The sequence below is a fragment of the Erpetoichthys calabaricus genome, chromosome 11 (assembly GCF_900747795.2).
Source record: "Erpetoichthys calabaricus chromosome 11, fErpCal1.3, whole genome shotgun sequence".
NCBI lineage: Eukaryota > Metazoa > Chordata > Cladistia > Polypteriformes > Polypteridae > Erpetoichthys > Erpetoichthys calabaricus.
The window spans coordinates 88,647,998-88,708,945 of NC_041404.2; the positions used below are offsets into that span (position 1 = coordinate 88,647,998).

At 39.5% G+C, this 60,948-nt stretch overlaps 1 protein-coding gene across 1 annotated transcript; it reads right to left on the reverse strand.

Moving 5' to 3' along the window:
* Positions 1 to 2,486: 2,486 nt before the first annotated feature.
* Positions 2,487 to 57,114, reverse strand: tnnc1b (troponin C type 1b (slow)). The gene is made up of 6 exons (XM_028813568.2): positions 56,971 to 57,114; positions 50,413 to 50,443; positions 47,356 to 47,502; positions 27,747 to 27,861; positions 27,392 to 27,528; positions 2,487 to 2,744 (listed from the first exon to the last, which is right to left on the reverse strand). Exons 1-6 carry the CDS (start codon positions 56,992 to 56,994, stop codon positions 2,713 to 2,715), a joined length of 486 nt encoding a protein of 161 aa, XP_028669401.1. The 5' UTR covers positions 56,995 to 57,114; the 3' UTR covers positions 2,487 to 2,712.
* Between the last annotated feature and the right edge of the window lie 3,834 nt (positions 57,115 to 60,948).

Genomic DNA, 60,948 nt, shown 5'->3' on the forward strand with positions numbered 1-60,948 from the left:
GTTGTGATCAAACTAAAGCAAGTGGCGAGTCAAGGTGTTGTGTATAGTTGGGTTCAAAATTGGCCCAAATGCAGAAAGCAGAAGGTTATATTGAGCGGAATATTTTTAGAATCAGGTGATGTTAAAAGTGGTGTCCTTCAGGGTTCAGTGCTGGGGCTGCTGATTTTTTTACACAAACAATCTAGACAAGTTTACCGGTACATTCAATAAGCTGGTTAAGCTTGCAGATGATACTGAATTAGGTAGAAGAGCAGATAATGCAGAATCAGCTAAATTGTTACTTTTGGACATGGGACAGCATGTCGGCTTGGGCAGATTTGAGGCAGATGAAATTTAATGCAAGGTATTACACTTAGGAAGTAAAAATGTGAAATTTGAATACACAATTGGAAGGTTAAAACTTGAAAGTGCACCTTATGAGAATACCTGGGAGTCATTATTATTTCATGCAAATTATTTTAAACCTTTTGTGGTTATTTGACCATTAATGGGGTCAGACATGAGTAACCTCATCAGCACCTACTGTCAGGGGTGTAGGTGAATGTTGCCATGATAAGTACATCATTGCTATTCGTATAAAAGTTTGTGGGTTTTTTTTTTAAACATTTTTTCCCCTTGGGGATATTTAGGTAATGAACAGGGATTCCAAAGAATGAGATTAGTATTTTTACATTTGATTGTGTTTCAGGGATCTACTGAAATGAACATGGTGGTTTTTCATGGTGGCTGTAACTATTTTATGTGTTTGTTGATAGAGAGCATTCACTTCAGTTGAGTGGCTTTTTTTTTTTTTTCTTCTGGCACTGAGTGGAAGTGGTGTAGATCAGCCTTGGCCACATAGCTTTTAAGGAACTAGTTGTACTTGTCTAGTGGCTAGTAATGCAGTTTGAAAGCCATTTATTCATCATTTGTATAGGTTTACTATTCTTAAGTCACCCAACATCTACAAAGTCCTGTGTGCTTATGTAGCTGGTCAACATTAAAAGAATTGTTAGCTACCCTGTTCCTTGTTAATCTGTGTACCTGGCCCATTCCCACAAGTGTCAGCAGCTGGCCTGCAAATTCTTTATCAGTTATTTCTATATTTGTTCTGGCTATATTGTTGCTGACTTTATGGTGTTGTCAATCATTTTTTATCGTGGCTATATGATACCAAGACGTTTGTGCAAACATTCCAGTGTTTCACTATTTCTCTGTCATTGGCTTTAATTAGCAAGTGAAGTTTGCATTCTTTTCTACTTTATTGCTTTTGTTGTGTGAATGCCAGCTATTTCCAGCTCATTTTGTTTTTCTATTAAATTCAGGAGGAGCTCCCAGACTCACTCAGTCATACCAGTTAAATTTAAATATGCCAAACAACCTAGAGTACAACTGGGGGACTTGAAGTGAAACGGAGGGAATATGGAATTAAACCCAGGTCAGTTATCTGTCACCATTGCACCTCCCATGATAGTGTTTGCTGGAAAAAACTCTATATTAATATAGAGTAATTTGTATTTTTGGTGTAATTGCTTACATAAAGTATGTAGTTACATATAGAAGACAAGTTTGAAAGTGTATATATGGCATAATATTGTGATGCATTTGGGAAATTTTTTAACTGTTTAGAAAGTTGGAACATTTTTTTTTCGCTATTTTACCCCCTGAAAGATGGCAATCTTTTTTTCTGCAATAAATATTTATGTAACCTCAAGTCATATTCAAAAATAACAGTAATAATAGAATGTTATGACAAATTAGTAGAGTATAAAAAATATGTTTGCTGTATCATGTACTTAAAAAACAAACTGAAAAATGTTTGCAGTGGCTGAAATAGCTTTTTGCAAATATCAGTTTTAATTTTGTTAACATAAACATTGCATTGACTGGTGTATAGTATTTAGATTGTTGGTGTAGATCATCTGTGGCTAATTGTAGCTCACATTTCTTAAATATTACATTTTTAAAAAAAGCACCCAATGGAGAATTAAAATCTACAATACTGTATGTTAAACTCTACCTGCATGCACCACTATTCTGACATTTGAATAAAATATATAGGGGGTTTCTTTTACCATTAGAAGCAGAGCAGTTACATATGTAAAAAGGAAAGTATGCAAGTTGAAATAAGCACTCACAAGGTAAATTTGAATGATTAAAATAAGTAATTGAGGTCACACAAAATGTTTTTTCTGTTTCAAGACAGATGATATTGAAAATTTGCCAAAACTTTTCAAATGAGAGATTTTAAATTAAATAAAGTAGAGCATAGTCTACTTAAAACACTTAAATGGAAACAAATCATTCCTGTTAAATTTACTTGGAAGTATAATGTAGTGAATATCAAAAAATCAGTCCGCTAGGAATAGTTTTGCATAGATAGACCAAGACCAACAGACAGACATGGTCATGACAAGAAGTGCTTTTGCATTTTGTGTAAACATTCCTAAAAATAAAATAACACACCAAATAAATCTTATTGTATGTCATGAAATACATTTTTAATGAACGTATAAGAAAAAAAATTGTGTGTCATGAAGCAAATTCTCAGGGGAGGGAAAAAGAGAGTTAGTATTCCCCTATTCCAATTGATGGGCTTTGATTGGTTTGCATTTGAATTGAACTTTTTCTTGCCAGTCAATGAAGGAGAAAGACAGATGTGTTGTTGGGAGTTCTGAGACTTGTTCTGTCTTGGAAGGAACCTTCTTGTTGTGTATGTTGCCTTGGAAACATTTATTCAACTCCTTTCATGAACTCCAAAAATTCTGAAAAATAGAAAGAGCCAAGGATAAGGCAGATTATCAGGTTTGTGTGTATAACATTTCAAAATATGTTGATTTTATCATAATATTACTTTGTAGAGCCATACCCCTGTTTTAATTAGAGTGTATCATTAAGGGTTTAACAATGTTGTGTGTTATACTGAGACTGGAACCATCTGCTGTGGTTTAGAAACACCAATGAGGTGTAGGTAGAATACTGCATTCTTAGAATAATTAAGTGTATTGAAGCTCAGTTTAGTCTGTGTTTAAAGGAATACTTCACCCAAAAGAGATAAACATGTATTTTTTAAAATATTTCTCCACAAACTATGTTGTGATGGCCATGAGTAATTTTTAATATTTTTTTCATGCAGAAACGTTTAGAAGCCAATAGTGACCAATGCAGTACACGACAAATGGGAGGAGGAAAAAAAATTCACATGTTTCACACAAATCATTTCTTCATTTAGTTTAATTTATAGGGTCTTTATAATAATATGACCAAAATAAAATTTAATTGCATAGAAATGCACTGTATTTTGCAGTACAGTTTCAGAGTGGCATATAGCAGGTTAACACAAGAAAACATTGAAGAAGTAAAAGTATTAGAAAGTAAGCGGGATTGTTTTTTAACTGGATTTATCATGACAGTTAAGCAATGCTCACCCAACACTAGCATGTATCATGCTGTTAAGATTCTAGTTTTTGTACTAAATATTCACTTTGTCCAAGTATGAGGTGGAAGTTTGCAATTTTTCTCACAATATCTATTAGGTGTATAACGATAGGTGATATCAGCAATTGACGGTTGATTACTTACATCACAGATGGTTATTCTTTTACTATTGATTTGAACCACATGATTAAACATGTTGCAATAACCTGTTTACACATGGTGCTTGTATCCCAGTGTATAAGCATAGATTGTAAAAACACTGTACACGACATGTATTGCATTTAGGTCTACACTAGAAACTTTGAATGCTGCTTTAGCAGAAAGGTAAAATTCTGATTACATTTTCTTTTGAAAAATACAAATTAGCAATCTATCAACTTTTGCCTTTGTGTGGTTTGTCATGGCACATGCATCATGTCCTTTATATTTTTTACTGATAATGAAGGCCCATTTGTGATGAGACACAAAGGGTGTTCAAAAATGCTTCAACTCTCGTCACAGCCATAAGGTTGCTGTCGTCAGTCTTGGATTGTTCAATGACTGCTTCTGTATACCCTCACCTCACATTTTTCTGTATTTGTGGAAGACTGGATGGAGCCTTCAGCCTGCTGTGAAGAAAATCCTCGATTTCAAAAATGTATTATATACAGTAATCCCTCCTCCATCGCGGGGGTTGCGTTCCAGAGCCACCCGCAAAATAAGAAAATCCGCGAAGTAGAAACCATATGTTTATATGGTTATTTTTATATTGTCATGCTTGGGTCACAGATTTGCGCAGAAACACAGGAGGTTGTAGAGAGACAGGAACGTTATTCAAACACTGCAAACAAACATTTGTCTCTTTTTCAAAAGTTTTAAACTGTGCTCCATGACAAGACAGAGATGACAGTTCCGTCTCACAATTAAAAGAATGCAAACATATCTTCCTCTTCAAAGGAGTGCGGGTCAGGAGCAGATAATGTCAGAGAGATAGAGAAAAGCAAACAAATCAATAGGGCTGTTTGGCTTTTAAGTATGCGAAGCACCACGGCACAAAGCTGTTGAAGGCGGCAGCTCACACCCTCTCCGTCAGGAGCAGAGAAAGAGAGAGAGAGAGAGATAGAGAGAGACAGAGAAAAACAAACAATCGAAAATCAATACGTGCCCTTCGTGCTTTTAAGTATGCGATGCAGCATGTCGCTTCACGAAGCAGCTGCACAGAAGGTAGCAACGTGAAGATAATCTTTCAGCATTTTTAGACGAGCGTCCGTATCGTCTAGGTGTGCGAACAGCCCCCCTGCTCAATCCCCCTATGTCAGGATCAGAGAAAGTCAGCGCAAGAGAGAGAGAGAGAAAAGTAAGTTGGGTAGCTTCTCAGCCATCTGCCAATAGCGTCCCTTGTATGAAATCAACTGGGCAAACCAACTGAGGAAGCATGTACAAGAAATTAAAAGACCCATTGTCCGCAGAAATCCGCGAACCAGCAAAAAATCCGCGATATATATTTAAATATGCTTACATATAAAATCCGCGATAGAGTGAAGCCGCGAAAGGCGAAGCGCGATACAGCGAGGGATTACTGTACCTGTCGAACAGCATGTCACAGCCAGTGTTGTGGCATCTTGCCACTGGCACTTTTTTACTATCCAAATGTGCCAGTGATTGATGGTCGGTGAAATGAGCCAAGCACTTGTAGTAGCATCACTGCCTAAACTTGTATAGTCAACTGGATCATGCACGTGCAAATGACAATTTAAGTCCGTCCTTTGTAAATCTCTCACAACAGCATCTTTGGTTATACAGTATTATTTAGTCTCGCCACACTTATTTGCTTTAAAGCCAAAGTGCTGCCAAATCGGAAAGATTAATTTCTTTGCTACCAATTTACCTCATCTGTACTTTGATGTATTCAATGACTTTTGTACTGGGTGGCAATTCGTGACTATTAACAAAGAGTATATCTTGTGGCAAGATTGAAAACTACAGGGGCCTCATGTATAACGCCGTGCGTAGAACTCACACTATAGCATGGCGTAAGCACAAAAGCGGGAATGTGCGTACGCACAGAAAAATCCAGATGCAAGAATCTGTGCGTACACAAACTTTCACGTTCGTCCACTACATAAATCCCGATCACCATGAAAAGTAACGCACGTGCACGCGCCTTCTGTCCCGCCCCAACTCCTCCCAGAATTATGCCTCTTTAAATATGCAAATCGATATAAATAGCCTTCTGTGAAAAGAAAATAGGAGAAGCACGGGGGAAAATATAATAATTTAAGCGAATACTAAGTGGAGGCAAAGGAAAAACATACTATTTGTTGGTTTAAACAGTGGTATAATCAACAAAAGAAAGTTGATCGAGTGACATAGTGTCAGAGAAACTCGAAAGCTCAAGTTCACAAAGTCTCACAGTGCCTGAAATAAAAAAGAAGTTGTCACATATCAAAGTCGGCATGAAAAGGCAACTCGTAGCAGACCGTCTGAGTGTCATATGAAAGTTTATTAGGGTACAGAGAAAAAAAATAGGCGCACAGTGGGAAACAAGCACGAAATGTCAACTTTAATCTCGAAATTTCCACTTTAATCACGTAGTTTATTTTGTCATTAAAGTAGAACATCATAAACTTCATCTTAAAATCGTTCATTTTACTAGTTTCTCAAGTAGCACGTTAAATGCTTTGTTCTGTGTTTGATCTTCTATGTGCTCTATGTGTGTGAATCACTACGTGCTTCCATTGTTTCTCTTTCTCCGACAGGACACAGAATCCATTATATTCGTGATATTACAGCTCTCTGAATAATTAAAATACTGAGATGTATAAGTGATATCTTTTTCATGATGCTAGGAATGAAAGCATGTTATTAAACATGGGAACACGGTGGCGCTGTGATTGTTCATATCTCACTCAAGAGGCTTGCTGCGCCATGTGCGACCTTCGATGAAATAATTTATTACAGAAGTACTGTCTCTTTCAAACGTACTAACCTCCAATTCCTGTCCTTACTTTTCTTTCTCCAAATACCCAATCGCCACACAATCAGCTCTGTAATAGACGTTAAGCCATCTGTAAGCTTAGAACGCCGATTCTTCAAAACTTTTAAGGAACATTGAAATGTCTTCGTAGTATGCGTTTAATTATTCTATCCGTCTATCCTTCCCGTGTCGCTTCAGCACCAGCAATAATACAGCGCAAGGCAGGAGCTATCTGTGAACTAGCTAGCGCTGCGGCACCGTGTCCTCACATGTTTAATTATTAACAATACAAATTATTTAAATGAAGTTAAAGTTTTATCTGTATACTATAAGCAACATATTTTGCTGCATTTCATCTTAAAAATGATATCATCATCATAAGCGCTTTATATAAAGTGGCACAGGTTGTGCAATATTATAACTGTAGTGCAAGTTTACAGTGGGGTAATTGTACTTATAAGTACAAGCAGTTCTACAAGGAGCACTTGATGGACTGATTTAGTGCGTTTATAGTTCTTGGGATGAAACTGTTTCTAAAACGCGAGGTCCGTACAGGAAAGGCTTTGACGCGTTTTGCCATGGCTGAGGTAGTGTGTGCTTGAAACTGTATACCAATAATTCTCTTTCCGATCAGCTGCTGCTGTGATTCCCCACTCAGATACAGTAATATAAATACTCCGAGTGGTGCAGTGAGAGTAATATGGAAAAAGATGATCCGCTGTGGCAACCCTTAACGGGAGCAGCTGAAAGAAGAACAAGATGCAGTGAGCGTAACAACGCTAAAGCAGTTATGGTATTTGGAATACTATGGCTATTCCCTGGACCATTATATTGCTACAGGTTAATTACAATCAGATGCATTACACTAATAAACAATATGCAGTTAATTTCAATGTATTTATAAAGCCACTTCAGGAATGTGGGTCTAAGAAAGAAAAGGTAACCACACAGGAACAATAGAACTGCTTTGACGCTGGGTGCTGCCAGTCTGCAAAACCGAGCGGAGAAATTGTGTACGCCAGGGTATGAGGTAGCGTGGAAATGTGCGTGGCTTTACGCCAAGTTTAGGTTTTATACATCGCGATTTGAGCGTGGAAACGTTCGAATGTAACATTTCTGTGCGTACGCACCGTTTATACATGAGGCCCCAGGAGTTTGAGAGAAGCAATGTTGACTTACTTAGTTAAGATAGTGATATCCCATACCCAGTGATAGAGTTGCACTGTATCAGTACCAAAAAAAAAAAAATCAACTATTACAACGGAACGGTACCAGCATTTTGATAATTTCGGTATTAGAAGTAAATTGTAGTTTTCAAGCACTTCCCGCATCCAAACCCTCTTCCCTTCCTTTTCGATGTAAGTATTAAAGTAAGAACTCCAGATTGTGACTAAAATGGTCAAAAATGCATCCAATAATAGGCTTTGGTGATTTATGATTTCTACTTAGTTCGCCAGTGGTGAATGAAATAATTGAAACTTTAATTATATTGTAACAGATTCAGAAGGCTTTTTTTTTTTGTTTGTTTTGTTTGTTGACCGGATGTTCCGTTAACTTGTTTGTGGTTCCCCCTTGGATATCCGTGAGCCGGATTCCACTTAAGGCTAGTTTATGCACTTCATGCATCTGTGCTGGGTGCAAGGGATATGGAGCGAAAATGACATCAGACTTGGAGAGGTACGTACGAAAATATTTCTACGTACACAGTGTGGCTGACATGGCAGCCATGTATTCCAAGTGGTGAATATCAAGGAGAGGCTGGTTACGCTTGTTCCAGAATGATGAACAAAGGGCTGAATATGACACAACAGGTCATTATCTGCTCATCATGTATGTCCCCAGTTATGAAGACATGCCTCATGGAGTTAAGTGTTCCTTCTCATTTGGTGCAAGTGCACAAAGGTGTGATTGTCACAGATCTCTACATGTTCATGCATCTTTTCAGGCTGTTTCTCTTTTTATTTAATGCATGCTTCGTGCAATGTGCTGGCCTTTCTGTCAGTAAATATGCACATACAGCTGCCTGCCTGCTGTTTCCTCAGCGATGTACAGCAATGTGACGAAGTATGTGTTTTAAGGTTTTAGGTGTGTTATATGTTATTGGCATTTTACTGGGGTGCTGTATGGTAGTTGGTGGACAATAAACTTTGTTAAATGTTATCGATAAATGCAGCTTTGATAGTTGTTACTTTAGTCATTTTGGCGTGCGCACTATATGTGCTGTTTCTGATAAATTTTGGTACAAAGAAACATGGAAAATAAGATTTTGTAAAGTAATTAATTCATTAGTTGACATTCAAGAACTCTGTACAAAGACATTTTAAAGACAATTCATTAGAATAAATGTACTAATCCACTTTCATGCCATACGTGATACCTTTCTCTTAAACATTTACTCGGGTGTTTTGTTCTAGGGAAAAAAACATTTCCATAGGAAAGACTTTGCTGTGGAACTCAAATTTAATCACTGTCATATTACTGATTAAATCTGTGTGAAAGAAATAGTTTTAAGTTCTGTCAAATAAAATCCCTTGCCTGTCATGATCTTCCCTTTAAATTGAGGGAGGATCTCATTTTCACAGCAGGTATCATTAACCTAGAAAGTCGTTTTTCCTGTAGATTACTTGCACAGTTGATCATAGCAGAGGAAAACTTATCAAGCTGTGAACACCGTGTAGTTAAAATGCTGCACAGTGTCTTTAATAAGCCTATCTGAAGTCTTCTATATCATGTTCATCTCTTCTCTGCTCCTTTGCTATAGAAATGCGTTTCCCATGTAAGCTGCTTGCAAAATCAACTCTATAGCTGAAATTATTCAAAATGCATTTTAAAAGTCTGTAGAAAGTCTTCTCTATCGATTTCATATGTAACACTAGATTCTCAGAAGCCTACAAAAAAAAGTCATAAGGATGGGCCATCTTAAATTCCTTTGCACCTCTTCATCAGTGTCTTTGATTTGCAAATGTGTCAATCAGCACAAGCAGCCTGCTATCCCAACCCCCACCAAATCAAGTCAATTCTCAGAGCTCATGTCTGTTTATCCGGTTTTTGAGGTGTCTGGAAATGTATAGGGTAAATAGTACATCTTTATTTGAAATATATACATTTAATGTGTGTTCCGTGTGTACAGCGATCTGGGTAAATGTAGGATGACGGGAAATGCGAAGCAATAAGTGTTGAACACATAACTAAAACATAAACTGTTTTCATGTTATAGTAATGACAACAAAATGCTGACATGAAGTGTATAATGTGTGAAGACTGAAGTCCAAATATCAAATAAACACTTTCACAAAAGGTATAACAAAACAAGTGCACTTTTATTCAAGAATATAACCAAAGAAAAAGAAATCATTCAATTTACATGTTGCTACCAGTGAGTAAAATCCAAAGAGCAAATATCAATCAACATAGAGTCGACATTATTTCTATTGAAATTCTGTTAGCTCTTTTAGGACTGCAGGCACAGTATTTTGTGGATCTGATATATACAGTACCATATCATCTGCATATAGAGAAATTTTCTGTTCAAGTCCTTCTCTGATAATACCCTTTATCTCCTAAGCATTTCAACAGTGAACTGCCAGTGGCCCAATGGTGACTGCAGAAAACAGTGGTGACAAGGGGCATCCTTGTCTAGTACCACGTTCTAGTTTAAAGTAGTCTGAATTAATATTGTTAATACAAATTGAAGCTTCTGGACTGGTGTACAGTAGTTTGTTCCATGCACAAATGTTCGGGCCAAACCCAAATTTCTCCAATGTAGTGAAAACATAGTTCCATTCAGCGATATCAAATGCTTTTTCTGCATCCAACAATGATAATATCTCTGGAGTGTTAGACTTTGTGGGTGAATATATTACATTAAACAGGCATCGAAGATTGGAAGCCAAGTGTCTGCTTTTAATAAATCCAGTTTGATCTTGTGATATTACCGAAGAAAGCACTTTCTTCATCCTTCTAGCTAGGACTTTGGAGAGTATCTTAACATCATTATTCAGAAGTGAAACTGGTCTGCATGATGCACATTGTAGTAAGTCCTTATTTTGTTTAGGAAAGACTATTATTAATGCATGGTGAAAAGATTTAGATATAATTTTATTGTCTCTAGCCTCTGTAAATGTTGCTAATAAAAGGGGAGCTAGCTGAGTTGAGATTTTTTTTTATAAAACTAGGGGGCTTCGCTCGCCAACCCCCGTGTTTGGTTTTCCGGATACACATTTTTTAAGATTTTTTTTTTTCTTTGAATTGTTGCTATTTCATTAGTTTCACTTTTATTTCAGAACTTCTGTAAAAACAATATTTGTAATATTGCGAGTCCTAATATCCTGAATCTTTTTAACGAGGTCAGGATAGGTTTCTCTGTTTGGAATTTCAGCATAGACAAAATGATCTACATCATCAGCAGTTAATAATTTTTTTTTACAAAGTAAAAAATTAAGTAGAGTTCTGCATTGGACTCCTGTCTCTAAAGTCGTGCTATTTTCCTCTCACAGTTCCAAAAGTACATGGGGTTACCAAGGTGATACCCCAGCTTTTGTCTAGGTTTTTGTACAAGACAGAACGTTTTTGACTCCTGGGGTAAATGTAGCTTTTTAAATAAGCAGACAGATAAATATATATACATGAAAAATGTAACCAATAAATGCATGTGCGGTAAACTCTGTTTTTGAAATTCTCAAGATTCTTTATTTGTCACATGCATAGTTATACAGGACAACACGCAGTGAAATGCATCCTGATCCACTTATCAAAAACTGTGCAAAGTTAGAAGAATATCAGTTAGATTAACAAAAAGTCATAGATTGAAAGGTAACAGTATAGTAGAACATAATAAATAAGTACAATTATGTGAATAAAGTAGAATTAAGTGTTAAAATGCAATAGTGTAGTAATTATTGTGCAAAACCAAAGTTAGACTGGTGCATAGTTAAATGAGGAAGTTTGTTTGTTTGCGCTACTGCGATCTTTACTTTCTTTTTTTATATTTTCTAATTTTCCTACTTTTATATCCTTTAACTTTCTCCACATGTGTATAGCGCAGTTTTTTTTTTTTGTTTTTTTGAGCCTTTCTAATTTCCCTGGTTTCATAGTCTCTAACCTGCTCTGCATGTGTTTAGCGCCAACGTTTGTAAACGTCTTTGTGAAATTCTACTTTCTTTTACTCATTGTCTTTTAATTCTGAGCTGGATTGGACGTGCTTTTTTTTTCAATTCCACTTGTTCTGGGCTGATAATTACTTTCCTTATTTTCTGAATTTGCACCTCGATTATTCTTTTTTGCTCTTTTTTCTGTCCAACGCATTTGAGTCTCTTTTGTCCGCACTGCTCTCTTCTTCGCTTAGATGTCGACATTTAATTTATAACATACTGTCCTTATACGCTTTATATGCTGTGAAAGGCACTATATAGCGCCCGACCCGGCACAGACTGATGCAGAGGCACATACTTAAATAAACAGACTTTTATTTCTCTTCAGCCGTGGGGTACGCCTTCCCCGTGTCCCACAGGCCCAACACAGTCCCAAAACACTCGCAGTAATCACAACAACCCTTCTTCTGGCACCACCACTCCTCCTCAGGCTTAGTCCTCCTCCTCTCGACTCTGGCTCTCGAGTGGTGGTGGCTGGCCCTTTTTATAACCCACCCGGAAGCGTTCCAGGTGCTTGACCACCTGGTCCTAATTGCACTTCCGGGTGGGGCTGTAGATTCGTCCAGCCGGGCTATTGGAAGGAGACAGCCCCACGAGCGGCCACCCCGGGCCCCAACCAAGCTGTGGAGGACTCCATCTCCCATGGAGCCCTGAGGGAGGTTGGGGAATCAGTGTTGGCCATGGAGGCTGCCACCAAGCGCCCCGGGGGAGGTATTGAGCTGCCCATGGCTGCTTCCCCGGAACATACACAGCAGGGGCGACCTGGCCGTTCGTCACAATGCGCTGAGAGCCCTGGATCTGTGTGTGCTCAAATCCTTCACAAGACTGAATGTTTTGCTGCCTATTGTCCTATTTGATAGATTGTAAGTAGGGTGTGTCTTTGTTCTTGCGGGTAGATTGTAAGTAGGGTGTGTCTTTGGTCTCGCGGGTCTTTAAAATGTCTTACAAGAAGATCACGTATCGTAGACTTGCTTTTTGCTTTCCAGGACAGGATTTCTTTTTATAATAGATAGATTTGGCAGGGTAGCCATCAGGGCCTGCTGCTTTCCCACTTTAGTTTATAGCATCTAATAATTCTGATAGTGCCAGAGGTTTGTCCAATTCCTCTGCACTGAGAGTATCTATTTGTGGTATCTGTAATGCATCCAGAAATGCATTAGACTGTGTCCTGTCTTCTTTAAACTCAGTAGAATATAAGCACATAGAGTAGTCTCTGAATGTGTGCATTAAATTTTTATGGTCAATGATTTTGTCTTTGTCTGTGTTGGCGATTGCTGGGATTGCATTGTGAACGTGATGCTTGTGGATTTGTTGAGGTAAGATCTTATTAGCTTTCTCTCCATGTTCATAGTAATGAAGTCTTGATTTAAAAATGATTTATTCAGTTTCTTTACTTGTGAAAGAGGTTGAGTTCTGAATGCAGAGCCTGTCTTTTCCTATGAAGTGCCTCACTTGGACACCTGGCATGTTCTTGATCTATTCTAGTAATTTCACTGATTAGCTTTGATACCTTCTTGGTTTCCAATTTATTTCTGTGGGAAAGATATGAGATAATCTATCCTCTTAAGAAAGCCTTCACGGTTTCCCAGAGTATTCCTGCAACCTCTGAGGATGTATTTGTCTCTAAAAAAAATCAATTTGTTTGGCTATAAATTCTGTACAGTTCTCATCTGCTAATAAAAGTGGGTTAAGATGCCATCTGCGACATGAGTATATGGGGCATAATGATTTTAGCTCCAAGATCAAAGGGGCGTGGTTGGAGATAACAATAGTGTCGTACTTACAAGATTTAATCGTAGACAAGAAATTGTTACCGTATATACTTGCAGATAAGTTGGGACTTGATTTTACCGTATAATTTCTGGTATTTTATAATGTCAATCGTATAAGTTGAATGTGGAAAACTCACGCTATTTGTTCAAGAAATTATGATATGCTAACGCCCACCTGAGAGAGTAACCACGGAGCACACTGCCTTTTTTTTCTATGTCGGTGCGGCAATGCACTGTATCAGCGCATGCTCCTAACCTCTCTCTCGTGCCTACATGACTACATGGTAATACCCGAACTATTCCGAAGCAACGTTTGCACTGATTTGTGTTTTTTATATCTCACACCCTCATACACCTTTGTCATAAGAGCATCCCTTATCTATGATGGAGCGTTTGATCAGAAGAAAATATGAAGCTGGTTTTAAATTAAATGTTGTTGAAATAGCGAAAGAAATTGGTAACTGTGCTGCTGCAACAAAAAATGTAAGTGTTGCATTTTTGAACGGGCGAATAAATCGGGGTCTGATTTTATGATCGATTTTTTGGGTTTCAAGTCCCGACTTATATGTGAGTATACGGTATCTACAAAGAAATAATCAATTCTTGAGTAGCAATGATGCATTGGTGAGTAGAAGGAATATCCTCTTGAGTTTGGGTTTGGAAATTTCCAGGGGTCTGATAAGTTGTGATCAGTTACAAACTGTGTAATTGTCTTTGCAGTGTTAGATGTCATCGCCCCTATGGCAGGAGGCCTATCTAGGTCTGGATTTAAAACACAATATAAAGTCCCCAGCCGTTATAATTTTATGAGTGTTCACATTGGGAATGGATGCAAATAAATTTTGGATGAAGTCCCAATCATCCACACTGGGTGCATAGATATTTATCAAAATCACTTTACAGTTAATTAAATTACCCATGACAATCACATATTTCCCTTCAGGATCAGATATTACATCTGGCACTGCCAATGAGACTGTTCTATGTATAAGAATTCCTACACCTCTAGTTTTTTTTGTAAAGCTGGAATGGAGTATTTGACCGGAATATGTGCCACCGAAACTGATCCTTGCTTATTAATAAGTGGGTCTCCTTTAAAAATACTATTTTAACATTTCAACCTGTTTGGTGAGAGAATACTTTCTGTCTCTTTAAATCATGATTCAGACCTTTAACATTCCAGCTCACAAAGTTAACTGTTCGGTCATGGAGGTGTTGCTTCTGAACTTGTATTGTCATTTTATAGTATTAACTGAAAATAAGACAGCTTTGACCTTAATTTCCAATTTTCCAAGGAGTTATTGCCTTGAAGCCTATTGTTATGTTGGCACTCTTAATTAATCCCGAGACAAGACTTTTTCAGAGAGATGAGACGAGACATTTTCAGAGAGATAATTTCACGTCCCACAAGAAGAGACTTTGTGCATAGAGATGAACTGAAAACCAAACAGGTCCAAGCAGGGGCGGAAATAAAAGACAAAGAGTAGAAGAAGAAAAGACAAAGAGTAGAAGACAAAGTAGAATGTTGTTAAGAAGTTCAATAACGTTAGCGCGATACACATGCAGAGCAGGTTAGAGATTATAAAAGTACTAAAATTCGAAAATCTCAAAAAACTAATAGTAAAGATCGCAGTAGTGCTAACAAACGGAAATTATTACTTGGTGAAATAATGGAACAGCGAAAAGAGTTTGAATATATGGACATAGGTAATATGACAGAAGTATGTAGATATTGTTTGGCTTTAAAGTTTAAGTTGGAGACTTGTAGATCGTCTAATTTGTTTTGCCATCAGGGAAAAGTAGTGTTTCTTCCCAATGAAGTGGCGTATCCTCGAGAAATAAAAGATTTGTTATTTGGTGAAAGTGAAATCCACAAACACTACAGGCAAAATATCCAAATCTACAATAATCTGTTTGCGTTCACATCATTCAATACTGAAAATGTAGATTTAACACGATTCAGGACCATACACTCTGAGAATCTGTGGTCCTGCAACAAGTAGAGCTACTACAAGTTTAATTTCAAAGAAACCACAATTCAGTCAGGTTTATATTTATGATCATGGAGAAGCGATGCAACATAGAATTGAAAGAGTTAAACAATTGGACGTACTGTATTAGAAATTCTATAGCCAATAATGGATACAAATCCATACGTCCAAAAGTATCTCACTTTACACGAAGTTTATGTGAAAAACACAGACAAAGAAGTTTTCTTCGATTTCTATATGAATCTGAAAGATCATGCTCGCATATATAATAAACGAACATCTGACGAATTGTCAGCGATAATAATTTTGAAAGACGGCGATATCAGAGGCAGAGTTGATATTCGTGTTTATCCAAAAGCACAGCACGATTTGTCACATGTGGCAGATCTGGGAAATGACTTGCGCATAGGGGTGAATGAAGCGAGCAGGTGGCAGAGCCCCCTAGTAATTTTAAGGATTTAAAGGATAGATTAGAGATAGCTTGCTCTCTATCTCTTTACCCCTAGTCCCCCAGCCCCCCCATTTTGCCTCCCCACATGAGGCTGGACCATACTTCACAAAGTCCCAGTCCTTTGACATACCTAGTGACAGAGCATGTCCAAAATAAAATAAGCCCCCCAGCAGTGACATATGAGGATTAAAATTGAGATATCTATTGACAATACAGTCCAAATACTATAGCACCAGGGAATGATGTTAAATAGTAGCCCTGGATAAGCATAGTAATCCCTAATACAATAAACCATAGGATATGATGTTAAACAGTCTCCTTTAAAGAAAAAAAAATCTATTAATAAAAAAATAAAGAAAACCTGTGACAAAATGAGACTTTTTGGAAGATTTTTTCAAGTCCAGCGAATTGAGACCTTGGCCTTGAGATTTTTTTCAAGTCACGCCCTCTTCTCAACAATATACAACCACGCACACAGTACTCTCACCACATTTGTGTGAATGCTTTTGACAGACACATTTTCTGCTCTCTCAGCTCTTCTAAATTTTAATGTTATGATCACGGAGAAGCAATGGAAAATAGAATCGAAAGAGTTAAATGATCAGACATATTAGAAATTCTACATCCAATAATGGATACAAATCCATACGTCCAAAAGTATCGCACTTTACATGAAATTTATCTGCAAAGCTCTCACATGCATTTATTGGTTACTTTGCAAAATAAATTAACTTCTGATGAGTATTAAGTATTTAAAGAAATTTCCTAAAGCTTTCGTTAATTTAACAGATATGACTAAGGCTGGCTTTCCTGATTATCAACACAGATAATCGTCACGAACAATACACTTATCACGGAAAGAAAGCTGTTAAAATTGTGATGATTGATAATTCAATGATTGTACCGTATAACCCGTATTTGCTCAAACGATTCGATGGTCATATTAATGTTGAGTATTGTGCATCAGTTATGAGTATTAAGTGAATCTACAAGTACATTCATAAAGGGCACAATAGAGTATGAAGTCTAAGGACGAAGTTCAAACATAATTAGATACTCGATACGCCAGTGCAATGGAAAGCGGGTGGCATTTAATGGAATTGCCAATGCACGGTTGAAGTCATTCTGTTGAATTAGTACCAATTCATTTACAAGGTCAGAATACGATTCAATTTAAAGAAGTCGAAGAAGCACAAGCTTTACAGGTAGCGAAAAAAATAAATAATACCCTAAGTTCTTGTCTATAAGCCGCGGCTTATCTAAGGAAAAAAGTTGTGAAAATGAAAAAATAGAATATCGGCTTATACATAAGTCCGGTTTATACAGTAATCCCTCCTCCATCGCGGGGGTTGCGTTCCAGAGCCACCCGCGAAATAAGAAAATCCGCGAGGTAGAAACCATATGTTTATATGATTATTTTTATATTGTCATGCTTGGGTCACAGATTTGCGCAGAAACACAGGAGGTTGTAGAGAGACAGGAACGTTATTCAAACACTGCAAACAAACATTTGTCTCTTTTTCAAAAGTTTAAACTGTGCTCCATGACAAGACAGAGATGACAGTTCTGTCTCACAATTAAAAGAATGCAAACATATCTTCCTCTTCAAAGGAGTGAAGCAAACAAATCAATATGTCTGTTTGGCTTTTAAGTATGCGAAGCACCGCGGCACAAAGCTGTTGAAGGCGGCAGCTCACACCCCCTCCGTCAGGAGCAGGAAGAGAGAGAGAGACAGAGTTTGTTTTTCAGTCAAAAATCAATACGTGCCCTTCGAGCTTTTAAGTATGCGAAGCACTGTGCAGCATGTCTTTTCAGGAATCAGCTTTACAAAAGATAGCAACGTGAAGATAATCTTTCAGCATTTTTAGACAAGCGTCCGTATCGTCTAGGTGTGCAAACAGCCCCCCTGCTCAATCCCCATACGTCAGGATCACAGATAGTCAGCGCAAGAGTGAGAGAAAAGTAAGAAATCTAGCTTCTCAGCCATCTGCCAATAGCGTCCCTTGTATGAAATCAACTGGGCAAACCAACTGAGGAAGCATGTGCCAGAAATTAAAAGACCCATTGTCCGCAGAAATCCGCGAACCAGCAAAAAATCCGCGATATATATTTAAATATGCTTACATATAAAATCACAATTTAAATGACCGCTACGCGCCCATGTTGACTCGGCGACGCCCAGAGCAGAAAGAACGCGCTCCGGCCGCTCCAACCACGCCATGCGGGGAGTGAGAGAGACGCCAATATCTCACACTCTCTCCCCCCTTAAAGAAATTAAATGGGTGCGAGTGAGACCACTGACCTCCCTCCCTTCTATTAGTTATAGGTTATAGTACGTTGGGCTTATCCATGAGTCCGGCTTATCTATGATACGATTTTATTTTAAAAATTCGTATGATTTTTGGTCTCCGGCTTATACATGAGTCCGGCTTATAGACAAGAACCTAGGGTAATAATAATTGGCTTATTTTGAACTTAATAAAAATAACGTAAATGCAAAAGCATATACGTTTTATTTCAATTTATGATGTTTGACTATTTTTTACTATGGTTAATTACTCGCTATAATGTAAAATAGTTCTGTTATGCATATGTAACAGTTCCCATGAAAATAACAATCTGTTTAAATTGTACATCCGCTGACCCCTAGGGTTGGCGAGTAAAAGCGAGCAGGGGGCAGAGCCCCCTAGTAATTAATTAAAAAAAAAAAAATTATACATACATATACGCATATAATTGTAATTAAAGCATAAACAAAAAGTGGCCGAGAAGGGAAAAGCATGTATAATTACGGTACCAGTATCACTGCAAGTGGATCAAGCAGCTGGTAAGATTTTCTTTGCCATGCCATGACAGGATGCGACTCACGATCATATTTCAAAAAAGTATCGGGATCAGTTTTCTTAGCTCTTTTTCTGCTTCCTCCATAGTGGTAAAAAAGTAGAGCTTGCCTTGAATGTCCACTTTCAGTTTGGCAGGATACAAGAGGCTGTATCTGATCTTGGCTTTCCATAAGCTATGTTTAATGTTGTAAAAAGTGGCATGTTTCGCAGCTGTTGAGGGTGAGAAATCAGGGAAAATATGAATGTGGTTATTTTCAAGTTTAATCTCTTGTTTCTGTCTAAGAAGTCACATTATATGTAATTTAGATTGTAATTCTTCGTAATGCATGATAAGAGTCCTAGGTTTAGGATATACTGTGGCCTTCTATTTCATCCACTTGTAGGGGACACTCATTTCCACGGCTAGAGAAGAGCTGTAGAAATTTGTAACCCTTGAGATGTCAAGGCTGTACAAAAGGATTACAAAGTGAACAATGGACAGCTAATATTCTTCAATATGTACTTTTAAAGGTTGTAGAAAGTCTTCTTTATCCATTTCATGTCTACTGTGGCCTTCTATGTCATCCACTTTGTGGGGGACACTCAATTCAATGGCTGGAGAAGAGCTGTAGAAATTCTTAACCCTTGTGATGTCAAGGCTGTACAAAAGGATTGGAGATTGGTAAAATTTCCAACTTGGAGCCCGAGTAAAATACACTATTCTTATTGACTGTACATAGTTTGAAAGTTATGTCATTCAGTTACCCAAATCATCAAGACAGACATAAAAGCAAAAGGGAAGGATACACTGCACAGGAGAAGGAAAAAGTTAGGTACACATATGTGCAGGTTAGAAAGTTAAGAGATTGAAAGATTAATATTTTATACATTTGATTATTTGGCACCTAAATCAAAGCTGTTGGCTCCTAATTTTTTTTTTCTTTTAGGAACCTCTGGCTCCTTCAGGTGAATTTTTTGTCTGCAGCCAGGTCTCCCATACATCACGATTTGAGTGGGACTGTCCGGAGTTCAACAGACAAATCCTGAGTCCAGCATTGCCTCTAAAAAAATCCCAATTTAACAAAAATTGTATGTAGAAAAAAAAAAATCTTAATTCAGTTTTTATATTCAGTATCTTGTTAAAGAGGCTTGCAAAATTTTTGTACCTGGCATACCACAATTTATGAATAAAATATGCAACTGTCAGCTGAATCACACTGTATATGGTGGGGATGGTGCGCTGCTGACCTCGATTCGGGACGTTGTGGGTCGGTGGGGGGAATACTTTGAAGACCTCCTCAATCCCATTAACATGCCTTCCAATGAGGAAGCAGAGCCTGGGGACTCAGAGGTGGGCTCCCCCATCTCTGGGACTGAGGTCACCGAGGTGGTCAAAAAACTCCTTGGTGGCAGGGCCCCGGGGGTGGATGAGATACGCCCGGAGTTCCTCAAGGCTCTGGATGTTGTAGGACTGTCTTGGCTGACACGCCTCTGCAACATCGCATGGACATCAGGGACAGTGCCTCTGGATTGGCAGACCGGGGTGGTGGTCCCCCTCTTTAAGAAGGGGGATCGGAGGGTGTGTTCCAACTACAGAGGGATCACACTCCTCAGCCTCCCTGGAAAAGTCTATTCAGGGGTCCTGGAGAGGAGGGTCCATTGGATAGTCGAGCCTCGGATTCAGGAGGAACAGTGTGGTTTTCGTCCTGGTCGCGGAACAGTGGACCAGCTCTATACCCTTAGCAGGGTCCTGGAGGGTGCATGGGAGTTTGCCCAACCAGTCTACATGTGTTTTGTGGACTTAGAAAAGGCATTCGACCGTGTCCCTCGGGGAATCCTGTGGGGGGTACTCCGAGAGTATGGGGTACCGGCCCCCCTGATAAGGGCTGTTCAGTCCCTGTACGATCAGTGCCAGAGCTTGGTCCGCATTGCCGGCAGTAAGTCGAACCCGTTTCCAGTGAGAGTTGGACTCCGCCAGGGCTGCCCTTTGTCACCGATTCTGTTCATAACTTTTATGGACAGAATTTCTAGGCGCAGCCAGGGTGTTGAGGGGGTCCGGTTTGGTGGGCTCAGGATTGGGTCACTGCTTTTTGCAGATGATGTTGTCCTGTTTGCTTCATCAGGCCGTGATCTTCAGCTCTCTCTGGATCGGTTCGCAGCTGAGTGTGAAGCGGCTGGGATGAGAATCAGCACCTCCAAATCCGAGACCATGGTCCTCAACCGGAAAAGGGTGGAGTGCCCTCTCAGGGTTGGTAGCGAGATCCTGCCCCAAGTGGAGGAGTTCAAGTATCTCGGGGTCTTGTTCACGAGTGAGGGAAGAATGGAGCGTGAGATCGACAGGCGGATCGGTGCGGCATCCGCAGTAATGCGGGCGTTGCATCGGTCTGTCGTGGTGAAAAAGGAGCTGAGCCGCAAGGCGAAGCTCTCAATTTACCAGTCGATCTATGTTCCTACCCTCACCGATGGTCATGAGCTATGGGTAGTGACCGAAAGAACGAGATCGCGAATACAAGCGGCTGAAATGAGTTTCCTCCGCAGGGTGTCTGGGCTTTCCCTTAAAGATAGGGTGAGAAGCTCAGTCATCCGGGAGGGGCTCAGAGTAGAGCCGCTGCTCCTCCGCATCGAGAGGAGTCAGATGAGGTGGCTCGGGCATCTGATCAGGATGCCTCCTGGACGCCTCCCTGGTGAGGTGTTCCAGGCACGTCCAACCGGGAGGAGGCCCCGGGGAAGACCCAGGACACGCTGGAGGGACTATGTCTCTCGACTGGCCTGGGAACGCCTTGGGATTCTCCCGGAAGAGCTAGAAGAAGTGGCCGGGGAGAGGGAAGTCTGGGCATCTCTGCTCAAGCTGCTGCCCCCGCGACCCGACCTCGGATAAGCGGGAGACAATGGATGGATGGATGGGTTTTCGTGTACATCGTGTGCTTGTGTCATGATTTATTTCCCATGCTAATCATGCTTGTGTGTAATTTGTTTCGGAAGTGAAGTGATACTGATTAAAGACTTCTCGACTAAGAAGGTAGATCATATCTGCATTCTATTTACATATATATTACATGAAACATAAAACATGTTACAAGTTATGTAATTTATTTACATATGCTTATATGTTTAGATTATACATGTATAATTATTGTTTAATTAAAATTATCTAATTTTTTGTCTTTCTTAGTTCCTTAATATCTTTTTTTTGGTTGCTGAATATGGTGACTGTCCCAATCTGTGATTTTGGAAATCTGGCAACCTTGTCTGGAAGTATTAAAGCACTTCACTTGGAACATAGAGCTATATCTGTCTGTTTATGTGGGAGATTAGCTCCTTTTAATGATTGAAGAATTGTGGCATAGCAGGTAGTTGTGCATGTTTACAGGCTGGGGTAGTGAAGCAACTGTGAGATTTGGAGGGTTGATATTTGGATTTATTTGCTTTATTTTGCTTCAGTATCATTTTGGTACTGGTACTGAGGCCCAAAAGCTGATACCAATCTACCTGCCAATAACATTGCCAATCAGCAGTGTTTAAAATTCTCAGCGTGATAAATAGTCTCCTTACAAATTACCCAACCCTAATGCCTATTTGAATTATAGAATTCAGTCATAGCTCTTAATCCAGGTGACACAGATCCTTGAATGTTACAGAATAGTAAATGATAACATAAAACAAGCTGTGAACTACAGAAAACGACACCTTCAGTGTTAACCATTTTCTTTCTTTATTAGTATGAGGTGCATAAATCATAGTCCTTTAGGTCATTTTTCTCCAGTACAGGAGAAATCTATATTACTAAATGAAGGTTGTATATATGCACGGATGCAGGACGATGGATGCCAGACGCATCGAAGCGCACATGCAGTGCGACTCAGCGCCCCAGAGTCAAACCCAGCGGCTTCCCAGACTCAGTAGGTAGCACCCAAACAACACAACACAACCTGTAAACTAAACTTCAGGTCACAACACAACCGCCGCCCGAACGCGCACACCACCGCATATAAAACCTTCGTTTAGTAATGTTTACGAGGGTTGTATATATGCATGGATGCCAGACGCAACCCGTGCCAAAAGCGCACGTGCACTCGCACAGCGCCCAAGAGTCAAACCCAGCGGCTTCCCAAAGTCAGTAAGTGGCACCCAAACAACACAACACAACCTGTAAACTAAACTTGACGTAAAGCGTGCACGCCAACAAGTTGCCATGGTGACATATTTAAACATAGACGTAGAATAACTAGACGCCTCATGACTAGCAGAATCGTACGTCAACGTCGCCGCCATATTGTGAGTGGCACTGCTGTGGAGTGAAGTAATGAATAATATGCTTCTTGGGATTGTACAAACCGCTGTACGTTCCAAACCAGATCCCAGGGGATTACATTTCATAGGTAAGGCTGAACAATTGTTTTGGTTATATTTGGCCGTTAGAAAATCCTGTTTTATAATCTTTACTTTAGCTAAGCCAGGCTAAGCTAGCAAAGCTATGCATTTATGTGCTCAAGTGAGCCTCCAAACAACGTTTTGGCTAAACGTATTTAGTCACTATGTAGATTGTTGTTAGCTGTTAACATTTCTCAAACTTGATGATGTTTTTTCTCAAGGAGCACATTGAGGAAACACAGTTTGAAATTGACAACCATCATTTTATGCTCATGTCTTTAGTTGTGTCTGTCTTCCACAAACTAAGGCTGTACCATATTGCCAGACTGAATACTGTCAAATTACAAGATCTGAGTGAGCGAGAGGAGTGTAAGTCTGGAGGAGATCAGTGAGGTTGTGGAGAGCTTTAAATGTTAAGATCGGTATTTAGAATTGTATTCTGTAGTTAACAGGGAGCCAGTGAAGTTGAGAGAGAATAGGTGTAATATGTTCAGTGGATTTACAACAGCAGGATATTATCCTGGCAGCAGAATTTTGAAGAAGTTCTAAGCGATGGATAAGTTTTTGTGGAATGCCAGATAGAATACCATTACAGTAATCTATATGTGACGTGACTCGGGCATTAAACAATACTTCAGTACTGTGTTGCATAAGAACAGGACAAAGTCTGGAAATGTTTCGAAGATAGAATAAGGCAGTCCCCGAAATGTTACTTATATGGGAGGAATGGTTAATAATAATAATAATAATAATTATTATTATTTAATAATTGCCATTATTAGTGTATAAATGGATATAAATAATTGCATTTAAACAATTCGCCAAAATCTGTTGTATGTAAACGATACTGTTTTAAACGTTACAGGGCTCGCAAAATCGCTAGCCCGACGTCCCGGGGCTATTGTGTCTTCCAGTCGGGCTACCAAAGTCTATCTCAGCCCTGCCCGTCGGGCTATCATAGGAAGGAAAAATATATGTCAATGCTTTTGCATTCTTTCGCAAATGTAGCTGGGTAATTATGTCATTTTCGGGCATCGATGAGCCATTGTCAATATGTGAAATATTGAAATTGCGTTTGAATTCGCACTTGTTTTTTACTTTCACTTTCCGATCGTGCGAACTGTGTATAGAGAGCGGCAGTATTGATTGGTCAGTGACGGATTAATTGCGCACCAATTCCTCTGACATCGTCTTATCACTCATTAGCTTACTATTCAAACGTGACAAGTGAAATCTCCCGCAGCAAGCTTAAACATGTGATAGAGGTTCATTGCGCAGAGAATTTAAAAAATCGCTGACCGTTATGTGTGTGCGTGTGTAAAAATAGATGGATTTACGCAGGTATTTTAGTTCTGCTGAGCCAAATAAGACAGGTCAGGGTGAAGAAGGGACAGCCAAAGAAAAGCCTACCACAAAGCGGAAAGGTTATGACAAATCAGACTATGAGGCAAAAAGAAAGCTCAGCTTTTTGGTTTCATGGACAAAAGAATTTCTGTGGCTGGAATATGACAAGCTAAATAACATAATGTTCTGCCGGGTGTGTCGTGAGTTTCCCTCGATTTCTGACTCGACAAGCGCCTTTGTTACTGGGACCAGTAATTTTAGGAAAAACCCCATCAAAACCCATGAGAAATCTCTGCATCACAAGAAATGCATTGGTGCTCAGTCTGCAGCATCTTTCCCAGAACAAACACCAATTGCAAAAAACATACTAAAAATAAACCAAGCACAACAAGAAGTCCTGAAAAAGCTGTTTAGAATAGCATACTATGTTGCAAAGAGTGAACTACCATTTGCAAAATTTAGCAGTCTTTGCAAACTTCAAAAAGCAAATGGCCTAGATCTTGGTTCCACTTACCTCAATGACCATGCTTGCAGAGAGTTTATTAGAGCAATAGCACAAACTTCAAGAAACCAGATCGAAAAGGAAATTCAAGAAAGCAGGTTCTTATCCATTCTTGCAGATGGCAGTACAGACACTGGTATAATAGAACAGGAGTTGGTTCATGTCAGGTATGTGAGAGATAATGGTGACATATCCACATACATAATCAAATGTCAGCCAGTCAAGAGTGTAAAGGCTGCAGGTATTTTAGAGGCTATTGATGAAGCAGTGAACACCATGGGTATCAGAGAAGACACATGGAAAAAGAAAGTAGTGTGTGCAAATTTTGATGGTGCTGCAGTGATGATGGGTGAGAAAACAGGAGTAGCTGGGAGACTGAAACAGAGGATACCCCACATCATAGCAATCCACTGTGTGGCACACAAATTAGAGCTAGCCGTGCTGGATAGCGTGAAAGGCTGTGAGTACCTGGTGAAATTTGAAGATACATTGAAAACCATCTTTAAGATGTACTACTATTCCCCAAAGAAGCGAGGAGAACTGACAGAAATAAGTGAACTGCTAAATGAGAAACCGGCACATTTCAGTGGCCTGAAGAGCACACGGTGGCTTCCAAGCTCGCTGAGATGTCTGAAGGCTGTGGAAAAAAATTACACTCCCACTGTTGTTCATATGGAGAACATGGCAGGAGGAAGTGATGTCAAGTCTGAGGATGCAGCCAAGTCTAAGGGGGTGGTGCAGGAGATGAAGACTGAGAAATTTGTTCGCTTCCTGCATTTCATGTTGGATTACAGTACCATCTTATCTAAGTGCTGTACTGATTTTCAGCATGATAACCTAAACATCACACGGACAAATCAGTTAGTTGAGAGCACCACATCATGCTTACTCAGCCTAAAAACAAAACCAGGAGAATACCAGAAAACCTTGGACACAAAGTTCACAGCGAATGAGGATGGTAGCATTTGCTACTGTGGAACTCAGCTCACAAAAAGTCAGCGACCTGCTAGAAGAGGTGAGGGCACAGACAAAGACACCCTTGGTGCAGAGATTCAGAAGATTATTGACAACACAGTCAAGTACATGGACAACAGATTTAAAAATCTGCGTGAAAAGCATCTCTCTTGTTTCAAGGTTTTTGACCCTTCCACTCTTCCCTACCCCAGAGAAGAGCTGGCAAATTATGGGGATGAAGAGGTGGATTATCTTGTCATACATTTTGCCAGTTTGCTAGATGAGGAAGAGAAAGAGAAAATTCCACAAGAATGGATGGATCTAAAAATGTGGCTTGCAGAACACCGGGGTAGCAAGGTAGATGATTGCTTGTACAGAGATCTCCTCTCTGAGAATTCAGAACACCTTTCTCATATCTTGTTGCTGGTGAAATTAATGCTGACACTTAGTCCATCAACAGCCATCTGTGAGAGAGGATTTTCTTGCATGAACCGAGTGAAGACAACACATCGTACCTGTCTACACCCTGAAACACTGAATGACTGCATGCAACTCTCCATTAATGGGGAAACAGTTGAATCTTTTTGCCCTGACAAGTCAATTTGTTTCTGGATGTTTTCTGGAAAAGGTTCAAGACACCTGGATCATAAAACCCCGACAAGAACAAAGAGCAGTGAAATGGAGGCCGATATACAGGAAGAGAAAGCTGATGGAGGAGATGCTATGCCCTCAACGTCGAGTGGCATTTTCTCATCTGTGACTTCAGCGGAAATTTCAGATTCAGAATCTGACACAGACTGATTCATGTTCTACACAGTTCTTACAAGTTCATAGAAATTTCTGTTCAATTAGAACCAAATATTTGAGTTGATGATTGTAATTTTTATACAGTTGTTGTAATTTGTGTTTTACGAATTTTTTGATTGATGTTTTGTTTCCTTTACAATATTATACATTAAAAATAATCTCTTTTTTATTCGGGCTACTTAAATTTATTTTGGGCAACCAAAAACTGAAGAGTGCTTGCCCGAAGGGCTACCAGGGATTTTGAAATTTTGTGAGCCCTGCGTTATTGTTTTTTCATCAGAAAACCCGGTTTCCACGTCTACCTGTATTAGTTTAAATGGCACTTTTGCCACTCGCAATAAGGCTGACGTATCGTGTCTACTGGGAAACACAGTGAATGCGGTGTCTATCTGTATATGTGTATGTATTTAAACTTGAGGTAGTGGTGACTACTGACAGTGCCAGCAGTCAGCTACTCCACAGTGTCTGCGGTCAGGGGTTCAATTATGATTCCTAACAGCAAACGACTTCTATCTAACAACACACCCATAGAAAAACAAAAATGAGACTGCATGGATAAAAACAATGAACGAAGGCACCTACAATGCACTTCTGAAACACCAGAACCAAACGAGTCACGGCTCCAAAAAGAAACAGCTTTACTAAAAAATATATTTATTTCATTAAATGAAAACTTTCCCAGGACGCTCCCACCCTCCATGATCTTACATCCCTACAAAGATTGGAGGGAACAGAAAGTAATTGCCATTCTTGGATTTGCGATTCTTTAGAGAATCGGGGGTTTACTGGTATAGTATATCTTGTAGTGCTGTCTTGTTAAGCTGACAATGCCTGAAGCACTCTTATGTACTTACCATCGTAGTCAATCTTTCCATCATTGTTTTTGTCTCCATCTCTCATGAGCTCCTCAATATCATCCTCAGTGATTGTTTCCCCAGTGGATTCAAGCATTAGCTTCAGCTCCTCCAAGTCAATGTAGCCATCACCGTTTCTGTGAACAAAGTTTGACAAAACAATTTGTTTTACAAAACAAATCATACACCATAGCTTGAAATTTATAGAACAGCATTCCAGTTTCATTTAACATTTCCTTATTTGAGGTACAAAGAAATGTTTTGTGTGGCCCATGCATATATACCATGTAGTAGCACACCTTTATTATTGCCATGTCAGTAATGCTGAAGAAAGTAAAGAGCTATGCCAACTTACTTGTCAAACATGCGAAAGAGTTCTGCTAATTCTTCTTCAGGTTTTCCTTTGCTTTCCTCTTTCATGCACCTTACCATCATAACCAGGAATTCATCAAAATCCACTGTTCCGCTTCCTACCAGAATGAAAACAAATGACCTGTCAGCTACAGAAGAGCTTTAGACTTTATTATTGGCAGGTTGATAATTGTAATTGTTTTGGCTATTGTTGTTCTGTTTTTCTCTTGCTGATTTTTTTTTCTATCAGGTGAGTAAATCGACTGCAGTAAGTAACCTTCCTTACGTCATTTGTAATTGTTGATAAGGAATCTCACATTGGTTTGATTGGGACTGGACCTTTAACCTGGCTGGTGTTGGTCCCTTTGAACAAAGGTGATAGCATGCTCTACTTCTGTTGTGCTTCACTTTTCTAAAACAATGACAGCAGCCTACCCTGTCTTGGAAAAGATTAACGAGAAAGTAATAGCACAGTAAAACACTGTTTTTGTAACCGGATATTAGGGAATCCATTCCTGGATGGGTTTATCCATTCCCGGGAATTCGAGAATCCCTCATTTCATTCCTGGGCTCCCGGGAATGACACAGTGTATGGGCATCTCACATGTGAACGGTTTTAGAACGACCAACAATTGTTTTTAATAAAACTACTGCAATATGTTGACACAAATAAAAGACTAACCTTTTCTACAAGCAGTTCATGCTGTCATATAAGTACACTAGCCAACACTTCCTGAACGACACAGTTGTCCAAATGGGGTGGGTTTGTGGATACCACTGTGAGTGAATGAAAAGATGGACCTCTGGAGAGAGCAACATACAATTGTCCATGACTGAAAGCGAGATCGTCTGTGACGATAGAGGCCACGCTGGTGAAAGTTACTTCATCGGTAGGGATAAGTTTCAGCACTTGTTCATTACGGTGTAGCGAGTCTTCATTGTTGATGCTTAATATAGCTTGCGTACTGAGTTGTTCCGGAGTCATAGTTGAGAAACACTTTTTTAATGTCTTTTAAGCACAGGGAAAAAAATGAACATGTGAAACATCCGTAATGGTCCAACTACCTCTTCTACTGAAGTCTGTGAGGATTTCCTCCACTTTTTCCGTAACAAAATTAAAGATCTAAATAATTCAACTAACATAAATATATCATCTGTTTATATCTCTCCCTGTTTTCCCACTCCATCCAGCTCCTTCTCTAAGTTCTCACCAGTCACTTCTGCGTTTGTTAATAACCTGCTTTGTAAGATGAGGCCGACTACTTGTGTACTGGACCCCATCCCCACCACACTACTTAAATCCTGCCTTCATGCCATAATCCCGACTGTTACAACAATAATAAACTCATCCCTTGACACTGGCTCCGTGCCGCTCACTTTTAAAATTGCTTCTGTAACCCCAATGTTAAAAAAGTCTGGCCTTGATGCTGACAATCTTAACAATTTCCGGCCTATTTCCCACTTACCTTTCCTGTCAAAAGTTCTTGAGTGTGTTGTAGCTTCCCAACTCACCAATTACCTAACCTCTAATAATTTGATGGAACCCTTTCAGTCTGGTTTCAGGGCGCGGCACAGCTGTGAAACTGCTCTGCTACGGGTAACCAATGATTTGCTTATGGCAGCAGACTCTGGACAAACTAGCATATTAATTCTGTTAGACCTCAGTGCAGCATTTGACACTGTTAGACATGACATCCTACTGTCCAGAATGGAGAACATGCTGGGTATCTCTGGCACTGCCCTCCAGTGGTTCAAGTCCTATCTGACTGATAGGCAAGAGTTTGTTAGTCTTGGCAACAGCAGATCCAACTCCGTGCCAGTCACACAAGGAGTCCCTCAGGGCTCTGTCCTTGGTCCTCTGCTTTTCTGTATTTATATGCTTCCCCTTGGCCATATTATCCGTAGTTATGGATTGGGTTATCATTTTTATGCAGGTGATACTCAGCTCTACTTCAATGTTAAAAGTGGAACTTCATCAGAGCTTTCTCAGCTCACAACCTGCCTTAGTGAAATTAAAACCTGGATGGAGCAGAACTCTTTAAAATTAAATTGCAATAAAACTGAACTCCTGCAAATTGGGACTAAAATGCAACTTAATAAAATGAGCTCCTTCCCAGTCCATCTTGGCAGTGATCTCATCAGACCTGCCTCTACTGTAAAAAATCTTGGTGTCATTTTTGATTCCTCCCTCACTTATTCCGCCCACATAAATCACATTAAGAAACTTTCTTACTTTCACCTCCGTAACATATCCCGTGTTCGCTCCTTCCTCTCCTTCTCTAATGCTGAGAAACTTGTCCATGCTTTTATCACATCCCGCATCGATTATTGTAATTCCCTACTGGCAGGTGCCCCTTCTAATCTTATATCACAGCTCCAACTTATTCAAAACTCAGCTGCAAGAGTACTTACTCGAACCAGCAGCAGCGAGCACATCACACCCATCCTGCTCCGTCTTCACTGGCTCCCTGTGTCCTACAGAATCGAATATAAAATCCTACTAATAACCTACAAAGCTTTAAATAACCTCGCACCAAACTACATCAGTGACCTCCTCCATCACTATGTGCCTGCCCGCCCACTAAGGTCCTCTGATTCTGGTAATCTTGTTGTGCCCCTCACTAATCTACACTCTATGGGTGACAGGGCCTTCAGCTGTATAGCGCCCAGACTCTGGAATGACCTACCAAAATTAATTAGGTCAGTTGACTCCATGAATTCTTTTAAAAAACAACTCAAAATTCATCTGTTCAGGAAGGCTTTTAGCTCTACTTGACTTTATTACCTTTCTCTCAGTTTACTTCTCTGTCAAGATGCCAATGTAACCTGTATATGTGTGCTAGACCATCAATTATGTTGTCTGTTTTTTTCAGAATTTACTGTCTTAATCTTCTTTATTTATTTATCTGGTTTGTACAATGCTATATACTGTATATTCTGCCGTTCTTTATTATATTCTGTAAGTGCCTTGAGCATGGGAAAGGCGCTATATAAATAAAATGTATTATTATTATTATTATTATTAATGTAATAAGGCTCCAAGAAAAGTAATATTGCAATAATGCACGCTACGACCCGATTGCTGTAAACAGAAGTGAAAACAAAATCGAGCCTGGTGCATTCTTTAACTGCCTTGTAGCACAGTGGTAGTGTTGCTGCTTTGCAGTAAGGAGACTGTGGAAGATTTTGGGTTCGCTTCCCGGTTCCTCCCTGTGTGGATAGCGCTTTTAACACTGAAAACACCGGTATATCAATGTAATGAAGTATTATTATTCTTATGCGTCCAGCGCTCTCTCTCTCTCTCTCTCTCGCGCGCCTGTATGTGTGTGTGTGTGTCGCTCGCTCGCACGTGTTCCTGCAGGCATATGCCGCATAATCATTTATTGATGGCTGAACAGTTCCGGAAAGACACAGTTGTCTAAAAGGGGTGGTTTTGAGGATACAACAGTAAGTGAATGAAAAGATGGAACTCTGGAGAGAGCAACATACAACTGTCCGTGACTGAAAACTGGTTTTGGCAGATACATGCATATCCCTCATGGACCCCGTGATCATCAGAAGTGACTGTGTGCAGATGGTGCAGACCTATAAATACCTGGGAGTGCAGCTGGATGATAAATTAGACTGGACTGCCAATACTGATGCTCTGTGTAAGAAAGGACAGAGCCGGTTATACTTTCTTAGAAGGCTGGCGTCCTTCAACATCTGCAATAAGGTGCTGCAGATGTTCTATCAGACGGTTGTGGCAAGCGCCCTCTTCGACTCTTCAATTCCACCCGGGGGGGTAAACGTTAACATTATACAAAGTTATTGTCTGTTTTTACCAGCATTATTATCAATCTTTAATTTAATATTGTGTCGCAGTTGTGGCCTTTGTCCACCTCTTGAACCCTCAGGTACCACTCCTGACACATTGTAAAAGCACAATAACTATTTATTTTGTTATAACGTGCACAAAGCACCCTCCACTCCACACTATTCATATACAATAAATCACCAATACTACAAAACTCTTTTCTCCTCGCCCAGACACTTCGCCACCCTACCTCCCAGCTCAGCTCAGTGTCTAGGCTTTCCCACAGTCCTTTTTTATGCCCTGACCCGGAAGTGGTTCCTGGCCAAACCCACAAGTCCTTATTCCCTCCGGGTCAGGGTAAACATGGTCCTTTCTTCAGCCCGGGAGCACGTCATTCCTTCCTGTCACGTGATGATGACGCACTCCCGGGTTATAGGGCACATAAGAGCCCACTAGCCCCCCTACAGCGACTCCCGGCGGCCCCCAAGGTATCCAGCAGGGCTGTGTATACAAAGTACAAAGTCCATGAGGCCCTGCTGGAACTCGGGGCACCATCATGCTGTCCGGAGGGCTCCTCCTAGCGGCCTGGGGGTGGCGACCAGAGTCTGTAGCCGGTCGTCCATCACAATTGTTTTTTGTATCAGTATGCTACTGCTGGAGAATGTGAATTTCCCCTTGGGATTAATAATCAATCTATCTATCTATCTATCTATCTATCTATCTATCTATCTATCTATCTATCTATCTATCTATCTATCTATCTATCTGTCTGTCTGTCTGTCTGTCTGTCTGTCTGTCTGTCTGTCTGTCTGTCTGTCTGTCTGTCTGTCTTTTTGAAAGTTTGTCCCTGTGCCGTATTAATTGTCATCACAAAGGCCAATCTAACAGGAAATTGTCTTCGTGTAAAAATAAAAGGCAAATTATCCGCGACAAACAAACTTACACGCTGCATACCAACCCGCGGCGTAGTATACGCCGCATAATCACGCCGCTTTTTTAATGTTTTTTAAGCAGAGAGAAAAAAATGAACATTTGCAAAATCCGTCACACTGCTTTCAGTAAGTACAATGCACACGCGTTTAATTTGTCGGCCACTTTTTGCCAGCCGTCTTTTCTGGTTTGGGCTGCTTTTGGAGTGTTACCGCTTGTGCATATTAAATCTTGAAATCCTTCGAGTAACTAATTAACTAACTAACTAACACCCACCCACCCACACAGCTTGTGTGAAAAAAATGCGTCCGTTCTTTCATAATTTTGTTGCAGCCTATCAAAGACTTGCTGATCATGTTTCCTAGACTCAATATACATTGGCTTTTCACTCAGCGCGGGGGCGCGCATTCATCTCCGATTATTACATCCAGCTAGTCTGCTAGACTAATCTGCTACACGGCTGCATTTGAAAAACTGACTTATGCCGGATGAGTTTCACCGGCATTAATGATTAGGAATCTGGTTGGAACAAAACCCTGCAGCCACAGGGGTTCACCAGGACCGAGTTTGGGAAACACTGCTGAACACAGACGAAACCGACTCAGGTGAGGAGTTGGGGCAGGCAAAGTAGTTGCAGCTATTGATTATTCAGTGTTGTTTGCCTGGGTGTCTGATCTGCTTGACAGTATCAGAAATAAAAGGAAAACAATGTGAAGGCAATGTCACAGGTGATCCTGTGGTATAGTGGGTCCACAGCTCCCCTTCAAAAGGCCATTTTTAAATAAATAATCATTGCACTCACAGTGTAGCGAGGGGCGTGGAAGTGTGGCTGAAACGGTTTCTGGGTGGAGTCGTGCTGCGGGCATTTCTCCCCTGTGCAGTGTGCGAGCGAGTGAGGAGAGAGAGAAAGCGGGTACGTTAGAGTGAGCGAGAGCAGGCTCGAAGGCAATGTCATAGGTGTTCCTGTGGTATAGCGGGTCCATAGCTCCCCTTCAAAAGGCCATTTTTAAATATGTCTGATCTGCTCAACGGGATCAGAAATAAAAGGAAAACAATGTGAAGGCAATGTCACAGGTGTTCCTGTAGTATAGCGGGTCTACAGCTCCCCTTCAAAAGGCCATTTTTAAATAAATAATCGCCGCGCTCACAGCGTAGTGAGGGCCGTAGAAGTGTGGCTGAAGCGGTTTCCGGGTGGAGTCGTGCTGCGGGTGTTTCTCCCCTGTGCAGTGTGCGAGCGAGTGAGGAGAGAGAGAAAGCCAGTACGTTAGAGTGAGCGAGAGCAGGCTCGAAGGCAATGTGTTCCTGTGATATAGCGGGTCCATAGCTCCCCTTCAACAGGCCATTTTTAATCAGGCGACTGACAGTAGTGGAGTCAGGCACAGAGAAGGTCAGGTGGTGAGAGAGCGTCTCGACTGTCGCAGGGCCTGCATCGGTGAAGCAGATGAGACGCTAATGAAAAAGAGGCACAGGGCTTATTGGTTTTTAAAGACTGCTTCCTTCATTGTGTTTTAACCTCAGTTTTAAAGGATTGTTTTAAGGATCCCATGGGATACCCCTCGCAAACTGTTTTAGACGCTGCATACAGCGATTCACATCCACGAGAAACATGCCTCTATGAACAGTCAACGTGGCTCAGAGGTGCATGTGGACTCTAGCACAGACAAACATAAATGACGCCATGTTTTCTGAGTCGTCGCGTCCGAGTTGATGGCCGTGGCTCTGCGAGTTGTCGTCGTATCCAATGGTCTTAGAGTTGGTGGGCGTGGCTTCGTCCTGCGTGCGCCATGGGTGTCTTACTTGTCGGCGGCTTAGTGAATTATATATATAGATGTATCTTTAGTTGCGGTAATAAGAGCGTAGAAAGCACAACGTGTCCAGCGCGCGGTCGTCCAGGCAAGAGCGCACCTTCGTGCAGAAGTACGCCAGCCGCTGAGAAAGCTCGCTCTGCCTCCACTGCCTCCACTGAAGTAGGCAGCACAATCATCAGATACTGATACACTTGTTCTAAATAACACCCACACTTGCCGTTGCTCTGAAACACTGCCATTTCAGCTTTTACTGATGCATCCAGTTTCTTGTCATCATTCTGTAATGGCAAGTTTCTTGGCACAGATAATGCGGATGCAACAGACTGACGCATTACAATTTCAAATTGCTGTTCAAAGCTGTTGTCTGATGAAGTGCAAGCTGCAGCAATGGCGCCACCTTAATTATTTTCAACTATAACTCTTATTTCTTGATCGATTTTTACACATTTACACGCTATATATGCAAGCTTGGCCATTTCCCGTTTTCCCGGGAGTTACAGCAGTTTCATTCCTGGGAATGCAGGAATGAAAAATGTTTGGGAATCCTGGACTCCCGGTAGATGGTATGTAAATACTTTAAAAGAGAACCAGTAGTTGCTCCTGGATGACCACCTTTTATTTTGTAATCATTCTAATTGCTTACAAAGGCGTTTGTTGTCTTATCCTAAGTCATATAAAGCACCACTGTTATCCATCTCCAAAGGTGGCCTTTTTCTTATTTTATTACCACTCCCTCTTTTCAGAAAGCTTCCGAAGGCACTTGTTAAATTTTGTAGCTCAGACAGCTCTTTTCCCTTGTCTGAAAACCATATAGATAAAGTACACTTTTCACACTATAGTGATGTTTTACTCATTTCAGCCCATGTCATTTTGCAGATGATAAAACTATAGATATGTTATTATTCCAACTGCAAAATTAAAAAATTCACTTTTTTGTATTGACTGGGTTTGACCTTCTCTTTGTGAAAAATGAAAAGCTGCATCTTCATTGCTTTACAGACAAAATATAACACCCCCTTCAGTTTATGTGTATATATTGTTCCATGCATGTATCTGTGAACCTAAAAGAACCAGGTGTCCTACACAGTGTAAAACGGTAAAAAGAAACAAATGGTAATTTGAAAAAGCATAAAATGGCAACGAAAAGAACTATTAGCACAATTAGTTGTTTCTTTTTTTGAATGGATGGGATGAGAGATGGGAGGAGAAATAGGGTAGGAGTTATTCTGAAGGAACAGTATGTCAAGAGTGTTTTGGAGGTGAAAAGAGTGTCGGGCAGAGTAATGATTATGAAGCTGGAAATTGGAGGTGTGATGATGAATGTTGTTAGTGCATATGCACTGCAAGTTGGGTGTGCAATGGGTGAGAAAGATGATTTTTGGAGTGAGTTGGATGAAGTGATGGAACAGTGTACCCAAGGGACAGAAAGTGGTGATTGGAGCGGATTTCAATGGGCATGTTGGTGAAGGGAACAATGGAGACGAGGAGGTGATGGGTAGGTATGGTGTCAAGGAGAGGAATGAAGAAGGTCAGAGGATAGTGGATTTTGCCAAAAGGATGGACATGGCTGTGGTGAATACGTATTTTAAGAAGAGGGAGGAACATAGGGTTACATACAAGAGTGGAGGAAGATGCACACAGGTAGATTGCATCCTATGCAGAAGAGTTGATCTGAAGGAGATTGAAGACTGCAAAGTGGTGGCAGGGGAAAGTGTAGTTAAGCAGCATAGGATGGTGGTCTGTAGGATGACGTTGGAGATCAAGAAGAGGAAGAGAGTGAAGGCAGAGCCAAGGATCAAATGGTGGAAGTTGAAAAAGGAAGACTGCAATTTGAGTTTAGGGAGGAGGTGAGACAGGCACTGGGTGGCAGTGAAGAGTTACCAGACAGCTGGGAAACTACAGCAGATATAGTAAGGGTGACAGCAAGAAGGGTGCTTGGCATGACATCTGGAAAGAGGAAGGAGGAAAAGGAAACCTGGTGGTGGAATGAGGAAATACAGGAGAGTATGCAGAGGAAGAGGATGGCAAAGAAGAAATGGGATAGTCAGAGAGATGCAGAAAGTAGACGAGTACAAGTAGGTAATGCGCAAGGTGAAGAGAGAGGTGGCGAAGACTAAAGAAAAGGTGTATGATGAGTTGTATGAGAGGTTGGACACTAAGGAGGGAGAAAAGTACCTGTACCAATTGGGTAGACAGAGGGACCAAGTTGTGAAAGATGTGCAGCAGGTTAGGGTGATAAAGGATAAAGATGGAAACATACTCTCAAGCAAGGAGAGTGTGTTGAGCAGATGGAAAGAGTACTTTGAGAGGCTGATGAATGAAGAGAATGAGAGAGAGAAGAGGTTGGATGATGTGGAGATAGTGAATCAGGAAGTGCAACGGATTAGCAAGGAGGAAGTAAGGACCGCTATGAAGTGGATGAAAAATGGAAAGGCCGTTGGTCCAGATGACATACCTATGGAAGCATGGAGGTGTTTAGGAGGGATGGCAGTGGAGGTTTTAACTAGAATGTTTAATGGAATCGTGGAAAGTGAAAGGATGCCTGAGGAGTGGAAAAGAAGTGTAGTGGTGCCGATATTTAAGAATAAGGGGGATGTGCAGGACTGCAGTAACTACAGGGGAATAAAATTGATGAGCCACAGCATGAAGTTATGGGAAAGGGTAGTGGAAGCTATGTTAAGAAGTTAGGTGATGATTAGTGAGCAGCAGTATGGTTTCATGCCAAGAAAGAGCACCACAGTTGCAATGTTTGCTCTGAGGATGTTGATGGAGAAGTTCAGAGAAGGCCAGAAGGAGTTGCATTGCGTCTTTGTGGACCTGGAGAAAACATATGACAGGGTACCTTGAGAGGAGTTGTGGTATTGTATGAGGAAGTTGGGAGTGGCAGAGAAGTACATAAGAGTTGTACAGGATATGTACAAGGGAAGTGTGACAGTGGTGAGGTCTGCGGTAGGATGCATTCAAGGTGGAGGTGGGATTACATCAGGGATCGGCTCTGAGCCCTTTCTTATTTGCAATGGTGATGGACAGGTTGACAGACGAGATTAGACAGGTGTCCCCGTGGACTATGATGTTTGCTGATGACATTGTGATCTGTAGCGATAGTAGGGAGCGGGTTGAGGAGACCCTGGAGAGGTGGAGATATGCTCTAGAGAGGAGAGGAATGAAGGTCAGTAGGAACAAGACAGAATACATGTGTGTAAATGAGAGGGAGGTCAGTGGAATGGTGAGGATGCAGGGAGTAGAGTTGGTGAAGGTGGATGAGTTTAAATACTTGGGATCAACAGTACAGAGTAATGGGGATTGTGGAAGAGAGGTGAAAAAGAGAGTGCAGGCAGGGTGGAATGGGTGGAGAAGAGTGTCAGGAGTAATTTGTGACAGACGGGTATCAGCAAGAGTGATATGTTATATGGGTTGGAAACGGTGGCACTGACCAGAAAGCAGGAGACAGAGCTGGAGGTAGCAGAGTTAAAGATGCTAAGATTTGCACTGGGTGTGACGAGGATGGATAAGATTAGAAATGAGTACATTAGAGGGTCAGCTCAAGTTGGACGGTTGGGAGACAAAGTCAGAGAGGCAAGATTGCGTTGGTTTGGACATGTGCAGAGGAGAGATGCTGGGTATATTGGGAGAAGGATGCTAAGGATAGAGCTTCCAGGGAAGAGGAAAAGAGGAAGGCCTAAGTGAAGGTTTATGGATGTGGTGAGAGAGGACATGCAGGTGATGGGTGTAACAGAGCAAGATGCAGAGGACAGAAGGAAATGGAAGAAGATGTTCCGCTGTGGCAACCCCTAACGGGAGCAGCCGAAAGAAAAAGAAGTTGTTTCTTTTTTTGAGAACACTGGTAATCCAATTGGTGAAGTGATTTAAACCGCCAGAGCACTCTAATATGCCACCCTCACACTCTGAGAACACTTGGTCAATAGTACCTTTGGCTGCCTTTGTTGCATCCTCTTACGAAACCAGAGAGATCATGGTGTTTCTAGTTTAAAAAAAGTGATGTTATCTAATCAGATTCACAGTCTAAATTGTCATGGGCACAAGATTCTCTGTGACTTGACACCCCTGCTATTTTCCCTGTTAGGATTTCTATACAGTACATATAATGTCACTTTGATGTCACTTTGTATCACTTAGCACAGTGACGTGACTGAGAATTCATTTACAAGAAATTTGGCTTGTTTTGAGGGATACTTTTCCTCATTTTTAATTGGATCTTGCAGAGGACTGTTTCCTGCCTTATGTCCAGTATTGCGGGGATGTGCTCTTGCCATTTGCAAACTTTAGTTGTATTAAGTAGGTTTGAGAATATTATGCTACATTTTGAATTCAAGTATTGACTATGAATTTGCATTTTCTTTTCCACTGTGGCTAGTGTTCGTTATACTCTACACATATGGAGTGTTGTACAGTACTAGGAATCCTAGAGTGAAGTTTGAAAAAGTTTTCCTCAGTCTCACTTTTGCTGTGTTGTTTGCTATGATTTCTGTATACTGTTGTTTGACGTCTTTTTCATCTTTAGGTAATTCATAGCATGGAACTCACCAGCTTTGATTTAAATTATGAAAAGATTATTTTCATAGCTATTATTATTATTGCTGGGAATAAAATAATTTAATCAATCAATCAATAAATAAATAAATGTATATGTTATATATGTATATAAAAGAACATTGCAGTGGTATTCAACAGATCGAACATACTTTAATAACATATCAGATACAACCATTTACTCCAGATTTGATGTGATGTTATGTCTGAAGCAATTTCCGAAGTGAGATTTGGGCAGTGTAATGCTCAAATTAATTGATTGAGCCAAGCCATGATGGAACAGAAAGAAGATTTTTTTGTATAGCTGTTGGACATGATGTTTTTCAGAATGTGATACAAAAGTGAAAAAAATAATTTGTAAGTTTGTTTTTTGTTGGTAGCCATTTAATGTTTTGATGCCAATGCTCAGTGGCAATTTTAACAGCTTTCAGCTTTAAATTAATCCACTTTAAATTGCCTTTTCCCAGTACCACTTTTGGTGATTCCTTGTCATTCAGAATTCTGCTGCAGTCTCTTCCACACCAACATCCATGCATTTTTTAACTATTGATACTTGCTGCACTCCATGCTGTACACAATTCACCATGTTGTTTCTTTTCACCTGTACTTTTCTGTGCAGTGCTTTAAATCTGTGGCCTATAAACATCTTCACTGTGGTATGTTAAAGTAAAACATGATTCAGTGTTATAATGTTATTGTCTAGTTATGCCTTTGAAGGTAAAGCAATATTAATAAAATAAAAAATAGTAATACTATACTACTGCATTCTGTTTACCTCTTCAAAATACAACTGGTGGTAAACTGAAACAAACTAACTAATATTACAAATTTTGTCTACAGAAAAGCACTTGGTTAGTTACATCATACTTCAGATAAAACTGATTAACTGAAGCCACTATAACTGAGGCACAGAATTTCCTAGGGGAAATCAAGTAACATAGCTATTATACATATCCAAGGTAATAAGGAATAAAGTGTAGTCAGACAATAACAGAAATTCTTGCCTTCAAATCATCTCAGCAGATTTGTGCAGGACAGTACACTTAGTATTCTGTAATGTTATTAAGATGATTCACAGGCTGGTCTGTGATGTTTGTACACAAAACCTTTGGCTCAAACTCCTCAATTTATGGTACCACCAGCTACAACTCTGACTCGGACTCCTCTTTTTTGTAATTAATATATTTACTATGTCTCTCTATTATAAAAAAAAATCTTGGGGAGGGAGACTAGGGGGACGAGACGTGATCTTCTCGGAAGACAATTTGAAGTCCCGCGAGAGACACTTTAACTTGCTCCCAGCCCTTAAAACAACGACAAGCAAAACACGCAGCTCACCAGCAGCAGATGATCTGACCGCTTCTCCTTGCCTTGCGTGCGTTCAGCCACCCTAACCCACCCCCCCAAAAACGCGAGCGGCAGAGACACGAAGTGGCAAAAGGACAGCTGCTATACAGGCTTTGAAATGATCGACGGGCAGTGCGACAGCAGCAGCAGAAAGACAGCAGATGATCCGACGGCATCTCCTTAGCATGCATTCAATCCCCTAAACATAAGCAGCGTTATACGATCTGCGAGAAAAAGATTTAACCATGCCCGGGGCTGGACATAAAAGACAAATATTATTTTTACAAAAATTTTAAAGTAAAAGTGAAAATAATGCATATGTAACAATTCCCATGAAAATAACCATCTCTTGTGGGAACCAGCCCGGACACAGACAGGCAGTCACTGATAGTTCAAAACCACACACACGTTAATTGTACATATTTACAAGTGAAAGTCCCAAAGCACACAACCCAGTGCCCCTGCACCAAGCACCCTTAGTCCAGGCCTCTTCCAATGCCTTCCTTCACTGCCTACACTCCTCTCCTCCGAGCTATGTCCACTTCCATCCGACTCCAGCTGACGAATGGAGGGAGGCGGCCCCTTTTATGTCCACCCGGACGTGCTCCAGGTGCCTCTTGATGAGATTCCTACGGCACTTCCTGATGTGGCGGAAGTGCTGCATGAGCACCCGGAAGCACTCCGGGTGTCCCTGGGTTTCCTTCCACCAGCACCTCCGGGTGTGGCAGAAGTGCCGACATCCAGGGCTTCTTAGGCATCTGGGCGCCCCCTTGGCGGTGACCATAGGCCCCTATAGGTTTGAGCTTCCATACTCTGTTCCCATGGTCCTCATACCAACCAGGACGGCTGCCCTCTCGTGGTCAGGAGGAGGCGTAGTACCTCTCCTGGTCCTTCCAGGTGTCCTGGCTGGGTACCGTCCCCAGCTGCTCGCCACACTTATTAAATTGTATATCCAGTAAACCAAACCTGAGGTTGGGCGAGCAGGCGGCGGAGCCCTGTAGTTTATTAAAAGCTCATAGCATACAAGATGCAAGACATTCCATCACTTCCAATGTGAATCATGAGGCTACTTTCTTATCACCCTAACCTGTTCGAGTTTGGGTTTTAAGGCTCCAGTGATGCCACTGTAGCATTTTTATATTATTTATTAAAGAAGTTGCAAGCATTTAGTAACAAACATATTATAAGACAAAATTAACAAAATTGAAAAGATGCTGTATTTATATCATAAGGCTAGTATTTGAATATATTTCAGATTTTTTTAAAAAAGGTCTTATTTGAAAGCATATTCAAAAATATTCATGCCAAAATTTATAGTTTTACTACCTCTGTAGAGAAAAAGACCCCATTTAGTTTAATCTTATCTGTTATTCATTGACCACGAACTCCTGGTTACAGAACTCATCTGGCATTCAGTGCTACAAGCTTATCAAATAAGAATCCGCACACTCAGCTTTGCACCATTTACATTTTATTTTACTATTTTTAAGTATATTCTACAGATTTTGTAATTTTCTTCAGAAATTTTCTGTGTGTTATTTGTTAACTTTATAAAATCCTGGTGAACATTCAAACTCATTTTATAGAATTTAAGTTGCTTTGAAAATGTTTACTAAATAAAAATTAAGAGGATTAAACACTTAAAGATTATTACAATGCAATATTCATTATATTAAGTTACTTCTTTTGTGAGACACAAAAAGACTCACAGTGCTTCAGTTTATACAAAAGTGATGACCGTGATCTCTCCTCCTGCAAAAAACTGCTTAGCGGGGAAAAAGAAAATAATTACTGCGTTTAATGTGTTTAAGAAATCGTGGATGATTTTATAAGGGCTTTATATGAGCACTAGGGGGTTCCCCACTGCTTGCTTCGCTTGCCAGTCACTTTGCGTCTCTGCCGCTCACATTGTGAAGATGGGGGATGAACACAACCCAAGGAAATGTGGTCACTCCTCTGAAAACCCTCTCTTAAATGTCGATACAATGGGAAACAAATAGTTTTTTTTTTTACTTCCTCTTTGCTCGATCTGCTGCCGGCTTGCTACTGCTGCCATGCTGCATGATCTGCATCTTGTGCGGCACTTCGAACATTTAAAAGCCTGTACGGCAGCTGTCCTACTCTTTGTGTTTTATTTCTGGCCCCGGGCGTGGTTAAATCTCTTGGCACAAAGTCCCATCTCGCGAGATATGAGTTTGTAACGGCCGACCCCTTACCCAGCCGGCAGCTACACCTCCAAGACCTGTGGCCTGGATAATTTACTCAGGTTAAATCTAACTATCAAGCCGTACCTCTAACAAATTAAACTTTTCCCCCACAATCGACGGTGTAAATATAAGCACAACAGAAAAGCAGATATGTAAAATTAAACTGATTGATTGTATTAAATGAAATAACAAGACAAATGCAAAATAGAAATATATACATATATAAATATAAATATCCCTCCACCTCAGCAAAAACGTGACACCACCATATATAAATACAACAAACCCTCCCTTGCCCCTGTAACATATAACAAACAACGAACAACAACTATGAATGGTATAAGAAATGAATGATTGTGAATTTGAGTCCGGTTATAAAAACTGTCCTGAATACGGATGACTGAACTAGAGATAAATGAGTTGTTTGATTTTCCCGGCAATTGGAGCAACCTCACCATGATTCCTTGGCGTGTGGTGGATGACGTTCCGACCCTGGGGTCTCTGCAGATGAGGGATGGAAGACAGTCCAGCAAAATGAAAAACAAACTGGTGCGAAGGTGCGATGTGAAAAAACAGCAGGTAAGTTGAATCCGTGGTTGAAAAAAATGGTCTCCTCTCTCCTTCTCTTCTCTTCTGATTGCTTAAATAGTCCTGTGACGGCTGTAATTGATTAATAGTGAACAGGTGTTTTCCAGGTTTGGGGTTGCGGTCTCCTTCCATCATCGGACGGCATTCACTGACACACACATAAACAGCAAACGGGACAATGGAAACAAGATGCACTCAGTACTAACATTTGACAACACTATAAACTATGTAGCCCCACTACAAGTTCTTGATATTTTTTAGTTTATAATTTAAAAATGGAATAAGAATCTGTAAATCTAACAACATCACATTAAAGTTCGATAAATTCTGAAAAGAATGATACCAAACATATATATGTAGGTTTTAAAATAAGCCCGTTTTAAAGTGTGACAAAAAAAGTGACATAAAAATGTCACCATTGCACTATTAGGCTTAGGATTTTATATATATAGAGTAGATTACAGGCAGTGCTAGATGTGTCTGGTTCTAGTTTCTTTTTGATTATTGATTTTGAGGAAAGGCTGTGTTTTCAAGCATTCTTTAATTTTGAAAGCTTCATTATTTATGCAACAGTTTCTTAAGTGCTTCATGCTTTGTAGGCAAGCAGTGAGTTATATAGTTTATATACTGTTTATATATATACATTGCCTCGGTGTATTAGTTTAATGATCATAAAAAGATAGCATAAGTTTGTTTTTTAAATGATGACCCTGTTGTTCTTGCTTACTCCCCCATCTGCCATCCACACTGCTCTCTTTCAATGACTCTGCTCTCATGAGTTGAGAATTTCTTCCGTTTGGGTCTGATTTGAGATTCCAGAATTAAAATAACTCCTAGCTGGGTTGTAACCATGAATTCTATCATGTCTAACCTGACCCCTTAGTTGAAGTTGAATGGTTTGTAGTGCTTAAATTATGAAGAAATGCCGACAAAGCAAGAGTTAAACAACAACCCTTTGATCTCCATCTGTGTTTTGCTGCACTTCCAACCTCGATCAAGTGTAACCCATCACACACCTGCAGAAGTGCCAGATTCTCTTTTTAATATTACAGTAGTAGGAAGCATCACATGACATTGCCCTGGGTAAGTTTTGTTAAGCTTAGGCTGTTTTGGCTTCAGTCTGTTCAGATATTTAAGTTGCAGTGAGTCAGCAGGAGGCACTGGTGTGCAAACTGTTGGGCACAGGAAAAAAAAAAAAAACAATCCAACATTTTGGATTCCAAACTAGTCTGTCTTGTCTGTATTGTCCTAGAAGGCAACTATGCAAAATTTGATCCAAATCAGTCAAGGAGTATAGAATTACATAGGGAACATACAGACAGACAGACATTCCATCTGCCTTAATAAAAGAATAAGTGTCTGTGTGCCTGTCTTTGTGTCCATCTGGTTGCTAGTATCTCTGTCATTCCAAAAGGTGGCACATTGCATTTGCAATGCATTTGTTATCCCAATAGATGGTGCATCAAACATTAACATTGTCTTTACGAATTCCATAGTAAATGACATATAACAGAGACATACACATTGCAGGGTCCTCTGTATAGATGGGTAGCACAGCTAGTTTTAGATATATTTATATACTTGTATGTATTTATTAACAAAGCAAATCACGGTACAAGCATGCTTGCCTTGTAAGGATTTAAGCTCAGTTTTTGTGGCCAATTTTATGAGTTGCTATTCTAACAAGTATCTGCTCGCCCAACCATCAGTTCTAGAATTTACACTGTGGTGCACATTTTTCCCTTTTATAGGATTCACCCGTGCAAGATTTTGATGGCTGTTAAAATAAATGTTGTCAAACTTCAGCTAGGATTTTTACCTTTTGGGTTTGTTCTTGATGTGGCTGATGCTGTTGTCATTGCCATAATAATATTAATGCATTAAAAAAAATGTACAAATGTACATGCAGTGTTCAGTATCATTAAATTATGTTGCATATATTTGAATATTTCATTATTTTTAATTTAAATATTCAAAACTTATTTTTTGACTATTTTGACTAGTAATTAGTATATGTGAAATTTGAAATAATCACAGATGGTTCATTCAAACTTGATATAAAGTTGCTACAATCTTGATGCCATATACACACCAAACCCTAAAATTATATCTGCATCTTCATAAAATGAATTTGAGTAAATGTCTACCCATAAGGAGTAGTAAAAGATGCAAATTCCTTCTTTTGAACACAGCATTCAAAGTCTATCTCCTTAACAAAAGTGACTCAGGATGTGTAGTCAAAAAAAAACAACAACTTAATTCTGTTCCATTGTGGTGGCCCTTTTTTCGTATATTGATTCCCTCAGTACTTTTCTTATCATACATCCGAACGGCATGCCACAAAATGCATATTGAATGTTGATTGGTATTGTGATCTTGCAATATTTGACGTGCAGGTATATAACACCATCCATCCATTTTCCAACCCGCTGAATCCGAACACAGGGTCACGGGGTCTGCTGGAGCCAATTGTTTTTAAAAATGTGTGGCATTGCTTTGATAAAAATGTAAGTCATCCACTCATTTCAGATTAATCATTTTGTGTACACAGTAGATGACATTCTTATTTGCCCACTATACCAACAAGCCTCACCATGCCACCACTTTCCAATCTAGTGCCCATATCTTGCTCCATAGGTTATGTAAAGTATTACATTGCACGATATTGTAATAACACTGACAGGTTGCATCAGCCTGTAAAATGAGACACTGATCATCATGTAGATGAGTAGCTTCAGAACCAGCTGCAAGGATGCCTAAAAAAAGTCAAGCCTGCCAAAGTCACATAACAATTCCAACATGTGTGGCAACAGTGAGTAGTCCTTTTTAACAGTGTGACATTAAGAGTGAGAAACCATGGGCAGTTGAGAAATGCTGTAATCCAGTGAGGCAATGAAATTGTTGTACAATGTAGTTGAGGAATAAACTATCTGTGGTATTCACATTCCAACTCTTTGTGCCTCACGCTGATTAGGCTACCTCCCATCAGGCAGCAGGAGTGTGGTCCCCTCATTAACAGTACTCAGAGGTTACAGATGAGACAAATGGGGTAGTTTTCTGTTTTTTTTTTTTTTTTTTGGCGAACCTAAAAAAAGTTTTATTCAAGTTGCTGGTTTATCGCTAATACTAGATTAAAAATAGTTCAGGCTGGTTCTTAATTCTGTGCTTGTGCAGATCATCCTTAAACACAAGAAGTTCATCATGCAAAAAAAAAAAGTAAATAAATAATCAAAGAAACAAAATTAGAGACAGAATAGAAGGTTAATTTCCAAAGGTTGTACCAGGCATGATGGCTGCTTTCATCAATATACAGTTATTATAAATGCATTTGTTTTTATCACGTACCAGTCAAACTGCTGGTTGTTCCATTGGAATGATTGTATTGTCACAGCATGTTTTCCAGTACTGTGCATCTACAATTGCGTTAAATAAGTGGGGAAATAAGTAAATAACATACTAAATCATGCATCTGTTTTTAGAAGATGTTCTGCCTAAATTTTGATGCCTCAGGAACTTTAGACATTTGAATACCTTTACAGTATTAAAATAAGAAAAACAATAAAAACATTAATTCACTGTAGTGTATTACAATTCAAGGTAATTTTGTGACAATAATGTACAAGAGGGCTTCAAAAGCAGATTGATTTATATAAATTTCATTATCTTTGTCATAAATAATATTTTCGTTGCAGACCATTGCATGCTTGTGTCTCTTTGCTTACGAAAAAAAATTAAGAGCAATCAAATTTTGTGACTTACATGCCCTAAATTATGATTTATGTGTAAATCTAATAGCATTTAATGTATAATAGTCATAGCCCCTTTTCAGTGCTAAGAAATACTTATTGCGTTTTTATTCCTTGAATAAGATGTGTCATCCTGGCAGGGAGGATAATTTTATGAAAATGCCTTAAATTGAATTGAAATGTATCTCTTGATTATTGCCTTATAATACACAAGTCTACTATGTGTCACAGTACAGTAAGTCATAGCCTTTTATTTTGAAACAAAATTTCATGTGTAATTTTACCTGTCAATTGAGGAACATATAGAGTATACTATAGTAGTCAGTGAATTTGTGCCTTTCTGAGCCTATTCTAGTAAAAGACATACTGTACAAGACAAAAACCAACCATGGTTAGGGTGCCAGTTCAGTGCAGGGCACCCTCATGAACATGCAGGCACACACTCATAAGAAGCTATTTAGTTTGTAGTAAGGCATTTATTTTTTAATAACTTTATGCACTCAGAAGGTGCTGAAGCAGTACCAAGTAGCCTGTCTGTTGTATCCTAGGGGTAATTTTAATGAAGTTGTATAGCCAAAAGGAAGATTGCTAGTTACACAGATTTATTTGAAGTTAGAAGGGCTGAGAATATTCAACTTACCATCCTCGTCTACTTCATCAATCATTTCTTGTAACTCTTCAGGAGTTGGATTCTGTCCCAGCATACGCAAGACCTTCCCCAACTCCTTTGTACTGATGCAGCCATCCTCTGCATCCTGCACGAAGATGTCAAATGCAGCTTTAAATTCTTCAGATAAAGAAAAATGACAAAAAAGAGTAGAAAAGAAGTATAAGAGAAAAGGCTCAAATGGAAAATGTATGCAAGTGGTAGGAACAGAAAAAAGCATTACTTTTCTATGGAAAACTTTTTTTTTGGAGTTGAGAGAAAATGAACATTATCAAGGTAACTTTACAATCAGGAAAAAGACAGCAAATAGTATACAAAGTATAATAATTCCACAAGTATTTGGACAGTGTGATTCTCTTCTTAATCATACTGGTATTCAAATAAAACTAAGGATATGATTTTTTTAGTGTAGACTGTCAGCATTAAGTTGAGTGTATTTACAAATAAAGCATTTACATGAAGTCATCCCCTTAAGAAAGTGACTGAGTAGCTGTTCCTTGGCCAGGTGTGTGATAGTGCATCATTAATTTATGCAGAATAAATCTTATTAAATGGCAATAGGTGATTATAATTGTGGTCTTTTAATTTGGACTTTGCTTGCTGTTTGCACTAAACATGATATGAGAATGCCAGCAAAGCAGGCCATCATGAGGCAGAAAAATAGGCAAGAACCAATTCAAGACGTATCAAAAACTTTAGGCTTACCAAAACCAGCTGTTTGATACACAGTTAAAACGAAAGAGAATGTACAAGTGAGCTCAGAAATACCAAACAACCTGGTAGACTGAAAGAAGATTAATGAAGTGAGTAACAGGTGAATACTTTTTCTTAAGAAGAACAATTGCTTTTCTGTTGTTGGCCAGATGAAAAGCACTATCTGGAATGTAGTTGTACCTATTTCAAAGATATGATTCAAACCACTGAACAGAACAGAAATGCCAAATTAAAATTTTTAGGAAGAACGTTAAAAACGAGCATTTCTGTAACAATATCATACTGACATGAAAAGAAGATTAAAGAGAAAGGTGTTGGGAATGAAAGGGACAGCACATGATCCTAAGTACTGCCTTCTCTGTTAAAGCTGGAAGTAGTAGTATGGATTGTGCATGTATGGCTGCCACTAGAACTGGTTATCTTGCAGTTAGTGAGGACACAAGCTAATAAAAGCATCAGAATGAAGTCTGAGGTGTATAGAGACTTCTACTCAGATTCAGCTGAATCCATCAGAGCTCACTGGATGGTGCTTTTCCCTGCAGCTTAGCAATATCCCAAGGCATACTCCTAAAACAACCAAAGAGTTCTTTAGTACCAAAATGTGGAATTATTTTGAATGACTATACAGTCATCTCACCTAAATCCAACTGATCATGCTGGAAACAAGATTAAAGGCAACAAGCCACTGATATAAGCAGAAACTGGAGGTGGCTGCGACATAGGCCTAGCAGAACAAAAGCATCAAAAAAACCCAGCACCTGTGTATCTGTGGATTCCAGACTTAAGGCAGCCATTGAATGCAAATATTTTACAACCAATTACTAAATGACAGTTTAAAAATAATTTTCATCACGTAAAATATGGGGACTACATATAAAGGCCAGTTTATACTTCACGCATCATTGCTGTCACGTGTTCCCAGAGTTCATTTGATGCATCCTCTGAGCACATCCTCAGAAATTAACGCGACTCTTGCGCACGTTGCAGTACCAGCAAAGTGTTGGGGGGGGCGCATTGTGATAAAAGTCAGAATGTTACTTCAGAGTCTCTGTTTACTATGTACATGTGACAGAAAGCTGCTATGTGGATCCTACAGGATCAATATGCATGCTTCGATATTTGATGAATGGTTCGATGTGATGAAGCAAAATGGTGACATACAAATGCATTCGTGGTGTTTTTATATTCAAGCGTCGCATATTTCCCAATATAATGACACGATACATTTTTAAAGTCTCACATACCATCTTCACACAGAACACATTACATTTATGATATTCCAGCCCTCTGCTCATTAGAATCCTTTGATTTGATATCACTTTCATGATGGAATGCATTAAAGCATGTATGTTACATTTTACAGATATGTCATTAACTTCATTTAAATACTGAATACTATTAATAATCACACATATGGGGGTGGCACGATGGTGGAGCGCAAGCGCTGCTGTCTCACAGGGACTCACGTCCCTGGTGTTCCCTGCCTGGAGTTTGCATGTTTTCCTGGTGAGTTTCCATAGTGTGGTCCGGTTTCCTTCCAAAGATATGCAGGTTGGGGATTTGGTGATGCTAAAATGATGCTAGTGTATGTGTACGCTTGTGGTCACATTGCGATGAGCTGATGCCCCATCCAGGAATCGTTTCTGTCTAGCGCCTGATGTTTGTTGGAATGGGTGCATCCCTGGATTGATGGATGTAATCATTAAACATCCTTTTCGGATATATTGTGGCAAGGTGTCCTCTGAATTTAGTGGCTGTTTCAGGCAATTCACAACACAGCAAAGCCAAACGTTTCCTCACAGTGATGATATCTTGCACTGCCACCTGGTGGAATCGTCCAGATATATGTAAAGTATGTGCCGAAGTATAAACAGTACAACCCTTGCGTAGCAGTAGCTTCCGCTGGAGCACGCATGGCATTGCATGAAGCATAATTCTAAGAAGTGATGTGATTCCTATAATGTTCACTTTTTTTATATTAACCTTTAATTTATTACTGAAGGTCTACAGTAAAAGCTCACATCCTGTGTTTCATTTCAGAGCCTTGAGTAGAGAGACACACTGATAACAACTGTGTCACTGTCCAAATACTTACGGACTGCACTGTAAGAGGACGACTGTAAGGAATAGATAATCCCAAGTGAAAACCTGTTTGCAGTGAAACAATCCGCTGCATCACCTTTAAATATCACCTGTAGTTAAGCTGTGTTTTAAACTGTGTTTTACTAATAAAAATACACTGTTAACAACAGGATTGAAATTGAGCTTCTCCAAGTAAAAAATATTACTTTCAGCTAAATGCTTGTCAACACATACCATTTTTCTGCTCTTCTGTCAAGTTTTCAACCTGAGGAAGAAGGAAATTAAACAAGTTTTAGGTCATGGGAGCATTTTCAAAGTTTGGTATTAACTGCTACATTATTTAGTCACTGAAATGCATGACGTGTCATTGTGAGCCCAGACATATTTTTGGTCATAAAGAACAGGAGTCTACAGAAACATGAAGTGATATCTTGCCTATCAGGATAGCGCCAAGTACTTATGGTTTATATGAAGCTGGTAGATACTTTAGCTTAACATAATAGAAGGTGGCTTACTTTTTACATTTAAAAAATAGGTGGAGGCCCCATGATTGACACAAAGAAGAAACAACATCTATATTTACTGTATATTCATTTATATTGATAGTAAACTATAGTTCATGACCATAGTTAACAACAGCAACATGCTGCAGAGTAGCCATTAAAATAACAGATGTACCATAAAGATTGCCTTGTTTGCCAATTTACCTGAATTATATAATGGCTATAAGAATAAGAGGAAGTCACGCCAATCCCAGTGCCCAAATGTAAAGGCTATGGTGCTAAGACAATTAAGTACTTTGCACAACACTAGCAACCATAGATTTAGGATTCAAAATTGTATGCATAATGAGGTAATGTGATTCTACCACCATCATGTAAATGGATTTCCTCTGTTACTCTCTCTTGGCATTTGATTGCTACTATCTGGTTGTAGAGTTTATATTGATAATCACATGTATGGTTTACATGTGATGTTTTCTAAATATTTATATTGTCAAAACCCTGTGATGCCCTGTCTTCTTTTCCAGGAGTGTTTCTTAACATGTACTTAACTGCTACAGGATAGGCTTCGGCCACCATTGAGCTTGAACACTATTAAGCAGTTTTGATAATGTGATGTTACATTGTATTATCAAAGATAAAAGTCATTGTATTACTTGCCAAGCAGTTAACTATACCATACTTCTTGAAACTTTTCATACATGTAATGCTCATTTATCAGTATTTTAGTTTTAAAAGCACCAACCTAAATGAGCCTAAAAACAGGCTATTGACAGCTGTAGGCTGTATTTGTGTCTCTGTGCTGTGTTTGTATTTTCCATTTTATTTTTCTTCCACTGTCTATCTAAAATTTATCACATGTAAACATTTTTAACATTGCCCTTTAAACTCAGTTATTTTGTGCTTTGTGGGATCAATTAGTAATGCAGTGTTTGTCAGTGATTCACTGTACTCATTGTTTTTGCACCACATGTTGCCTGTACAGTAATCCCTCGCTATATCGCGCTTCGCCTTTCGCGGCTTCACTCCATCGAGGATTTTATATGTAAGCATATTTAAATATATATCGCGGATTTTTCGCTGCTTCGCGGGTTTCTGCGGACAATGGGTCTTTTAATTTCTGGTACATGCTTCCTCAGTTGGTTTGCCCAGTTGATTTCATACAAGGGACGCTATTGGCAGATGGCTGAGAAGCTACCCAACTTACTTTCTCTCTCTCTTGCGCTGACGTAGGGGGGTGTGAGCAGGGGGGCTGTTCGCACACCTAGACGATACGGACGCTCGTCTAAAAATGCTGAAAGATTATCTTCACGTTGCTATCTTTTGTGCAGCTGCAGCTGCTTCCTGAAACGACATGCTGAACGGTGCTTCGCATACTTAAAAGCACGAAGGGCACGTATTGATTTTTTTATCTGTCTCTCTCTATCTCTCTCTCTCTGCTCCTGACGGAGGGGGTGTGAGCTGCCGCCTTCAACAGCTTTGTGCCGTGGTGCTTCGCATACTTAAAAGCCAAACAGCACTATTGATTTGGTTGCTCCTTTGAAGAGGAAGATATGTTTGCATTCTTTTAATTGTGAGACTGAACTGTCATCTCTGTCTTGTCATGGAGCACAGTTTAAACTTTTGAAAAAGAGACAAATGTTTGTTTGCAGTGTTTGAATAACGTTCCTGTCTCTCTACAACCTCCTGTGTTTCTGCGCAAATCTGTGACCCAAGCATGACAATATAAAAATAACCATATAAACATATGGTTTTTACTTCGCGGATTTTCTTATTTCGCGGGTGGCTCTGGAATGCAACCCCCGCGATGGAGGAGGGATTACTGTACAGCATGTCTGTCAAATTGGAGTATGTTTGTCTAATGTCCATCTGATCTACAGTATGTATGCCCTGGTATTGTTATTCCTGTGTTCTTCTAGCCATGGAGTGAAGTAACAGCATCATTGTACTCAGTCTATACTGCAGAGAGATGGTATATGCTGGTAATTTTACTCAGTGGTTATTTTTTGTTAATATAAAAAATACCTTAGATATCACTGTACTCAGTCTTTCAACATGCATTGGCACAAGTAACACTAATAATTTTTAATATGAAACATAAATTGCAAAGTTCAGGACTTCGCAATTCAAATTTAGGTTCCCAGCACATTGGCTTCTGATTTGATATGGAAATGGTCCACATAAATGTGGGAATGACAAGCAGCACCGAAGGAAATGTTTTATCTGCCAAATTCTGTATTTGAAATGTTATGCAGAGACACTGTTTGTACTTTTGACCCAGTATTTACTGCTGCATACAGTAAACACATGCAGAGCTTTTAGAGTTCAGCAGATTGATTGTCTCTTTGATCAACAACGATGGGTTTATATGGCTCTTTGCTGCATATACACATTTCATTGTCTACCTTATTGTTGTTATTTATTTGAGCCTTGTATTAGTTTTGTGCTGTGCCGTTCACCTGAATGAGTCTTTGGCTATAATGCTCTTCTGTTCCCTTTTAGCCTTAGAAAATGAATATTCTAGCCTGTTGAAAATGAAATGCTCCTTCATTCATTGTACTGTTTCTTCAGTTTTATGCAGGTAATTAAAACATGTTTTTATCAGAGGGATGCATTACATTTTCATAAAACATATTAGGAGCAAAAACTTTACTAAAGAAATAACTTTCGTTGTAATGCATCATTTTCAACTGAATATCTTTCTATATAAGTAAACCACAGTTTTGCAAGAAGCAGATTTAACCGTCTCTTTTCAGTTTGTCACCAGTCTACAAAAATAAAGAAAATCTTAAGTGGTCCTTTCTATTAAAATGCTTTTTGAATTCTTAAAAATAAAAGTACTAAACTAATGCAGGGTGTACTTATGCATTGTTTATTTATTTATCTATTTTTGCTTTCTGCATTACTGAAATTCATAAGGTCTTAGTTGCTGACTGTTTGATATATGACAAAAATACCACTTTAACACCACAAGAACATTCCCAAACTGTTGTTTAGAAGCAAGTGTTCCAACATGAGACAGGTGTTTTGCTGCTACATATTAGAGAGGGTAGGGAGCATGGTTGCCTGCCCTGTTAATCTGAAATGTGGGCTTGGAGATAAAATGATACCTACAATTACCGTGAGAGTTATGGTGGGCTCACCCCTAGACTTTCAGAAAGTGTTAATTCTAGAGTTTAACGTTTATTCCAGGCAAGTTAAGTGTGTATTCAATTAAAAGAGAGTTTAGCCATAGCTATGAGACCACGAGGAAGGGGATTGTGATATGATTGGAAGAGTAGAGTGGTACTTAATGTACTGTACTTGTGTTTAAAAGGCAAGCCACGACAGTAATTTTACTTCTTTTAATACTCCTTTCTTGTCATTTTTTAAAAAAACATCTGACTTTAGTACATTTTATTTCTAGTTAGCCTGGTACATAGAGTTGCCAACATCACATCTTTAAAATTTATGATTTTGCACATAGTTTGGAGCAGGATTATTTTCTGATATTTTATTTGCTTATGGCTTTTTTTGTGTGTTTAAATGTTTGTATTTCATAGGTCAGATAGTGTAGAGAGCTTTTCAGTAATTGGTAGCATTTTCATCTGGTTTTAAGAGGCTGGTCTCCACAGTAATAGGCACAAGGAAAGACCTTGCAAACAGAAAATACACAGTGATGTTGGGAGAAACTGCATACTCCTCAAAGATAATTTTCAGGTATGGGATTTGAACTTCATTGCCATCACGTCATCCCCATAATAGAGCATATAATGTAAGTTACTCATACAGAGAAAAGTTGCAAGACTTGAAAACAATATTCTATTTGTTTTTTGGTTTGTTGTATGTAATGTTGTAATTTACAATGCAGTGGAGACATTATTCATGATTTTCAGCAACCTACATGTTTTCCCTTATACTTTAACTATTCAGACAACATCTCCAGAATCTATCAAACATCTGAAGGAACTTACCCCTTAATGATCTTACGGATAAATAAAAAAGGGATCTCTTAATTAAAATTTAAAAAGAGAATGGTTTTCGTGAATTCATAAAAAGCATTTCAATGGAAGTGTGTGCTTGGTGTGTGTGTGTGTGTGTGTCTGTGTGCGTGCGTGCATGCGTGCGCGCCCCCTGCGGTGGGCTGGCGGCCTGCCTAGGGTTTGTTTCCTGCCTTGCGCCCTGTGTTGGCTGGGATTGGCTCCAGCAGACCCCCGTGGCCCTGTAGTTAGGATATAGTGGGTTGGATAATGGTTGGATGGATGTGCCAAGCATGAAATAAATTAACTTAACTTTAAAGTTATTCATTGGTCACATATATCACATATTTTACCCAAAAAGGTTTAGCTTTTAAATGGCTATGGATAATACCAGATGGTTTTAAAGTGTGCTATGATAAAATAGTGGTAATATCCTAGACCACACTACTAAAAACTATATAATAACTCTTTAAATATAATAATAAATAAAATAAGTATGCAGGGCCTCGGCTGAACCTTTTTACCTTATGCTGTATTGTTGTCTTTGGTGGGTGGTGGTTGAGTGCTGAGTTTCGTGGCGTGTCTTCATTCTATTTCACTTGTTATAAAAAGAAGCTATACATTTCTCTATAAAGAGAGAAATTTCCTGTTTAGCCTATCTTTGCATGAACATATTAATTTGCTTTTTTCCTAAATTTCAGAGTCTTCACAGGAAGCAATGAACAGAGAGCTGCTATACATTTATGCCACAAACGTGTTTTACATTTATTGGATCCAAACTACTTTCGGAAGTACAGATTCAAGAGTATGAATGTTCAAAAAGAATGTCACATTTTTTCTTACTTATATTTTATGAAAGCAAAATACTGTTTGAATTTTAAGGGAGCATTGGTCTTTTTTCTGTTACTAATGAAGGAAAAAATATTCAGCATGTACACATTTGTCTTAATCTGGTAATATCAAAAAACATGCAGAAAATTCAATCTTAGTTCATGGAGCTATTGGCTTAAGTGAACAATAGTGCATGTGCAGAGAGGCACAGTCTAGATATAGCACAGCAATGGAATAGATTACAGAATAAACCAGTGAGTCAAAAGGGCATTGGACTGACAATGTATAAAATGTGTAGCTGATTGATGGACTGCAGCAAATGCTCCATAGTGGCAGGCTTATTTTAGCAGCATAGCTTTTACATAAACTAGCACAGTGTTGAATGCTATCTGTTTCTGAATCATATTCTAAAATGGTAAGCCAGGTCAGCCGCTTCAGTTCTCTTACCTCCATCTTCCCAAAAAAAGCTTAGGTGACTGAAGGCCAGTTCAGCTCAGAAGCTCACAAAACAATTAACAAATTTCTAAGGCATTATACAAAAGGCAAGAGCCCTGCAAAGGGACAGCTCATTGCTAGAAGCAATGGAAGCATTTTTAGTGCTTCCATTCCAAATGTGTTTGCAGAAAAAATATGCATTACACCATCATGGAGCTGCTACTCACCCTCAACAAAGTAAACTTCAACTACTAGCCAAGTAAAGTTAAGCAGCACTTAATGTATACTTTAGAAAAATGCAGATGCTGTAAAAACCCACCTAGACTTGTGTGTTGTATTCTTATTTTTTATAGATGTGCTCAGCTAGGTTTGTGGCTAGTTACCATTATATTAAAATATTTATTCTTTTATTATGCATCCCTTTTAAGCAGTAAACATGTTTCATTTGGATGAAATATAATCAAGAATTGGAAAAATATTTTAAAATAAAAATGAATACTTAAATGCAAATTATAGTATAATAAATTATGCAAATATTGAAGATGTAGTGGCTAATGATGACATGATAGATATGAAAGGATCAATAAGAACTGTATAGGTAGATTTTGTCCTGTTACAATTAACATTAACAATCTCCTTTTGCCTATTGTTATTATATTGTGCAGTGTTTTGTGAAAAGTTGTATTTCAAGTGTTCTCCATTTTGTCATACTGTTCCAGAATTTTACATCTATTGAAGTTCTATGCCAGTTATTTGTCTGTGAAAACTTAACTGTAGATGACTGGTAGCAGTACAAGAATAAAGAGAAAAATACATTATTGCAAAATGTGCCAGCAAGGATTAATGCGTTGCTGCTGTTAGACACCTTTTCTTCCTGTGCTATTTTCCCATCTTTAACTAATAATATCAATAAATGCTTAAAAGACCTTTAGAATGCAATTTGCAGTACTAAAGTATGCTATATAAAATGCATGAAAAAGAATGAAGCTTTATTAAATGATTCAGGTTCCCAAAGCAAATGCTATTGCCCCATGTGAGGTCATTGCTGAACTGTTGAGACTTACCGCTGCTTTGTAGACATCATCCATGGCTGCTGAGTTGCTAGAGAGTCTCGCAGTAAGACAAAAGAGCACCTGTGTATATGGATGAAGGGAGAGCAAGAACTGCTGTCCTTTGCTGCTCCACTCAGTGAAGACAACAGAGCTATAAATACCCTGGGTCTAAGAGAAAAGACAAAAGGGGGTGGATCAAGGATCATTGTGCCCATGACAAATAGTGTCACTTTTAAGCAGCAGTATGCTTGCATTCTAAGTTTGTAACATACACCTTATCTGTAATGGCAGGAATATGGAGACTGCAAATGTGGTGAGCTTTTATTACTCTGTTATTTTTCTACATCATTCAAGGATCTAAGAATATTCTGTGACTTATACTAATTTACTTCAGCAGAATCCTTTAGGGTGACATGGTGCAAGTTTGTACATTCTGTCCTTATTTAAATGGTGTTTTTCTCTGGGTACACTTTGTGTTTTTCGTTAAATGGAGGCCTAATTTGAGTGAGTGTGAGTACAATATAGTTGAGTGTGCTGTGAGATGGACTGGCATCCTCTGTTTGGTTGGTTCATGCCTTGTGTGAAATATTACCAGTATAATTTCTGGCATCCACAAGCTTTATGTTTGATGATGGATGGAAGAGTTGTCATGTTAAACATCCTATTTGTTTCCTCAAATATTTAGTGTACTAGGAGGAACAGTTAGCACTGCACCCATGAGTTTGGAAACTCCCACTGCTGAATAGGCTAAATTAATACTTTTTTGGTTAAAAGTATTAACAAAGAGTTATCCACTGTAGTCCATTGTAGAGACTGGCAAATACAACAAACAATTTGAAATGTTTTGCCCCATAGGAAATTTTTACTGCTCAGAGGTTGATCTTTGATGGCTCATGGGGCTTAAATGAAACATAATAGAGAATCTCTTTTAAGAATCAACTTTGTCACAGATGTTTTTTTTCCTAAAATTCCTTATGAGAAATAGCTTTAGACCAAAAGGAGACATGAAATACAACTGAGGTAAAAGGAGTTAAAGCTGAGAATTTGGTTTGAAAGGCATGTTATATTTTGTGAGATCTCTTTCTAGTCTTGTTTTAATCTCTTTCAAGACTTCATATGTTTTACTTATTATTGGACTGATGCCTTTATCTGCAGTGACTTACAAACCTTTTTCCCCTTTGGTTTCTCTATCTGATTATGTTCCCATCATTGTACTTTATTAGGAGATGGCCTATTATTTTTTTAGTAAGAACATGACAAAGATCGGAGAGCAATTTAATGTGAAGAGTTCAGACCAAAACTATGAATTATCCTATGGTATTTGTGTCAGCTTAGATCTAAGTCAAAGCCAAAGTGAAAAAAAAACAGATTGCCCTGCTGTGTTTTATGATTTCTGATTAAATTTCAATAATGGAATTAAGATACTGCAACAACACAGAAGTTTAAAATGTTTCTGATTTGAAAAAGTCAGGCTTCCAGACTCGTGTGGCATGATGGTACTGTTATTAGTGATGCTTCTTCAAGCTTTAAACTGCTGCACTCAAGTCCCAGTGCTTCATATGAGTAACAACACTTTGCAATGAGACTCTTACAGAAATGTTTTCACAAATAACTATTTATTGATCTTTTATTAATTCATGCAGTCATGTCATAGATTTTATATAGGTAAAAATGTTATAAACATTTTGGCTATCAGTACCAATAAAAGGTTAATGATAACCTTAAATCATTAGATCATCTGCATCATTACCCTTTTTGTTTTACATCTGTCTATCTGTCAGTCTGTTGTCATTGCTAACAAATGGAATCTAGTTAACGGGCTGTGTGCTGTTTGGCAACCATCAGAATATGAATCCACTTGGAAACTACTCATCTCATATACCTTACATAAGAACATTTAATATAGTTAACATAAAACATATAGGTTGAGACTTGTGAGAGATTGCCAGCAGTGTATCCTGGCCAATACCCCCAAGCCGCCAGATGGAGCCATCCCTGCAACATGGAGGGGCCCCGAATTCCAGCAGAGCATCATGGAACTTGGAGCCTTTCGTTACAGCCCTGCTGGATAACGTGGGGGCCGCCAGGGGATGCTGCAGGGAGGCCCAGGGACGTTTATTTTCCTTATAGCCTGGAAGTACTTTCCAGTTGAGGGGACGGCAAGAATGACGTACTTCTGGGCTGAAGAAAAGAAGTTTTCACCTGACCCGGAAGCGTTATAAAGTCACATGGACTGAGGGACAGAAACACTAATGGGTTAAAGACTTCAAAAGGAGTGTGGGAGATCCCAGCAGTGAGCTGAGTTGGGAGGAAGGGTGACTGAGCTGCTGGGAGTGGAGGATTGTATTGATGTATTGGAGTATTGTGGAGTGGAGGGTGCTTTGAGCACATTTGTTATTATAATAAGTAAATATTTGGACTTTTAACTGGTGTCTGACAAGTGGTCTGAGGGTTCAAGGGGACGCCAGCACCCCCTATCTGTCACAGACTACATTTATAAAATTCTAATTAATTACCTTGGACATTGAATTACATATACAGTATATGCAATTATGATTGTATAAAGACTGAAATCAAACAAATCACCAGGACCAAATAATATTTACCCTCGAATTCTTATGGAGGCTAGCGAGTACATATATAAACCCTTGACACATATTTTTAGGAAGTCACTGTGCACTAAGAAGTTTCTGAAGGACTGGAAAATGGCAAACATTATCCCGTTATATCAAAAGGGTGACCGGACAGATCCAAGCAACTATAGGCCAGTAAGCATCAGTAAGCCATGCATCACAGGAAAATTAATGGAAGGAATTTTTAAGGATAAGATTGAAGACAGCACATGGCAAGTACAGGAGTTTTTGTGAGCAGTCAGCATGGGTTCAGAAGAGGAAGATTGTGTTTTACTAACATGCTGGAATTCTATGAGGAAGACACAAAAGGATATGATGAAAGTGGAGCATATGATATTATTTATCTGGACTTTCAGAAAGCATTTCATTAGATAGATAGATAGAGAGAGAGAAAGAGAGAGAGAGAGAGAGAGAGAGAGAGACTTTATTAATCCCCAAGGGGAAATTCACATAGACAATATTCACATACCCCAGCAGTAGCATACTATTTAAAAAAAAAAAAAACCATTAACAGTGATAAATATGCAGGTATAACAGACAGTAACTTTGTGTAATGTTAACGTTTACCCCCCGGGTGGAATGGAAGAGTCGCATAGTGTGGGGGAGGAACAATCTCCTCAGTCCGTCAGTGGAGCAGGACAGTGACAGCAGTCTGTTGCTGAAGCTGCACCTGTGTCTGGAGATGATACTGTTCAGTGGATGCAGCAGATTCTCCATTATTGACAGAGCCTGCTCAGCACCCATCGCTCTGCCACAGATGTCAAACTGTCCAGCTCCGTGCCTACAATAGAGCCTGCCTTCCTCACCAGTTTGTCCAGGTGTGAGGTGTCCCTCTTCTTTATGCTGCCTCCCCAGCACACCACCGCGTATAAGAGGGTGCTCGCCACAACCGTCTGATAGAACATCTGCAGCATCTTATTGCAGATGTTGAAGGATGCCAGCCTTCTAAGAAAGTATAGTCTGCTCTGCCCTTTCTTGCACAGAGCATCAGTATTGGCAGTCCAGTCCAATTTATCATCCAGCTGCACTCCCAGGTATTTATAGGTCTGCACCCTCTGCACACAGTCACCTCTGATGATCACGGGGTCCATGAGGGGCCTGGGCCTCCTAAAATCCACCATCAGCTCCTTGGTTTTGCAGGTGTTCAGTTGTAGGTGGTTTGAGTCGCACCATTTAACAAAGTCCTTGATTAAATTCCTATATTCCTCCTCCTGCCCACTCCTGATCCAGCCCACGATAGCAGTGTCGTCCGTGAACTTTTGCATGTAGCAGGACTCCGAGTTATATTGGAAGTGCAATGTATATAGGCTGAACAGGACCGGAGAAAGTACAGTCCCTTGCGGCGCTCCTGTGCTGC

What these genes read in the sequence shown, in the direction of transcription:
- tnnc1b (XM_028813568.2), bottom strand. Translation starts at nt 56,994, where the DNA reads ATGGATGATGTCTACAAAGCAGCG. An exon ending in TGATGAAGTAGACGAGGATG is followed by an intron (nt 27,862 to 47,355) that starts GTAAGTTGAATA and finishes TCATTCTGGTAG; the next exon opens with GAAGCGGAACAGTGGATTTT. An exon ending in TGGAAAGATTGACTACGATG is followed by an intron (nt 2,745 to 27,391) that starts GTAAGTACATAA and finishes TCTATTTTTCAG; the next exon opens with AATTTTTGGAGTTCATGAAA.